At 27.0% G+C, this 72089-nt stretch overlaps 2 protein-coding genes across 13 annotated transcripts; both read right to left on the bottom strand.

The window, feature by feature from the left end:
• Positions 1-23282: 23282 nt before the first annotated feature.
• LOC113548381 (methylsterol monooxygenase-like) lies at positions 23283-26015 on the bottom strand. 2 transcript variants are annotated; one of them, XM_026949237.1, is made up of 6 exons: positions 25775-26006; positions 25439-25620; positions 25066-25314; positions 23859-24041; positions 23551-23723; positions 23283-23438 (listed from the first exon to the last, which is right to left on the bottom strand). In XM_026949237.1, the coding sequence occupies exons 1-6, from the start codon at positions 25815-25817 to the stop codon at positions 23423-23425; spliced, it is 846 nt and encodes a 281-aa protein (XP_026805038.1). In that variant the 5' UTR covers positions 25818-26006; the 3' UTR covers positions 23283-23422. The 2 variants fall into 2 exon arrangements, with proteins under 2 accessions (XP_026805038.1, XP_026805039.1); XM_026949238.1 differs by lacking the exon at positions 23859-24041 and having other exon boundaries at positions 25775-26015.
• A 3060-nt stretch (positions 26016-29075) lies between these two features.
• Positions 29076-63499, bottom strand: LOC113550677 (F-actin-monooxygenase MICAL3). 11 transcript variants are annotated; one of them, XM_026952658.1, is made up of 19 exons: positions 63202-63498; positions 47096-47846; positions 45396-45542; positions 44879-44977; positions 42486-42578; positions 42269-42340; positions 40308-40400; positions 40102-40241; positions 39933-40030; positions 39647-39718; positions 38720-38879; positions 38384-38636; positions 37887-38112; positions 37704-37816; positions 37247-37429; positions 35652-35993; positions 34400-34603; positions 30350-30486; positions 29076-29383 (listed from the first exon to the last, which is right to left on the bottom strand). In XM_026952658.1, the coding sequence occupies exons 2-19, from the start codon at positions 47816-47818 to the stop codon at positions 29197-29199; spliced, it is 3342 nt and encodes a 1113-aa protein (XP_026808459.1). In that variant the 5' UTR covers positions 47819-47846; positions 63202-63498; the 3' UTR covers positions 29076-29196. The 11 variants fall into 11 exon arrangements, 10 of the variants coding, with proteins under 10 accessions (XP_026808459.1, XP_026808466.1, XP_026808463.1 ...); XM_026952668.1 differs by having other exon boundaries at positions 29077-29383; positions 47801-47846; positions 63202-63495; XR_003405038.1 differs by lacking the exons at positions 29076-29383; positions 30350-30486 and adding exons at positions 31077-31737; positions 34124-34295 and having other exon boundaries at positions 63202-63499.
• Positions 63500-72089: the final 8590 nt, after the last annotated feature.

The following is a 72089-nucleotide window of genomic DNA, read 5'->3' as shown; positions in this document are numbered from 1 at the left end:
AAGCAGAATATCATCAACACATATTATTCGTCTAGAAGAATATAATTTTATTACAATAATCGTTCTTGTAATGGGTACGTGACCCATAATGTGTTTGCGACGCGCTGTTCCGGGATAATTACATTATATTATTATAATAATATGATATGTATTATGAAATATTATATGTATTGTAAAATATAATAGACAATAAAATATCATATCTGCGTAGTATGCGTATATTATTATAATATCGTTCAAAAAAACTAATATCATACTGTAAATGTTATTCACCGGCGGAGAAACGGGGAATACTATTATACTAATGTTACATTTGCTGTTTTTTTTCTCTCACTTTTTTATCTCTAAAATCGTATCCGCATCCCGCGAGTATAACAATAATAATAGTAGTAATATGACAATATATATATATATATATCTCGCGTAGCTCGCTGGCGCAATGTTATTATTATTATTACAATAACGGCAGCGTTTGAACTGGCGGTGGCAGCGGCGACGGGGGAGCGGGACGGCAGACGCGCGTTCGCGATATTCACGGAAACCGTAAACGTTTTAACACATCGTGTTTAAACCCGTGAACGATGCAGATAGCTTTATGGGTCGTGCCGAGCCGTTAATGAGCTGGTTGTCGACATAAATCGTCCTCCGCCTCTAGATAAATTACAACACCCGGTGAGTTTGGTTTTGGGCGTGCGTGTGTGTATTTAAAACATCCGGCACGTTTCTAAATCAACGCACCCAACGACGGCGACGACGACGACTCTGTGTGTGTTTTCGCCGCAGCGTATAACATTATAAATTATACATAATATATAATAACGATAATAATAATAATCGCTCTGCATCACATCGGCCACTGTGTAAATTATTATTATCAAACACACGTTCAGATCATAATGATATACGAGTCGGCACTAGTGTATCCCGTCGTATTTATTATAATATAATATATGAATAACTCGAATAACTAAAATAACTGTGTCCAAAAAACAAAAAAAAACAAAATTGAAATAAATAATTTACAGTATTTTTTCGTGTTGTACGTTGCACGGAGTCATTCATATTTTGAGATACGAAATCGGCGGGGTTCGCACTTGGCTGTAATCTCCGTCACATATATTATTGTTAAATATTTATATGTCATCAGCGCTAATCGCAAACACTCACTTAATTTATATAATATAAATAACATTATGCTCGTGGTCGGGATGATGTCGACCACTCGATTAAAATACTCGATCCTATACTTGTAGATACTATGGGGCAAATAATGTATCATATATTATACAGATAATAGGTATAATATACTATAAATCCTCAGCTATATATCATGTGGAATGTTCAATATACTTCGTTATAAATATACCACATGGATTTAAGCTCCTTTTCTATTTATCAAGAATTAATGGTCCACCTATGTAGCTGCACCATTTAGTTATTTATTTTACAGTCGTTTTGATATGATAATACTAATAATAATAAAAAAATAAATAGATTGTATCAACTAAAGACTGAAACAATGAATATAAAAATATTCAGCTAAGAACTGTGAACCGTAAATCAACTAAATATAAGATTTAATAACAGTATTGAAATTTAAAACAAATCACTTTATGAATTTGGTTAACTAAAAAAAAAAACTAACAAAAAATATTAAAGATAGGTACTATTAATAATTAGATGCTAACTACTAAATAGTAAGTAATAAATTAACCATAGTGTGAGCAGCTCAGTGATTGAGTAGCTTTGTTTAATATTTAAAATGTATTCATACATTTTATTTTATCAATATATTTTTACAGTCAATACTTTAAGATTAATACTGGTAATAAAAAAATTATATTAAACCAAAATACTTTTAAGTATATTAATTAGTTAAAAAAAATATATTATGAATCCTAGTGATTGAAATATTGTACACAGTTTTATGGTTTTTGAACAATTTAAATTCTATGGTATAAATAATATTCGTTAAGACAATTTGTATTTAACACAAAAAAATAAAAAATAATAAGTAAGTACGTGTTTAACAATATTAAATGCAAGATTCAATTAGCTAACAATGCTGTATAAAATAATTACTTATTTATGATATGACTTGAGTAGTTGAGTTAATATATTAATTGATACCTATTTGATAACAAAATTAGATTTTAAACATCGACATAAATATCTGTGTAACTACCTAAAAAGGTAATTGAACAGGGGTGGCCAGCGAGAAGACACCCGCGAGCCACCAAATATATTAATAAATATGGAAGAGCCAAAATGTAAAAGAAAGGGTTATACATAAATATAAATATACATAAATTCATATTAAAAAAATGTTTTTGTAAAAATGTTACGATAAGATACGAGCCGCAAAAGTCTATGAGTCTATGACACGAACTGCGGTTTCGCCAATAGAACCAAAACTAAATTACAACATGTGTAACTTGTATAAAACAATAATTAAAATTAACAAAATCACTAATGAAAGCAACCATGTTTTCAGAACCAGCGCTGAATTCATGACACATTGTCACATTCATTTTTAACATCTTGATTTTTACGTAAAATGTTTGAACGGTAAAAAAAACGTGTACGCCTCTTAATTTACGAACGACAATGGAGATAATTTACTATAGATTTTAGACGCTGCAGTAATGCTGCCACCCATAAATCTACAAGAGATTTGCCACCGACTACCGGGACACTGGTACCTCTAAATAATAATAATAATAATAATAATAAGTCACCAACGGCCACCCCCCCCCCCCCCAAATACGCGCTGCATACATCGCCAAACAAATACCAAACAAAAGTGCACATATACACACATTAATAGGCATTGTAATGTTTGTATAATCGTATATTAAAGTATGCGTTTCAACAAATATTGCGTACACTGCAGGTCGTATATGACGTATGCGCATTCTTCAGTCAATTATAATACAGTATATATATATATATATATTTATACGAACGTATAGGCCAATAAGATTATAATAATTTATAACTTTGTGTGTGGTCGAGATTTACCACGAGATATTACCAGCAAACCCTACAGCTATGAGTAGTAGTAGGTTGTTATCATCGTTATTCGTTAGTCGTCGTAACCGTGCGCGCAATCGTCGATCACTGCAATAACGAAAAAACAATTATTAGCCGTCGTCATCATATAGGACCGTCGTCGTCGCAGGATGACATGCGATTATATATATTACATATTATATAGACAAAACGTCACGCATGCAATAAAACGGACATTATGGCATAGGTGCGTGTATATTGTATAATATATTATCTGAAATTCGGGACAGATATTATTAATATTATATATTATGGCCGGTACGATACACTACGGTACACATTATGTATGATATAGATACATGTATTAATGCACTTCAATTTAGTATTTGAATGTTAATTATCTTACCACAACCGCTTTATGATTATGAACAGTTCTACAGTAGCGCATGGCCTAGCTGTTGTGTCTGCAGATTTTAAATATCTGATTGATAATGATAGTATTAATATTTAATAATGAATTTGATTCTGGTCGACATCCAAAGACATATGTTGCTTATTACTAATTGGTAATATATCTAAGTCGTCCGTCATTGCTTTTTGCTCGAATCACATCCCTGTGGCTGTCACAAACCACCCATTCGACTTTAAATAAAATATTATATAAGAATACTTATATTTATATTATTATTATTTATTAAAAAAGCATATAGTAAATATATATATATATATATATTAGTGCTCTAAAAATATTTTTGCTGACGTTATGAAAAAAAATAAATTTCTCTATTGCCCAAAAGAAAAATAATAAATTTCCTGTCGTGTATATTTTTTAATCATAACATTCACAGTTCATGATTTGTATTTAAAAATTGATCAGGAAGAAGAAAAATATTTATTTAAGTCGTTTCAAACTCACCGCCTTAGCACTTACAATAACCTCACTCAAGACAATTGAAGCTAAAATGGTAAAAAGACATGTTACACTAATAAGTAACAATAATAATAAAACAAATAGAAAGTGTCAACGCCTTATGCCAACATTAATATTCACTTATCACATATTTGTATTGTGTCCTATAAGTAATAAGTACAAATTGTATTTATCAATATTAATCTTAATATATATATATATGTATATATTTTTAATTTATTTCCAAAAACTATTACGTTTTTTGTGTTATTCGCCAGGTTTAATGTTTTAAATTATACATTTATACCACATTATAGTTGTAATATAATTCATTATTCACACCTAACTTATTATGAAAAATTCGTTTTTAATTCTGTTTCGAAAAAATGATTCAGGATAACAATTTATAAACTGTAATATTCATATTCCATATTAATTTCATTCTAAATATCTAATTGTATTTAATAAAAATTAATAGTTTAGCATACCATTCTAAAAATACTAAATATACCTAATATTTAAATTTTAACATATTAATATTCTGATAGCTTGCATTACAATTTCTCAATGGTACATAGTAATATTCAGTTCTATAATTAAGTTGACTTCAGCTATATTGCTTTGAATTGGCACCAATATACTGTAACTCAATAATAAGTTAAATTATGAATTATGAATAGTATATATAGGTAGTTTATGTGAGAAACAATCTTATAATTTTACTAAGAACTTAATAAATAAAATATTTTTTTAGTATAACATTACGCGAGTATAAGGTGATTAAAAAATATAAAATTTGCATGTTAAAATCCATAAAAAATAAATTTGCTATTATATACAACTCCAGCGTGACCTTGGACACCAACGCAATTCCTTTGTCTAACTAATCGCGCTTTTATAATTTTATGACTATCACAAATAAAGATATAGATAATAAACTAGATTTCTAACTAGTAACTGCTGATAGGTATTCTTTGTTTTATAAATTAAAATTCATTAAAGCGTTATTCGCCACTATATCTTAGTGGGAATTATAGTTATATCTATTATCAATTACTCGTATTAATGTTTAGATAAATAAATATGTTATATATAAGAAGACATGTTTAAATGTATGGCTTAGTTATAAGAAATAGCATAGAATGATCAGAATGTTCTGTAATAAAATTCACGGTTTTCACATAAATATTAGACTTTAACTTCGTCCATTATCTTGAGTTAGCAATCTAGTTGATAATCCATTTTATTTTATAAGATATCTATGGCGGTTGTTTCTTACCAACTTGAGTAACTACTCAACTGAGTTTCTGTCATATAGCAATGATATCAAATTATACCGATTACCATGTGTATAGGAAAAGGAGCGCTTAGAGCCGGGTTTCCACTAAATCGTGTCACGTACCTTAAGTTTGATACAAAACTTTTAGATAACGTATTACGAACATTTTGTTACCTACATGGCTACATATTATTTGCACTAAACGTAACACGTAAGGTATACTGAAAAGTAGAAACCTGCTGTCTTAATAGCCAGGTTTACAGCTATGTCGTCTGTCGTACCGTATGCCTTTCATTGTGTTTTAATAGGACTTTGTAATCATGGTATCATTCGCTAACCGCGATCTACCAGATCATTGGCCAGATTTTCTATTTTAATGTTTATGTTTATTATACTTATCTATCTATATCAAGAAATGCTATTAATTACTCGTGCAACATAACAGAAAAAAAAATGATACAATACACAAGTATAATAATAGTATATATATATTATATCAGAATTAAATTAATTTATGTTATGTTAAGCAATAACCAACAGAATTTATAACAATTGTTTACATTATATTATGTGTTCATGTAATTTTATATCGATATCAATAATATTTGACAATGAAGATAGTAATACATCATCAGATTAATTCTAAAAACGCTACCCTTCGAAAAAAAATTATATTGAGTTATAGCGTTTAATGTGCATATAGAGACAGTAGTGAGACACCAACGATAGTGATATATAAAATATTTGAAAAATAAAATTTTCATATTTTCAAATGGATCTATATACGTATATATTAACAGAATGCCATTTTTGAACACCCTAAATCCTACAGACATGTATAAATTATATTTTATTATTGGTACATATAGTATATTGTGTTAACGCTTCCAGAATAACGACGACCCCCTGAAATCGTATTGTAATATGTCTCCATTTTAGTTTATACGGTGATTACCCTTTAAGACAGTTATGTTTTCAAGCTAAACGATATTCTTATTTTATTATCGAAAAATGAATGTATAGTCCACAACTAATAATGTATAATATATTGTATAGACTATAGAGTACACCAACTAGCGATCTTCATTCTCTAATAATATTAATGAAAAATATAAATATAAATTAAGAAAACTTTTAATATATTATACATACATCTTGTGCTCGTGACTCGTCTAAGAAAGATAAATGGCTTCTACGATAAATACATTTTATAAAAATACTTAGAAATAAACACTGTGATGGTGTAGATGACATTTAAGTTATCATTTAAATAATGTTACGCCTCAATCGCATAATAATTATTTTTTTATAGTTTTTGTGTGATACAAAATAATTTGATTAGAAGTTTCTGACACTTCATTTGATATTTTCTATTATATAATAATTAAAAAAGAAATTGGTTTTTCACGAGTTTAAATATATGTATTGCGTGTTAATGCGTAAGACATGCATGTAATAATAACTGTGTAAGACACTCATAATTACAGTTATCGAAAACATCTGTCAAACATCTCGTGCAGACTATATCGATCATGCGGCACGTTATTCCGGTGGTAATTAAGTTTGTCAACCGACGTTGTGTATAGTGACGGCAAACAAAAAAATAAAGCATTTTTGACGTCCTCAAGTACTGTCGTCCACGTTAATGCAATCGCGGAAAAATAATAATATTTCTCATCCCTCCAACATTCGCGGGGACGGCGATGGCAGCGGCAAAGGTTTCCGTAAAAATAACAACAGCTAGCAGTCTCTTTCATTAGGTCTAAAGCCGAACGTTAAAAACATTTAAAAAAAAAATCCACTGGAAAAAAAAAATGATATGCGGATCGACGGCCCGGAAGAAATGGTGCACTCGCTTCGCGTTAATATAAGTGCTGGCGAGAGGTGAATGGGGTATTAAAATCCGTTTGAGTGTCCGCCTCCCCAATTAAAAACGGCTCTTCTTCCGCCAAAACCGCGCGCGAAGTCCTTTGCATCGTATATTATATAACTACACACTATATATTATTATATACTGACGTTTTAATATTCAATATATATATATATATATATGTGTGTGTGCGTGTGTGTATGTGTGTGTGTACATAAGCACACAGTGTGCACCTTGCGCAGGATAGGTATATTAAATTTCCGCCAACACGTCAAAACCACTCGCCGGGTGAACGGTGAGATTCCTTTTGTTCTCGGCGCCGACAATAAGCGCAGATTTTTTTTCCCTCCGACCGAATCCTTTGTTCGCATATGATGGGGTATTTTTATTATCATTATTAAATGATTATTTATATATAAATATAATATATTATAATGTTTAATGTGAAAAAATTAAATATCATCGTATTGTAAATCACACACGGTGATATAATGCAGTCGTTTAATTTAATTTTTAACAGCTTAACCCGCTCTCGTATTTTTCATGATAAATAAAATATACCTATGATTTCATTTCCACTGAATTTTATAGCGCCGATGAAAAAAAAGATCCAAAAACCGCAGGTTGGCTCTATTCCATGTATACATTGCGCCACCCGGAAAATCCTCCAAGCGAAATTTAATTAAATTAAAAATCTGTACACATGGCCTCGTGAGACCCATAATTCCGAGCTGTGTGATTAATTCAGTCAGATTTACTGTATACTTTTTATCGTTATTAAGTTCATTTATACAGTCAGCGCTTTTAATGTACGTTCAATTACGAGTATGTATATACAGTATACACGTGTTGTATATATATATATGATCACGATGTACGTTGTATATAGTTTTTGACCCTCAGAATTACCGACTAGATTCAATTCACTAACCTAAACCACCCTCAAAGTGGAACTCGACTGTTCCCAAAGGTGACGTCTGACACAATTAAAAATTATGATTTCAGCTAGGTTCTATAGAGTTTCTTAAGGTTACTATTCCGATGCAGACATTGTTTTGAACGTGATTTCAAGCCCTGTAGTCAGGGGCGACGCTACACGGGGGCCAGGGTGGGCAAGTGCTTCGTCAACATTTGATTTTTGCCTCTCCATTGTCCCCACTACAATTAAATTTTAGAAATATGTAAGTAAATAAAGAAATTGTATGTCATTATTAATATATAAAATATTATTAATTACTTTAAAGAGGTTTTAGACTTAAGTTATATTATTTTAAGTTTGACTGTTATATTCAAATTAAATATGCTTTTTTTTGCACATTTAGAAACAAATATACAAAACCAATAAGTTATAATCATCTTTTGCTGCTATCTGCTGATATTTACAACTATATGTATAGTGACATAGTGATTAAATACATAATATTTGTTTCTGTCACACAGTTTATTATTACTACAGTGTTACTATTACAAAGAATACGTAGAATAACATATTCTGTTCTAAAATTATTACACGTAAATTTATCGTTAAACTAAATCAACGTATACGTATGATACTATAATATTATGCAAAATAATATTACATCCAACGTTGAGATCCGAACGGTGTCTACTGCGGCCGACCAGGCGATGTTGTCGATGTCGGTCAAACCACCCGCAACTGATCAGATCGAAAGAGTAAATGTTTTATAACGTTTAAAAGAGTTTGATAACGAGAAAATATGCATCGATGCCAAATATTGCAATGATGGATAGTGCTGGCGATGGAATGGAAATCCGATTGTTGTCTTCGGCATTGTCGCGGTCAGCCTCTGTGGGTCCGACCGAACGGGACGTGGCAAGCGGTGAATTCGTCGGTCCACCAAGGAAACCATATAGTTCGATGCCGAACATGTGCGTTACATTTAGTGCAACTGAAAAAACTGTATCTGAGTGCATACCTATGCAGTATGCAAGTGTCGTCTGAAGTTGCGAACGGATCAACAAAACCGGTCGATGTGCATGTTTTTTTAAATCCTGAAATAACCAGTCGCAGAGCTTGAACACAGTTCAAGGAAACCACCGTGGACACCGTTCGTGGCGGAAACGCACCAAAAAAAATTGTCCGTCGATTGTTTTGTTGTGTGTAATATAGGCATAAAGCACATAGTTTAAAATATGATACAGGGTGAATTTTTATTGACTAAAAATTATGTCAATTTTAATAAGTGTTGTTTTAAGCACCCTGTGTAGTTTATAATGTTCGAACTTATAACTGCATGCAAGTTAAAATAAAATCATATGCTTAATATTATATTATTAGTATGACTATGCAAATAGTATTGTTTTTCACAGATAAATGTTTTTGTTATATTATTCAATTGGTTTTTATATTTTATTTGATGTATTATTATTAAATAAAGTCGACACATATACTTTACAGATAGTACCTATACAGATACTTTTGGTTTTTTGTAAGTGGTGTAAAAAAAAACCTCACGAGGTTAGGTTTGGTGATGAATATTTTCAAGCTTTTTGATAAAATAGTAACTTAAAGTTACTTCTATTCTAGTATGCTTTTACATATGAACTGACCACACACGTGGAGGAGTGAGTCGCATAAATATTTTTTAATTCTATCCATATTTTATTTTACTTGCTTATTTATTATGATGTTGGTATTGATATTTGGTATAAAATAAAGAATCTTTATTGTTTTGCTACCTAAAGTAAATAAAATATATAATATAGGTATTTTTCAAATTAATGCAGTTTTAATAAGAAAATAATTAGTTTTTATAGCCATATAGGTATCTATAGTATTTAAGTCATTTACGTGGAGTCTCGTTTTATTTTTATACTTTATTTTTAGAATCCATTATTGATTACTTATCATGATTTTTTAATTGTTTTAGAAACGCCTTTTAAATCAATTATACAACAAGCAAATTTAGTCTTTATTATTTACAAATTAATATATTGTTAAAATTATACGTGTGGCTGTAGTATGAACATTATAAGTATTATACGTATATTTATTTTAAAGGACGTGAAAGTGAATTAAACAGATAACGGGATAACTACATTTGTTATAATCATTTACAATTCAAATTATTACGTAGTTAGATGTCCAACAATTACTCCTGAGACAATATTTGTATTATTCGGTTGTGTTTTAAAATATATTAACTATAGAAACTTGAAATATTCCATACGAATTAAAATTTGGACTAATATTGAACTACTTATATATGTATCTATTTAAAATGATCGAATTTGGTCTTTTTTTACCGCAATTATTATTGTCGATCATTTTTGTCCTTTAAATAAACTACCTATTATATAGTCATATATATTTAAGCAAAAATATTGTATTCCGAGCCTTCTACAGATTCGATATAAGTGATCACTCAATTGTCGGTTTTCCGATATCTATTATAAATAAACTGACGGGAAAATTATTTATTAAAAATTTACAAAATACCAACAGCCATAATAATAACAATACAACAATATGTGTCATCAGTACGCGTGACGTGAGAGCTATATTTCGTAGTCCATGCGTACACGTATTATGTGGAAATGCGATATTTTATATCATAAAACGGCGTGCCGTAAAGCGTCGTCGATGTAAAGTCGTACGGGTAGACTGCTCTTATTGTAAAAGACCGAGACAAAAACGAATTGGCTCGAAAACACTATATTTTTACTATATTGATATATATATATATAGAGTGAGAGAGAGAGAGAGAGAGAGAGAGAGATAAATGTATTATATATACGGCGTGCTGTGCGCGCGCTCTCATTCGGGATTTATGTACCGGCCTCCGAAAGGTCAATCCCGGCTTTCAATAAAAACCTCTGTATTTTCATCCCTTTCGGGGAGGCCGCCACCACCGCGCCAGCGTCACTGCCGCGAGGAGCGGCACATAAATTAAATCTTCGCCGTACGACAACAAGGGGGAAAACACGAAAAATATATCGCCACTCTTGACACCGGAATTATTTACGATCGGCCATAACTTACTGCGAGGTTTTCCAACCGCCGCGCAACCGGCCGTCCCGTACTTGTTTATATATTTGTGTGCACATATACATATATATATATATATTATGCTTATGTATATACGCTTCTACTGCACTGCAATATCTTCCCCGGTGGCGGCCATGTCACGACTGCGTTGTTTTATGGACAGCTATATGAAACACTTTCGTTAATTCCGACCAGTTTTCCCGTTTTTCGTTTTTTTTCCCCCGTCCCGTTCTCTCTCCATTTTTCTCGCCCCTCGACGTTTTTGTTATTTTTACGGCCTTTATTTTCGCCTTGAACGTCGTCGGCGCGGTTACTTATTTAAATAACACATTTTTCGGCGCCGACTAAACTTATCATTACACTTCCCTCCGACGTCGTGCACCATATGAAACGAGGCCAGAAAAGACCTAAAGTCAAACACTGCTGTTACTGTTTGTTAACCTGTGAATACGTTTATGTACTTTAGTATTTATTATATTCAGCTGGTGACGGAAATTGCACGTGACACCAGGCAGCAACGAATATTATGCTGGTGGTCCACAAGGATCTCGGAATATTTTATTACAAAATGTATCATTACAAACTATTTACTGCAAATTGAATCTGCATAGATATCGAATACGAAATATTCTTATAGATTTGGTGGCATTTAATAACGCGTAAGTACGTATTACACCGACCTAACCTATTCACTGTATAATCTATTGCGCTACAAATGTTATTTGAAATTCAACTATAGAAAAAACGTTTTTAACATTATACTATTTGGTACCCAGAATGTACAAATATTATTTAAAATTAGTGTATTTCCTATCATATAAATAATAAAAACAAGATAATTTAGGTCACGGGTAAACTTTGAAGTGGAAAAATGAAAAATTGATGTGAGGGTTCAAGGTATGTGGGTATGTACTTAGAATGTTCAAATTCAAACTATTTTATACTCTGTCGTTTGTGTGGATACTGAATAACGATATATTAGTCTAAAATAAGCTGAATTCCATTGTGTCTTACAAATTAAATAACAATAATAATTATAAATATAGGTACTAAACTAAACTATATATTTATATTCAAAAACTATATGGAATAGTAAGTGGTAAAATAGAATAAAAATATGACGACATTTATGTACATATACAGTGAGTTCCGCTTAATGTGATCACTGGTTTATAGAATCAAAATTGAAAATCCCAAACTAGTTCTTATGTTACTAATACTAAATTCTTAAATTAATCTTTTATTAGAATCTCCAAGTACCGGATAATTCAATCATTTTTAAGAACATTCTTATCGTTTTAATGGTATTTTAAACTTTTACTAAAAATAAATAAGAATTATTTTGTAAAAGTTAAAAGGAGCTATTCGAAAATATGGTGATGACGATACTTTTCAGTTGTTCTAAAATGTATAGGTACAATGTTCATACATTACTATTTATTTAATTTTAAATAATTAAAAATCATGTATATATTAATATATTATATTTATTAATTGACTATGGATTTTGATTTCAAGCTAATATTAAAATGAAATTAATAGATTCTCAAATACAATCAAAAATAGATAGTTTGTTTACTTTATTGTATTTTATTTTAATTTGATTTCAAACATAATATATACATATATATATATTAATAAATAATAAAGAAAAATATTTTATGGAATCAATTGATTAATAGAAACTAAATGATCTGAACCAATGTGATCACATTAAGCGGAACTCACTGTAGTAATACAAAAACGGGATCCACATCAAATTATCACAGCAAAAACATAGCTGACATATTTTGTCTGGTTAAAAATATAACCGACAACTCCGTGAGATCAGTTTTCGCTACGCCGCTGTGCATTATGTATATTGTCTATAATTTATAAGACGTATAGTATGAATATTTTACTGACTATTATAAATACTAATATCAATATACACCTATAATATATATATATTGAAAAATAACAAAAAATTATTATGTAATAGACATTATCTAGGATATACTTTTAACATTTTTTTATGTTTTTAAACAATAATAAGCTTAACACGTTTTAAAAATATCCCATACACAACAACGCTGTTATGTACGGACGTCCGCACACATAAAGAATAACAAACATAACCAAGCGAGACTGATAGCGCATTACGACAAACGGAACGGGCAGTAAATTAACTGCGGTGGAGGAGTGTTTTCAAAAATAATCTAGAACGCGAAAATGTGTTAAAAATAAGGATGAAAAATTCCTCGGGGACTTTACGCGCTCGGGTCGTGAAATATATGGTCGTGTAGCCGCTGAAGCTCCTCCTCGCGTTCCTTTTCACTATAATATATCTATTTTTTTTTTCTTTTTCGTCTTGTTCTTCTCGTTCTCCACTTACTGCCACCGACCGTACTCTTCGTGTTGTCCGCCACGGAGGCGTTACAAATCGCAAACATAAATAACATCTCGAAAAACGGCGGGCGGAGGGGGACTTACAACGCGCACGCGGTAGACGGTTAAAATAATGTTCGGGGACCGTCAGTTAATTTGTTTTCACGTGTCTTGGCCTTTGACGGCGTTATTATAGAAGACGCAAACGATCTTGAAATGTAATTTGTATCCATAAAATACTATTATTTTTCCTTGTTGTTCCTCGATCGTCTCGTCACCCACAACTGCAACTATAAATTGTAGGTATAATATATTATTCAAGTAAATTTTATGTATAAATATAGAAAAGCCATTTTACTAAAATTACATGAATATTATCCGTCAATGTTATTTATTTTATTAGTTTTATTATCTATAGTAATATTAGTCATATATTATAGTATCAACGATAGTAAAATAATTCAAAGACTGACAAGAATACAGGCTCAATGATATTAAAAAAGTATTGATCATTTTTCAACACTTTTATCAAAAAATTTGTTTACAAAAAACATAATTTTAAAACCATTAAAACATCTAAAATACATTTTGCTGCAATAATATATAAATAATTTTAAACTTTCTATGTTATTTTAAAGGGACTCTCGATTTACCATTAAAAAATATGACTTAATCTTCACTAATATATGATTTAATAATATAATGGATATTGATCTTTACAATCCATCCCAAAATTGTATTATGATCTTGGTATTCTCTTCGAAAATAATCAACTACTATTCTACCATGGTTCATCCCATTAAACCCATTGTCTAACGCAATTTGTTTAAAAACAACAAAATGCCATATTTTAACTTTAAATACTTAATAAAAATGTTATATAAATTTAATAGAAAACCAATTTAATTTCACACCATTTGCTCCACGAGTAGAAATTATAATCATCTTAAGCCAATTTATAAGAAAAATAATAATACAAAATTAATACAAAAAGAAAGTTTATTCGAGATTATATTGAGTTTTTCTTTTTAGTTAAACACATAAAAAAAAATGTTTACTGTTTAATTATTAATATAACTGTATAGTACACGTATTATATATATTTATATATATGTACAAATATAAATAGGTAATATAAAATGACGCTCTTGTTTAAAATAAATAATTTCCGAAACAATTTAAAATATCTCCATAGCAACAATAAGAAAAAAAACATTATTATTTTTAAACAAAACATTTTGGTTTTTTGTTAATTATCAATTAGCAGTTCATACTAAACACTTGTCCTTCTCCTCTGTTGTAAAATTTATTTATCTAGACTCAATTAAAAGTTGGAACGTTCGAGATATTTTTAATTAATGTCTACTACTAATTCTACTCGAGACGCAATGCCTTCATCGGTTTCTGCTGTTTCACCATGGCATGTCGCGTCACTGCCATTTTCGGACGCTGTTACAGATTTAGTTAAAAGATCGCCTTCACTAACGACGCAAACGTCTTCCAAAGCGCCATCGATGCCAGTCGAGCCTAAGATTTTGCGGCGTGTTGCACGTATTGCAGGTATTCCATCGGTACCAGCAGTCAAGCCGCCTTTATTAAAGACGCAAAATATTTCGGATGTGCCGTCGAGGCCCGTGGCGCCTAAAATGTTGCGTCGTGCTGCATGTGTTGCAGGCATTTCTTTGGGACGAGTGGATAAGTCACCTTCGCTAACGGTGCAGACTCTTTCTGATGTGCCATCGAGGCACGTGGCTCCTAAACTTTTGCGGCGTGCTGCATGTGTTGCAGGTATTTCTTTGGGTCCGGTGACCAAGCCGCCTTTGCCGAAAGCCGCTGATGCGCTTTCGTGCCCGGTCGCTCCCAGTCATTTGCGCTATGTCGCGCCTACGTCTATGTGGTGTGTTGTCTTTAGGCTTTTGCGCACAGTTGGTGCTGCTAATTTGAGATCAATAGTCGAGACGCCTTCGCAGACTGGTAGGGCCGTGGCTTTGGTGACTGATACCGTTGCAACTGTGCCGATTGCTGCCGCTGCGGCTTCACCGACTAATGCTGTTGTGCCATCGTGTTCCTTTAACGAGTCGCCTTCACGGATTTTTTGCCATTTCGCCTCCACGGCTGCTGCCGCCGCTGCTTCGCGGGATGTTGCCGTTATTTCTCCGTGGCAGGTTATCTAGTCGCCTTCGTGGACAATTGCCACGTCGAAACCATGGCTAGTAAATACACAGTTTAATTTATCATTTATTCGTTCAAATCGTTTATTGTTTCAAAATTATTGTATTTTTATTTTTTTTCATTGTAATTACTTATTTGTTCATGTTTGTTAAAACTAAAATTTTAAAATATTATATATTTAATCAAATATAGAGAGTATTTTATCTAAAATATTATTGGGTACAAATACTGAGTTGTGTGTTTTTACACATAACTACAAGAATATATGATTTTATTTAATATTTTGTTTATACAAAATTATTTTTGTACATGAAAATTGGAAATCTATATAACCATTGATTATATAAGACATCGCAATATGTAAAGTAATTGGAAAATCAGTAGTTGAAAAATAACGTAGATATTATAGTTCAGTTTTTTTTTTTTTTATGTAATATATAGCTAATAGCGTACATTTAAAAATGATCTAAAATAAAAAAAAAAACCACTTAACATTTTTTTTTCCAAAATAGTCATTTTTCAGAGTTGTTTATTTGTAATATGGAGAAAAAACAACTTTGAAATCGATTGAATTTTAAATGAACAAAAAAACTTTATTTCAAAAAATACAATAGAGGTTAGATTAAAAGTTAGGAATATTTTTTTTAGAAATTATTCATGTATCGTATTCTAATATTAAAGAGTATTCATTTAAAAATACTTTATGCTACATTCATTTTTATTCAAATGAAAAACTCATAAAACGAGGCTTTCGATATTTAAATATATTACTAAGTATATTGTAAATTATAATATAATTTGTAACATCTTATTTATTTCGAGTAAATAAAAATTGTTTTCATCCAATCAAACATATAAATATTTGAAAGAATATTCAATAAACAATGATGATCTACTTTTATTTAAGAATATTATAACTACCTACTTATGTAGTTAAATTTTAAATAATATTAATGCATATTTACATACTACTTGCGCGATCTAGTGCTCAGCTATCTCATCTCTTATTGATCATCGTATCATGTTCAAAAGACCCGTCCTCCGTGAATATTATGTATTGATATTCATTTTTTGCCAATTATTATTTAATGAAAATTATAACATTGACATTTAAGAATATTTAGTATAAACTATAGTATATTAAATGTTTTATTGAATTGTTTATCTATAGTTTTATTGTTCAATTATTTGTAGATTAATTATAAATATATTTGGTCTCTCAATTCAACGTATTCTTTTGTATCTTTATAAATACGTAAGACACGGAATAACTATTTTAATAATAATACCTTCATTATTGTACTTAAAAATATATTATTGTGCTAACATTTCGGATTACAATATATACTAGTACTTTATAATATTACAAAATTGTATTCGTGTAAGTATTGCATAATAGTAATATCATATACACACGATAAATGTGCACAACAAATAAACCGTTGACATTTAATTAAGTACTAATTACTTAGGTACTGAATCTCTTAACATTAAATATTTCCCATATTGGCATATTAATCAAAACGAATGTAGAATAATATACAACTATACAAGAGTGATTGATAATACAAAAAATCACTTATTATTTTATTTGATACTACTTTTGATATTACACAGTGTTTCCGAACAAAACATTATTAGTTTTTATAATCCTTAATATTAGTTAGATATACGAGTACCTATTAATATTATTATGTTCATTGTTTCATTGATTTGATTTATTAATAGTACATTATTTTATAGGCTTTTTAGTTTTTAATACAGCATTTTACCAGTTTCTTTAAATTTAACTTAAATTCTAATAATTTGATATACCTACGCATATTAAGTGTATAATAATCATTATATTAGTATGACCATTGATTTAAGATTTTATAGTATTATAAAATCAATGGTATGATATTACATTTTTGTGATTATTATAGTATAAAACTAAATAAATAATATAAAATCACTAGAAAATTATTTTTCAAAATAAAGTAATAATTTGTCATAATTTAAAAAAGTCTTGTTACTAAAAAATTAAATTCTAAAGATGTTTTTTACGAAAAGAAAAAAACCAAATTATATGTACTTGGCACTTGTATTACGTATTAAATAAAAAATTCCAATATTTTGTCAGCTAATTAAGTGATATATGCCTAAAATAAAAAATATGTAAATATTATAAATTTATATTTTAATTAAGTAAATAGTTCAAATGTACCTAGTTATTTTTGTGGTGCTAATCTACTGTTGACATTTCGTGAACAAATAATTTGTTTAATAAATAAAAACCACTTGTAGTGAATACTGTATAGTAAATACAGACCAATAACTATTGATTCGATTACACAATGAGATAAAGTAAAAATTATTATTCATTTTAACGACTAATAGACTCAATAACAATACTATATTACAATACGTTACTATTACATGTTACTTTGTTCTTATTGTTCTAAAGTTTCGACAAGAACAGTAGGTAGCTGTTTTCTGATAATCTAGAACTATACTGCTTATAGAGAGTACAGTATGTCTGTATACGTATGTACGTATAATGTGTACACTTGTACGAGCAATCGACGCCGTATTATTATAATATTTCCAAAGCGACTTATTGATTGCGAACAAGGAACAACAATAGCAATAAAGACAATTGAAACGGTTTATCTAAAGGTTTATTCTAAGCCCGGTGCGGATAGCGATGTGATCACGACACACGTACATACATGGCCATACATATAGGGGTTATGGCCAAAAGTAATTGGAAATCGGTTGTGTCGGAATGGTCAGCTAGATCGGTATAATGTCTCCGGAAAAGAAATATTGGAAATACACCCGCGGGAGGCCAGTAAGAAAAAGAAGATTGTGCGGATATTAAGAAAATAAAAATAAAAATACCGTTTCCCCTATTCTTCCGGTTATTTCTCAATTCCAAGAGCGCGCAATGGCCACAGTTTCTGTCGAAAACGCGTTTTTTTACAACCGCGCCCAAAACATCATCTACACTCGCACGCATACGACACGCTCACTGCACTGGGAACCAACCACTGCGGTAGTGAATATTTTTTATTTTTATTTCCGCAGCGTGATCGCCGCGTAATTTATGGCCACATTACGTGTACACATCGTGAATATTTTTTTCTTCTCCTCGCCAGCGCCACACCGTTGACTATCTCCGTGTATATGTACATATTTATCTATATACGTGTACGCTGCGCAGTGTACGTCTGTATTCGATTTAGGTCTACGGAGGATTTGCGAATTTATGAGGCGCCTGGAGGGCAGTTCCGAGTGCTTTCGGGGAGGATACGCACGCCGGTCTAGATTAATATCTCCAGCATTATTAACGTGTTAATAGCAAAGTGCTCACCTTAACTTGTGTAGCGTTACGGAAAAAAAAAAAGCAGCAAACACCGTAACAGCAGATATAGCACGCACAAATACTCTGTGTACATATTAATATTGTTATATGCTGCTTAACGGTGTAACGTGAAATAATGGAGACGGCGAGGTGTTTGTTGAAGTGTGTGTACGTATGAACACAGTGTTAAATTGAAACACAAAATGACTAGTCCCACACCGGCAATGTCGACGACAGAAACATAATATATCGCCGGAATATTAAATCTTGTAACGCGATAATAATGTAATATATGGCAACGAGAAATACTCGAGAGCAGCCCGACCGTATATTAGTGTAATTATTGCATTCTGTACGAGAATAAACTATTGTATTTACAACGTAATAATGTTAATAAGCCACCTATAAAATATGAAAATGGCATGGAAAATAAAAATGAATTATTAGTTTATAGCTGCGCTGTGATTATTATATAATTTACCCAAAATAGTATATTAGTACCTGTGTTTAACCGTTGTTAATTATCACGAATAAAAACATTTATAATGCACAGTCAAACCTATAGATATTTTTCCGACAAGTTAATTGATATTCAGATTAACCACTTTTAATTATTGTTTCATAACTAATATCCATACGTAGGCCACCACTAAGTATTAAGTCCAGAAAAATAAAAATAAAAACCAGATGTCATTAATCACAGTAAATAAAACGGACAAAATTATAATTAGACTAATACGCGTCTCACGGTGACATAATATATTTTATACATGATAATTGTATATGCCCCCAACTGATTTATTTAAACTTATATTTAATTTTAAAATGACTACACACAGATACATGATGTAATTTGAAACAAAATAACTTCAACTTTTATTTATTTATGTATATATCATTGATATTATAATATGATTAATGCATGTATATTTTTTCTTTGAAGTTAAATCTTGTTTTTAATCTAGATTTTAAGTATGGAATATATTATTATTTTATTGTATTTTATTGTATTGTATAGTAATACTATATAACCTAACTTAACTATAATAGTATAAGGTGCAATATATTACTATACCTATTATGTACCCACAACCGGCACAAGCCACGTCCCAAATACATATTAAGTAAAAATCATAGTTAAAATCACCTATGATTAGAAAATATTTTACTACATTTTACTAATAAATAATAATAAATATTTATTTTGGTTGAATTGTTTTCATACAAATAAAATATATAAGTAGTAATTACAATAAAATAGATAAGAATATGTCTGTTCTTAATAATTTATTATAAAATAATTTATTACTAAAAAATAAATATTTGAATAAGATATCAATATTAAGTACTTCTAAATTGGGTATTTACCTAAAAATTATTCAACTTAATAATTTTATATTAATCAACAGATGCATTAAAATATTATAATTAATTTAACTTTTATACTTTTAATAGATAATATTATTGAAAAATGCTTCATGGATATAATTAGTAAATAGATAATATAAAAATATTTTATATAATTTACATAATTACATCCCAATATTAATAATACGTTTTTGGACTACCGTTTTATAAAATATCTTTCCCCTTTAAAAAATGTAATACAATTTCAAAGGGAACAATGTTTGAATAGTATGAAAATGATTATAAACTATGTACATCAGAAAAGCACATACAATTTAACTACCATTAAAATCGATTAAATGTTGTGCCTATGTCAATATCTCAAGTATTCATTCTTCGTAGATAATTAAATATATTTTTTCTGTAAATTATTCATGTTTTAAATAATAAAAAATATGAATAATAATTTTATGTTAAGGGTAGAAACTTACAGAAGTTAAAAATATTTTTGCATTTTTTTATAAATCATTACATTTTTTATAAATATTTAAATTAAATCCCAATATAGTTAATATTCACCAAATTTACGTTCGGCAGATCACGTTTAGCTCCGTTAGTTCAAAAATTAGTGAATCGACCTATTATGAAACTTGATGGTAAGAATATTTTCTGTGTTTGTATGGGTACATGTTGGCTTTTTACAATTGTTCAATTTTTTTAGCAAGTTATGTATATATACTAAGACGTAAATTAAAAATGTTCATAACTCACTTAAAAACTGAATAATCGTAAAACAACCATAGTCATACGAACACAGATAATATTCTTACCATCAAATTTCATAATAGGTCGATTTACTTTTATTTTTAAATTAATGGAGCTAAACGTGATTTGCTGTGCGTAAATTTGATACTATATTATGTACTTATGTAAGATGGAGAGTCGGAGACAATACATGCAGGTATTGTGGTGTCTTCTTATATAAATTATTTACTTGATATTTCACCATTTTTCGACAAGTCCATTTTATCTGTATTACTGGCATCGGCCATCTCGCTGGAGAAATTTTCAACCGTAGTATCCGTAAGTACGCGTAAGTAACCGGACATCAGCACAAATAAATTGTAATGCAAGCGAACTGCATTACGAAACCAACCACGTCTCGGTATCAGCTGACTTTAGTCGTTTACGTATCATAAAAATGTTTATGTTTAAATTGTTGCCTCAGAAATAAATAATAATCGTAGATTTTCTTATATATATAAATACATATAAATAAATTCATATTACTAAGCTTAAGTAAAATTATGTATACCATAGTTCCATACTCCGTGATTATAGATAAAAAAAGAAAGATATCTATAGATATCTATTATAAATATATTTATATTTTAACAATCGTGTTAATTTTTGTTTAATACTATAAAAGGATTCAATATCATAAGCATTTTCATGGAATTCAATATAGGCAATTTCTCGTGAGCGTGTATATCATGCAAATGTGTCTAGTAGTTATTGATCATTAGTCCATATGACTGAAGTGTAAAATGGCGCTCCCAACGTGCACGCACATGTCAATAACACGCTACACAAATAGTAATTATTTGGTTTTTTTTCTAACAGAATCAATATTTTTCCAATTCTATTAACTAACCTAATTGTCCGTAACCATTTTTGAAAAAATATGAATATTTGAATTCGTTGTGAATAATCTAACCTAACCTAGAAAATTTAAATTGACTTTTTTACATTTTACAATTCAGTTTTTACTTTAACATTGTTTACTTTTAAAATTATAATTATTTAAAACTAAAATATCTAATTTTAAAGTGCTCAAGAGCCCCCCAATCCTAAAGAAGAGAAAAGTTATTTTTTAATAGACTTAACTTTTAATTCCAATATGTTTTCAGAAGTACCTATTGAATATTAAGAATAAAATTGTCAGAATAATATTATGTAAGTATGTAACGCCAATTCCGCCGACATATTTTAAAATGACAATTTCCACTATTGCATGCGCATTTTCAGTCGATTTACATACCTATCTACTTTGGTAAAATTTAAACTTTTATTTCATATTTTGGTAGACAATTTTGTATCTGCATGTACTATGTATAATAAATATTTAGTATTATTATTTAATATTTATATATTATGTTGTATATTGTATTTTTAAAAAAAATATGATAATTTTTATGGTAGATTTAAATTTTAGATCATATAGTTTTCATTTGAAATAATTTTGCACGGTTATGGTATGTTAGGAAAATGTTAAAAATTGAAACATTTAATTATAACTAATAACCAGTGCCAAAAAAATCAAGTCATATATAATATGATATGTATGTATAATTGTATGAACTGTGAAGATCTTATCCAACTTGTGTTAGATTAAAATAATATATTAAAAGAAAAAATAAATTCCTTTGATTTTTAGTTGTTTCACACTAATTTGACCATAGCAATTGAACACAATTGCCAGTACAATTGGTGTATTAAAATTTAAAATATAAATAGACATAATTTAGTAGTAACACAGCCGGGATCGATTCCCCTTAAACAGGTAATATAAACATAAAAGTAGAATCCTAAATACGTGCAGCACTCAGACTAACAGTCAACAGATGCTGCTCTAGTGATTTTTAAATTTTTAAATTCACGTATTATTATGTTAAATATTACTTAGAGTTGGCAAAATAAAACATAACACGACTGCGTACATTTCTATTATTATTAATTATATGTCAGTGACACTAAGTTTATTAAATGTAAGTCACAAGCTATATGAAAAATAAACATTAATCTGGTTTATAACCATGTTTGCATGTAACCAATGTTCATAACATTTTATATATACATAAAAAGAAGAGAGGTCAACCCCAAATCATATTCCCAACAGTCACAAGAGCTTTAAACAGTTGTTGATTATTATCGGATGTCTCTATCGATGGATTACAACAAGTATGGGTTAATTTGTTCACGGTAAGCAATTGGATTTTCAGCGGTCCTCTCCTGGATTTCTTGGTACCGTTCATTGCTCGACAAGTCCGCCAATGGTCGTCCGGAACCCCAATTATCCGTGTGTTCGCTATAACAACGATCGATCTTTCTCATGGACCCGTGAATCTAAAAAACAAACCAAAACGAGTAAAACATAGTGTGGGGTTCTTACAAATATAGTCTCTCATATAACGTATAATATATGATATATTATTTTTTATTTTAGGAATTCACACACCTTATCCCACAAAGCGCAATTAAAGCCATAGTTGACGTGACAGTACTGATGGTGGTTGTCGTGGAACATGCAATCCGGTTGCCAGGGCTGCCACCACTGCGCCTTGAAAGTGATTCCCGAATGTTGTACGATGCCGTGATAGTACGTGTAAAGAGCCAATCCATAAAACGGAACTGTGCAAAAAAATGGAAATTAATTTAATTCGAGAGGGTCGTGTGGTCTTATAAGACCACGGTCGGCAAGAAAAAATATGTGTGAAGTACGACGGCAATAATAAAAAAAAATGTATGTGCAACAGGCGTACTCACACCAATGCACGGATAAATAAATATTGGCGCGACCATGGCTAGTTGCACGGTAATCAATTCCAACGGATGTATGGCCGTCACCGACCACGGGGTAGGTTGAAAATATCTATGGTGGATGCTGTGAAAGTGTTTGAACAAAAACTTTGAATGAAACGACCGATGAATCCAATAAGTCACGTAATCCTACACGGAAAAATACGCTCTTTAGACACGTGTAAGCACACACAACACTAAATTTAATGGACAAACTACATTAACATCGTAGAGAATCCCATGATTACAATATGTGAGTATTGTACAATTCACGTATAAATACGAATAACGAGAATAATTTATCTGTTTATAAAGACTTCAAGTAGCTGTTATACACTTATACAATAATTATAAGCCCACGATTGCGTAAAGAGCTTATAAAAATTAAATAGGTACAGGTACCATTGGTACCGCCTACGTAAAAATAAAAATTAAATTTTAACGAGTATGGTAATACAAAAACAAACACAACTTTGCGGTCCACTAGAACATTTGAAGAAAACACCTGCACTGTGTGCATACCTAAAACACATAATATATAGCCATCATAAAATAGGTAAATAGGTACCTATTCTCCGATAGACTACAGTCTGCAGAAAAATATACACATATAGGCACATAGCTTATTAAGAGGACGCCATACCCGCATGTGTTGTCTCTGTCTTACTAACGTACACCATAACAAATTTGCATTCACAGAACATAATATTGTGTGATGTTGGCTTATTTAATATAAGAGTAAATTTATCTATTATCAAATTTGAAGGTAGGAATATTATCTAGAAAATCACATGTGTTTTTATTGATATTACCTATCATTTTAAAATGAATTATACACATTTTAAAGTTGTAATAATGTACATATAGCTATTATAACTCACTTTAAAACGATAATATCAATAAAAGCTTATATTCTTACCTTTAAATTTAATAATAGGTATGTAAATTTACTCTAATATTAAAGCTTTAAAGGTAACATCTCAAAATGTATTCTACTGAACACAAATTTGTTATGATGTGCATTTGTAAGACAGACAACACGTGCGGGTATGGCGTCCTCTTAAAAATGAAAATATATACCTAACTATAATTCATATAAAGGTCCGAGATAAAAATGTCTGTTTGTCCGCAGACTCTTGTGTGTATAATTATTTCAGAACTACACGCGACCGACCTGCTGAAAGAATATCACTGGCCACTGGAGTATCCACCACCACCACGGATACTGGCAGAACGCAATGTAAACCTTACTGTAACCGCCGCAAGTGACGTGCGTAGCCACCGCCGCGGACACCGCGTTAGTCACCATCAGACCTATACAGCCCCATTTGATCTGATCCCAGACCAGGTGTCTGGGCAAGTGACGATTCGGTTGACATTTCCACTGGGCCTCCTTGCCGCGTCCCTTCACGTAGTATTTCCACTGCAACGGAAAGTCGGGCGTTCGCAGAAATAGTAACAGAAATAACATAATCATATTTAGGAGGCATAATATAGGTACTCTCTTACATGCGCGGCGAACAACCACGGGCTGCATTAACACTCACTTCTAAGTATCCGCAAAAGCCAAAGTATATACCATAACCGACGACCATGGCCCAGAACAATTGCACTTTGAATTCATCGAAAAACGACGTGCACGACAGCTGCGGTCGTTGTCGTGAATACAGTTGATGCTGTCCTCCGTCGAGATAATTTTGCGTGTGCGCCACCACCGTCAGCCAATCGCCTGAGATTTTGGACGATGGGATTTGGAAATAAACGCGAATGCGCGTCCGATAGATTTCATGAAGAAAAAAAATTATAACGATAGTCACGTCATAATATTACGTATACCTATATAATATATATATATATATATTTATCGTTCGGAAAATGGTTACCGTTCATAAAGGCGGCGGCAGCGATCACCGCCAAAACGATCATGTCGGCGCGCGGTTGCAAACTGCACTCGCACTGGAACGGCCGCAAGAAATATTCTCTTCGTACAATGTAATACAATAATATAATAATACTAATAACGTTACAGGTACCTGAGTCGTTATTGCAATTATGAGTTATCGGATTTTTTTTTTATTATTATTATTTTTATCGAGTAGGATAAAACGCGCGTTTTGTACACACCCGCACGTCTTTAATAGAGTAAATATTCGGTGGTTATCTAAAAAATAAAACACACGTTCCGAAGTCCCTACTATAATAGTGTCTTACGCGTATGTATTTAAATGATAACCATATGACCGTTTATTTATAATATTATTTTAATTTATAGATTATAAAATATTTGAGTACATTTTACAATTAATATAATGCACTCTCAGTTCTCAATTCGCAGACATAACGTTAACGTATAATGCAATATCGACATTGTATATAACTATGTTTTACATTTTTACCACTATATAAGAATATTACTAGACACAATAATCAGTAATTTTAAATCGATCATTTTTCCATTAACAACTTTGTCCACATCATGAAAACCTAAGTAGGTATAATATTAGCACTTATTTATAGGTTTATAACTGTTATGTATATCCATTCAATGATGTTTAATACTTGAATTGCAATTAACTAGTTACAAAAATTAAAAGTAAGAGGTATCTTTGTGTAGGTTAGTATTTACATTATTTTTAGATGACTAATTATTCATTCATGTATTTAAATGTTAAGTATAGTTAATTTTTGCGAACAATGCCAACAATATAATGAGAAAGTAGATAATTAAAAATGGCAGTTAAATAATAATAAATAAAAAACAGGTAATAATAATATTATTCATCGAGGTTTCAACAATTAACTGTAAGTTACATGGTAATTAGGTACATGTTTATCTATAGGTATATTTTTCAATCGTCATCACAGCACTTTACTTGAGTTTCAAGTTGATAATAATAACTAAGTATTGATCAGAAACTATTCCGATAAACAGTGTAGGTAAGTACTCGTCATTTAGATGAGATAGGTACCTTGTTACGAAATGAAAAAGAAATATTTTTACGATATCAAACTTTACATATAATATGAATTAGGTATACGAGTATTGTCAATTAATACATTATTGGCTCTGCTCTCAATGGATCTGTTATTGGACTGTAGACCTGTAGACTTTTTTTAAAAGTTAAATAAAAAAATAATTCAAGATCTTAGAAAAGGAGTTGCTTGATAGTTTTACATTAAATTTAGTGGACCTTATGACAAAAAAGTTTGAGAAGTAATATAGTAGGCAGAGAGATAATCTATATCTAAATAGACCCAAACAGTTGAGTAAAGTAGAAGCTCAAGTTCATACTGATCTCTTATGAGGTATTTCTGGTATTACAAAATGCCTAAAAATACACCCAAATGAGTATTACAAATTATATTTAAACTATAAACATTCATTTATAAATTATAATTCATTCATTTTATATGAATAAAATTGTATATTTTTTTTATTTTTAAAGCATAAGGTCATAAGTAATTTCGGAATCTTGGAATACCTGGGTCCTGGGTACAATTACTATTATAATATTACTAAAAGCCATTTAAAAACTTAATTTTATAAGTCATTATTTATAAATCAATTGATGCATAAGTTAATTTTTTTTTTGTATTTAATAAAAATGAACATGAATTTAAAAAATAAAACATTTTAACCTACTTAAGGTACTTTGAACTCATGTATTTAGCTATTTTAATAAATTGAGTAGGGACATAACAACTGATGAATCTATAGTAGCTTAAACAATAGGTGTGGGTTATTTCATAAAATATTGTTTTTCATCAATAGCAAACAGAACAACATTTTTATTTGTTTTATTTCACGAGAATTGTTTATGCCTAAGTTCAAGCCGTTTGAGTGAATAATTGTGTAGAATGCAGAATAATATTTAAAAAGGTGGACAAGTGAGTACCGTTTTGCTGTATAGGTATCGAATGGTTTACTATAATGGATGTGTCAAATTTGCATTCAATGATGTATTTTAAACGTAAAACGATTTTAAGCAAAAACTGTCTATATCAACAAACATCATTAAGTATATTTATACTTTATTCAATATTGTACTGTCTTACTGTAGAAAGCCTGAACGTAATTATGAAAAAGTTCATCGCATAAACATGAAATAACATAGTATTAATCTAATTGATGTTTTTAAACATAAAAAATTCCTCCGTAAAAATTTAAAATCCCTATAAAAATATTTTCGAATTACAACAAAATAATTAAAATCTTTATTCTTCGTTTAAATAGTTGATATTTTTGTCCAAATTCTTAATTTATAATTTTTCACAATTTTATAAATATTTATACATTATACCTACTTAGGAAAATAGATTTTAATGATGGGCCTTTTACTGATTTTGCGTGAAAATTTTCATTTTTTTGTTTTTTTGCAATTAAAAAATATACAGAGAAGTTTTACTTTTGACACGCTCAAAAAAAAAACTAGATTATTCCCTGCTTTTATATCTTAAAAGAAGCTGAAGTTAAAAATTTTACTATTTTTTTTTACTATAAAATAATCTTTAGACACAGATCAAAAACAACTTTGTAAATTTAATATATTATTCATCGCAGTCTGATTAGAACCTAAAATGACCTATTTTTACCAATATCAATATGATACCTAAGAAAATATTATCTATGTAAAAATCATATACTGCAATAGGGTCAAAACATCGCTTATCGAAGTATTTACTATTTATTGACTTGTGTAAGTTGACAGTGGTCATCAGACGAAGACGTATAATGTAACTTCTAGAATCTATATGCATTAGAAAGTAGAAACATATACTTAGTCACTTAGTCAGAATTATTCTTAAGTGTAGTAGAATATACACCTACATAAAAATCGAGGAATTATTTATTATGTATAAGTAATGCAACATCTATAAAAATCAAGTATAAGGTTATCAAAAAAAAAAAAAAAAAATCATCTAATAAACTAAAAAATAACATAATATTTATGAATTACCTATTCAAAAATATTAAGTACTTACAAATGAATGATTATTTTTTTTTATTAATATTTTAATTTATTATGTCATTCACAATGCTTATACAAATAAAAAAATATTAATATAATAAATAAAAATAATTACTTCGGTAATATTTACCAATATAAATAAAATAAATAGATTCTGGCATTAAGTACATAAATATTGTAAAAATAATTAAAATTTAATTTTTTCATACAAATATAGAAATATAAATTAAAATATTTTTTAAGATCACATTTTTTTTCATTGGTATTAAATTATTAACTTTTTTTTAATTATAATATAATTCAATTTTCCCTTTTTGTCTGTTATAATAATACATTCAATCAGTTGACGTGTCGGCAGTGATTGCGGCGACTTGGAGGCCTTGTTGCATATGACCGTTTTCCCATTTCTTTTTGTGCTGATCATCGCCGAATCCCTCGTCGTAATTCCCTTTAGATATGAACAGCCGCTTGAAATGTGGCAAGCAATACAAACGGTTTTTATTCCATGTAAATGTGTCCATTCTATAAATACATCAATGTTTAAAGATGAAAAATAAAAATAAAAACCACAATGATTTGTAAATATAATGATTTGTATTTCAGCATTTTATACTCTTTTATAATCGTACAGTCAACATAAATAAAGCAATAAAAAAAAAACTGTTATTCGAATATTTTGATTTAGTGCTATCATTTAAATACCCTTATAAAAATATATTTATGTATGCAATTATTTTTGTTTTACCCTATATTGTATGCACACTATTAATATATTTTTTAGATGTAAATTAAGTTACAACTTAACTTAGATTTTTCCTACATTACATTCATTATTTGGTAACAATACCATTGAAGCAAAATAAATAAATAAATAAATAAAGTAATTAATACAATTGGCCATTTTTCAAAAAAAAATAATCGATACTTTTGGTTGAGACGCTATAGAAATAGAACTGAATATATACATGTACTTGTAACGCAAAAAAATGAAATAATTAAATGAATGATTTAAAATTTAAAGTCAATCCTAGTAAAACGACATAACTTTTTGTGCAGCCAATATGATATACATATAGATCATAGACGTCTCTTTACAAATGAGGTATAGTACTCACTAATGGTTACCTACTAAGTACTAATAACTAATACACCCTATCTGGCCTATCTAGAATATTCTATAGTTTTCCAATTAGGCTAATCAACCTACAGCAGCACTGCAGTGAAGTAGAATATGTAAAGATTTATAATTTGTATACAACTATTTTCTGCCTCCCCAGTCATGAATGTCTAAATAGACATAACTACCATACCATAGTCTAAACTTCTGCTTTTAATCTACAGCTGTTACGTCAAAATAAGAGAGTTTTTGGTTTTAAGGTATATTTATATAATCTGTTTAGGTAGATGGAAAAATAAAAATCATAATATGTGTAATGTGTCACAGTTTATAATTAATGATCGGATTGACAAGAAAAACATTTCACCCACCTCAAGACGCACTGACATTGCGTGCACCTGAAACATGACCGGTGAAACGGTCTGCCTTCGATCTCGACCTTTTCCAGGGGATAGACTTTCTTCTCGCATGATTCACACAGCGTGGTTGCGTGGCTATCTGGATCTTGCTAAAATGGAAAACATAATAAAACTGATTTTAATCATGCACAACGAAGGCCATAAATGGTATAAACACGATATACAACGAACAACAAGTTTATAACAACAATATCGACATCATGATATAAATATTGTAATATAAAGTATAGCAATAAACATCAGTAAGTATGTCATTATATAAATATGAAGAAAGAAAAAATACGATAAGAGGAATGGCCAATAAGTTATCACATAATAATAATAATATTATATTAATACGCGACGGCATATAGATATGTACACGCGTGTAAGTGTATGTGTGGTAAATACTCAGATTACTTAGGCAATATCTAAATGTTTCTAAAGATGAATTGCACACGAGGTAAGTTCAGGTTTTCACCGGGTAGTCAGTCCGGAAAAACTCGTATCGTCTTCCACTGACGTTGCCACCGCCAAATCATCCACGACGACGAAAAAGAAAAAGAAAATACTGTAATATATTGTAAACAACTACACGATGACAAAGTATATTGATAAAATGTTTATTAATAGGTGTATAATTCAAATGACAATCATAATTTATATTATATTATTATATAATAAATATTACATTTAAAAATAATAATTATGTTCATATATTCATGTATGGATTTAAAACTAAAAAAAATTCACAAGTATATAACGATAATAATAAGTTATGTTCTCCTTCTAAAATTTAAAATTCAATCACTTCGCAACAATATTAGCGATGTATCACTATTTTTTTCATTTGTTTTAAAACTTAAAACGGGAAAAATCGTTACTATTTATGTTCCACTTATCTGTAAAATGTTGGCAAGGGCCAAGAGAGAATGTAATTTACACAAAACTAAAACGACAATTGAAGATAAAGATTTATACAAAAAAAAAAAAAACATTCAAAATCCAGCGATAGGATAAACTTATAATTGTAAACATAACAAAAATGTGATACCGAAATGAATTTAAAAGTGTATTCGAATATCACTTCAAAACAGAAAAATTAAATATAAAATTGAACAAGAATATTGCGTTAATTTTTTTTTTTACTTACTAAGTAACTTTTATTTTCAAATAAATTATACAATATTTTTGATTATGTGCCTATATTATTATTGTTTTTAGAAGAGTATAAAATTAAATCCAAACAAATAATATTTATGTTAGATAATATACGTATATGTAGTTTCAAGTAATTTTTTTAATTTATATTTGTATGTACACTAACGAAGTCCATGGGGTGTACAGAGCTTCAGTTATTACTGTAACAAAAAAAAAAAAAACAGAACAAAATAAATAAATAATAATTGAAGGCATTATTTATTAAATTTATATTATTAATGACGTAGTAATACTGTATGGATTTTGTTTTCGTCAAACGTGTAATAATATACTCGATTAGGTATTTAAAATATCACAACGACCGATAGGTATACGGTTTGTAGGAAGACAAATATTAAGTTTTAAATAACGTATTTATATTGTTAGGATAGAAAATGTATAATCGATGGCGTAATATGATTTTGTTATGTTTTTTACGAAAACGAAAACAAATATAATATATTTAGTACAGTGGTGTTCAGGATAGCGGCAAAAAATTATCTTTTACGCCTACGCATCCGAATTGATAATCCATTAAAAAACGACAAATCGTTAATTCATCTATTATATAGTATATATAATGTCGAATAGCTGCGTACTTTGAACGTCCGGTTCACCCACCACCATCATATGTATAATAACAGTAACAAAAAAAAAAAAAAATGTTTCACCGCGACTCCGTTACACGTTGTTATTAAGCTGAAAATTAGATTTGATTATTTAAAAAAAAAATAATAATAATATTAAATAAAAAAAATTGTTAAACAAACTCACCTTATTATTATACGAATTTACTAATAAATTCGAACACGTTTTATGAACTCGTTGTTAATGGATATTAAATTATAGTACAATCATTATATAAACGTATTATAAGCATTGCATTATTATTATTAATGTTCTGATCACAACAAACGGTAGGTAAATATGTTTCAAATTAAAAATTACTATGATGTCAAACGCGATTTTTCACAACAGGCGCACGACGACAATCGATTAAGTTAATATATTTTCTTTATAGACTTAATTTATTTGATTTTAAATAAACACAACAAACATATGTCAAATAATAATTAGTTAAAAAAAAAACGTTATATTTCGCTTTCTGTGATAACCACTGAACTAAATTGTCAAATAAGTAATTAATTTTAGTAACTAAATAATATATACACTGTTAAATTCTAACTTGTTACACATACACTATTTATGGCATTATACACTTAATAAATTAATAATTAAATTATTTATTAAAAATGTATTTATATTAATTGTATAAGTATAATATAATTTATAAATTCATATCTATCAATACATTTTAGATACACTCGAATTATTTTCCTTTGGCAAAACGCAAAAACAAAATAAAATTAGTTTTTCTGATAGATATTGGCAAGTTTATTATCACAGAAAACGTCTTCTCAGAAACAAGAATTATTGTTATTTAATAATTACCATAAGCATTTTTATAATACTGTATTAATATAAACTTAGAATATAAATAAATTCCTTGATTGAAAATAAAAATACAAACTATACAAATTTTAATTCCCAAAGTCTATAATTGATTTAATAGGTAAGTATCCTCATTTTGTGAATATTACTGTGAAAAAATTGATAAAAATAAAGTATTACAAAATACTAATAACTCAATAGTGTCACGGTAGATATACTCATTCAAATAATAATTATAATTTAACATACAAAGAAAGTAATTTATATAAATACAATAATTATGTACCTAAATGTAAATGATAACATTTTAATTAACTTGTATTTGTATTCAATTCAAGGAACTTAAGAGGACGCTACACCCGCAAGTGTTGTCTTCGTTTTAGAAATGTAAAACATAGCGAAAAGAAGACTATACAGTCATAAACTTCTTTACTAAGAAACCAAATCTTTACCGCATAAAACGGAAAATATTATCTGTGAAATATCGTTTTAATTTGTTTGATATCACGTATACTAAAAAAGTTCTTGTTGTTTTAAAATTAAAATCAATTATTTTTAACTTGAATAACTTTTTTTGTAGGTCTGATATCGAAAAAATAAAAACGATATTTTACAGCCAAATATCTCTTTTTTGTGTGGTGAAAATTTCGTTTCTTCGTTATGACTGTAGCCTTCTTGGTTCTTTCCCACGCTTAACAGTTTTTACGTTAACAGTGTTTTACATTTGTAAGTCGGAGACAGCACATGAGGGTGTATCGTCCTCTTAATAGTAAATAGTTATATTTTATGTATTTTACAAAAAATGCTTTAAAATAATTTAATTGCATTTGAAAGAATTATAAGACTTTCATCAACGCAAAGTATAGAAGTTCCGATAACTTATTAGCCGTCAAAATGATTCCTCAACAAACACATAAAATTGACAAACATACATACAACGTAAATTTTTCGAAATAACAAACATGTATATTGTATACATAGTATTAAGGATAATCAAACTGGTAAATGTCAACAAATATTTTTTTTTAAAGAGTTAAGTACAAATATCTTTTCCTCTTTGCTTAGGTTAATGAATTACATATAAATTGAACTAACGTTTACCACATAAACTGGACTTCCAATAATCCAGAAATTTTCATGTCATTTACCTAATAATAATCGATTAAGAATAATAATTTTTGTGTCTATGTCACCATGTCAGACGTTAGTAAAAAAAGTCCCAATAAATGTCTTTTTTTCGTCCGACTGTCGACATATTAGCATTGGCCTACAAAAACAAAAAAACAAGAAGAAAAAACAGACAGGCCAAACGGAAGAAGGAGATTAATCAAAAGCGTATATACTGTAACTAATACTTTCAGAATTATTTACCACGAATCTGTTAACTTTTGGTTTGGGCTTATCAGCTGGACGATCACCTTTCAGAGATTCAAAACGAGCACGCAAGGATTTGGTCGATTCAATGCTTTCTTGTTCTGAATCAAGCATTGTAACAGCATTATTCATTGAATGCTTGTCTGGTTCCCAATGTTCAAATTTATCTTTCAATGACTTGGCCATTACTGCGCTTTGAGACTGAAATTGGATGATTTTAATTTTATATCATGTTATACCGTATAACGATTTTGTGTACAACTACTATAACTTAAATATATTTTGGGCAACATTTGTAAAATGTACAGAGTAATAAAAACAAGTAACAACTCTTAAAAATAAGAATCCGATATCAATATGTTTATTTTTATTTAGAGATAATTAATAAACAATAATAATAGTATGGCCGCCGGCGGTCTTATGGCAAAACATAATACGTAACATTATCAGACGCTATACTGCCACCGACGTACTAATATAACATTTTTTTATTATTATGTTTTTTGCATTATAAAAATGAGTTCTCGACCACAACGGTTTTAAGGCTGTAACGAAATTGTTGTACGGGAACCTTTAGATGATTGTAGATGATGATTTAAATATTTTTATTATTTAAAAAATATTAGAAATTTATTTTAACAAAATTGTTTCGAATTATAATTATTATTTGTTTTTAATTTTATAAAATACGATTTTTAAAGATCTTATATTATAATTATTAAGTTGTTTTTTTTTTTTTTTTTTTTTTTTTTTTTTTTTTTTTTTTTTTTTTTTATGAAAATGTATAAATGTATACAATAAATGGTACAATAAGTAAATGTGAAGAATGAATATAATGATACAACAAAAAAAAAGACAATGAATATGAGTTTCACATTAAAAACTCCTGCATTTTGTTTTATTAGAAAAGAAAATATATTTTCAAAATAAATTGTATTGTTTAATTTCATATTTTATTGGAGTAATAAAAATTATGATTTAAAAACATCATACAATTGTACACAGTATACCAATTTTATATCACAGTATTAATTTAAAGTATATAACTACAGGGCTAATATATTTCTTATGATTTCAAAATGTATAGAATTTACGGTAGCCCGCAGCTGTATGGTAGTCAAAAATTTTATTAACCTGTTCAAATTATCTAAATCAATAGAAAAAAATGTAGGTGATACTGCATTTTTAGTTAATTTAAAAACCATTAGTTAAATAAATAAAAAAATTTTAAAATGTATTATAATCTTACATTTTTCAAAAATTCATCTTCCACTTTTAGAGATGATTTTACAACATCACCATTGGTTTCACTACTTGAAGACTCTTCTTCATCACTGTCATCTTCACCACTCACATCGTCATCAGACTCTGATTCTGTTTCCGATTCTTTAAGGTCTGGTGGTGGAGGAGTAAAGCGTTTAAGTGGTTTGAGACCTTCAGGTACAGCTGGTCTGGCAACTTCCATTTGTCTAAACAAGGACAACATCTTAGCGGTCGTATTACTTTTGACTAGTTCCGCTGTCTCATCAATTGGGTCTTCACTGCGGACCACATTTGGATCGCGATAAATATCACGTTCTGGAGATTCTCCCTAGTCAAAACAAATAATAACAAGTTATTATTTGAATAATATAATAAATACATAATATGTAATAATTAGTAACAAAGATAATGCATAATTAAAACCAGCATTTTAAAGCTTTAAACTTGGTATTGACAAAACATAGGTAGTGTGATTTGGGAAATATAAAACAATTATCTCTAAACAATAATATATTATGTGAAAATTAATGTTACACCAATAAAATACATAATAGCCAATTGATCAAGGTACCAATGTGTTTTAATATTATATTCTACTTAATAAATAGAGACTATATGTCCCAAATAAAAATGTAATATTTATTTATCTATCATTATCAATATAAATAATACTAAATACAATTGAAAATTATAATATAATATACTATTTGTTTTTAAATTTTAGTTAAACATACATATATATTGTTCAAAAAGATTAAATTTAAATTAATAATAAATAACATTTGTTAACTATTGTTGAATATATAATATTAGATGAAATGATGTATCATGACCTCTTGTTTTTATATTTACAAAAGAGTTAATATTTAAAAAATATTAGAATTAATCTACTAAAGATTACTGTAAACTATAATCATAAATAGTAATTGTACAGGTTAAATCTTAATCAAGGGTGGATACAGTGGTCCTAAACGGGGGGGGGGCAATTTGTTAGTTAACAACTAAAAAAAGGTCATAATCTATTTAAAAAAAAACTTAGTTGGAATATATGATACTTTTTTTTGTAAACCGGGGGGAAGGGGGGTGGGCAATATCCCCCATTTCCCCCCTTCTTGTATTCACCCTTGATCTTAATATACCAACTCTACAAACAGTGCTAATAATCTTATAGTATGTATGAAAAGTAAAAAATATTAATTATTAGTTTTCTTTATATTATGAATAATTTATTTAATTTAAATTGACTATCCTCTTTTAATTAATTATAGTAAATAAATTAGGTGAGTAGTTTACAAGATTTTAATGCATTTTTGAAACTCATAAAAGAATAACTAAGTAGAAAAAATCCCTTTAAATAAGTCATTAATTAGCAATTTTATTTAAGCTGAACACAATAAACAAGAAAACCACAATTATTATTTTAATTCTGTAAGAATGTCAATAATAAAAAAAGAACCAAAAAAAAAAAAAAAATCATAAATATAAAGTAAGTGTAACATGACATGAGAAAGTTAATTCAATGATTAGTGATTTAGTTAGGAATAGTTAGGATAATCAATAAGATAAGTTCAGATAGAAAACCTTAATTTGGCCTTCTCGTGGGGGTGTAATTCGGAACTGTTTCTTAATGACAACAGGAGGCTTGTATGTTTCAAAGAATTTAAACTTTGAAGAAACTTCAGCTGTTTCCACTGAAACGTCCTCGATGCGGTCACTGCATTTGACCACATCATCAGACACTTGACGACTGTATACTGGTGTAACCTATCATTTGTATACATATTCACATATATAAAATAGGGTTTAATAATCATACAAGTAGTAAAAACAAACATTAATAGGCATATTATAATATAAATTAAATACATGATATATTTTTTTTTGATCTTCAAACATCATATGAATCAAACATAGAATAAATAAAATTTATAATGCAAATAAAGAATATATTACTATGAAATAAATACTAAGTATTAATAACTCGTCTCGCTAAAACTATCTAAAATATAATTACTGGTAAATTTTGAACTATATATACCTGTTTTATAGGAATATACTCTTTCTTTGTATTCACAATTGGAGCAGCCTGTTTAGTCTTAACAGCATTAGCATCCAATTCCATGAATAGACTTCGAGATTTCTTAGAGATTCCTAAAACACAAAAACAATGTAAGTATATTTACAAAAAAACAAAATTAATATGAATATATATATATTATACCAGCTTCGAAAACACTCATTTCATCTTCATCATCATTTACTGATCCATTCACATTGTTTTCGTCAACATCACTATTTTCAGCATTTATTATTTCACCCCTTTCAAACTTTTCTTTAATTACTTTAGCTTTGTCAGACTTGTTAATATTGATATCTCGTTTAATACCAGTACGTTCACTTTCAGCTACAGCCTGTTCATACATTTGTTTCATTTTTCCTTGCTTTCCCTAAAATTAAATTTAAATTAAATTTTTTAATTAATAAATCATTACTATGTAAACAAAAATATCCTACTCTAATTTCTAATAAATATATTGGCCAGAATAATATCAAATAAAAATATAGTAATGAGTAGTTGTAAAACCCACTCAATCAATTATTTAGGGTTATCAGTCCTTAAGACAGTTAAAACTATCATAAAATCAATAATAGAACACAATGAATATTGTATAATTTAATATGTATTTTTTTTTTATTTATTGAATTTCTTTGACTAACCGCAAATAATTTAGACCTTATGTTTTGAATTTCTTGTTTATGTTCCTCTTTCATTTCTTCGCGGCGCATTTCCCAGTTACGTTTAACGGACTCCATCTTGTCAAAACTTATTGGTTTTTCTTTAGAAATACTATTCTTTAACACATCATTCCCAGGATCTTCATCTTCATCTTCACTGCTTGACGAGGGCTCAAAGAATGCGCCGTTCAGATCATCATTGGCAACTCCAACATCCATTCCTTTAGATTGAAATCTATTTAAAAAAAAAAATAATTGTTTTGAATTAATAAATGAAAAAAAATGTATTTTTTTATGAGATATATTAAAAAAACATACTTAGCTAATTTACTCAATATACTTGGTGAACGTTTAACACTGACAGGAGATTTTTCCATGTGACTGTTACCATTGGTGGTAGCGTTTTCAAAAGCTTGAAAACGGGATTTTACATTTAAAGAGCTCAATTCTTCTAAACCCAAATCCGGTTTATCACTTGCTACAAATATAAATATATATTTATTACTATGTCTTTAAAACTATAATGAATCATTTTTTTTTTAAATCAAAATGAATGTTGAATTAAATATTTTAACAAATTGATTTTTATAACATACATATTATCATTTTTTTATATTGAATCAGTCTATATCTAGGAAAGTATCTGTACATTTTCTTTAATGTTTTACCTTTAGATTAACCATTATCGATATTTTTATCTCCTTTTCGTAAATGTTAAACCAGAATCAACTTTTAATTTAGTAATACTTTTTTGCGTAAAATTTGCTAAGCAATACAGAGATATTAGGGTATCAAGATACAATATTACGATATATAACATCCCCAGAATCCCGTTTAAAAATTACATAGTAGATTGCTATTTTAAAATCAAAAGTTGATACTGTTTTATTAAATAACAGCAATTATAAAAATAAAAATATACAGTGTAAATATAGTTTCAAAACAAAATATAATATGATTTTTTCCTGATATAGAATGATCACAAAAAATAAGCGATACAAAACAGTATTATTTACATAAATGTGATGATAGGGTAATGAAGTTAGTAAAAATCCTTTATTTTTTGACGTTAAAACGTAATCTAAATGTGTTTGAATACTTCGGCAGTCAACTAAATATTAGGGGAATTTTAAAATCTAAAAAAACCAAACAGAAACAAATACAAGAAACCATATAAAGACAACACACCACACACGTTATGATGGGTTTATACTTTATAATACTTTATACTGTCCAATTATATACCTCTAACCACGTCTGGTGGTAATTCCAAGGGTTGATTTTCACGTATTATCATTTCTGGTTTCTTGCGTCTAACTATGGCGATAGCAGTTCAAATGTTTTGTAAAAAAAATAATACAAACAATTGTAATTATTTACAAATTGAATTTGCACGGGAAAAATCTTATATATATTTTAAAGTATTGTTATTCACTAAAAATGATTATAATTTTATTATATGCCACGATAGCATAATTTCGATCCACCTATTTATTTTAAACAAATATAATAGTATTTATTAACTACTTACTTGGTTCTTCGTCTTCAACTACTACTTTAGGCTTAAATAACTCCTTGAAATGCGGTTTACAGTACAATATACCTTCGTGGCTACTATAAATATCGAGTCTGAAATCAAAGGCCCAAAATCATTAACTCTTCTTAAATTAATAAAATATAGTTAAAAAACTTAAGTTTACGTCAACTGTTTATTGCATGTTGTGCACCGGAAACAGTTCTTGTGCCAAACTTGGCGTTCCGCCTTTATTTGTTCCATAGCATACACAGTCTTTTCACATGATTTACATACAGAATTAACTTCCGGACGTATAACACCATTCTATTGATTAATTAAATTAAATTCATATTTAAATTTTATTACATATATTTTAGTTTAGTTTAATACTTGTTTAGTGTCGATTTTTTCAGATTCTGTAGGAGATCTTTGTTGAAGGATAATTTTTTTTTCCAACTGATCAAATTTTCCAAAACTCGATTTCTAAAATAAAAATTACTATTTTCATGTTAACCGTATATATGTAAATTAAATACAAAATATTATTTTTGAATATTGACTACAAAACACCATAACCGTTTAATGGATAATATCTACTAATAATATTGAATCAATAAAAATTAAAATAATGTAAAAAAGTCTTTAAATTTTTTTTTAATCTGCAATGCAGAATCAGGAATATTAAACATAATGGGAGAACTTTGCAGGTTTATTCGATATTTATAAGATAAAAAACATTGCTTATCGTTTCGTTTTTGATTTTAATAGGTATATTCTTAAAATTCTACGCTTGTATTGTAGTTAAATTAATTTATTTATAGGATGCATTAAATAATATACTATACCTAAATTTTAAAATTTAATGAGTAATAAAATATTTAAATGGATCCATAATAAATTTAACAATTACAAAGGCGCCAAAAATTGGTTTTAATTATGAATTAAGTGTTATTTAATACGTTAGATAATATAGATAATTTGATAGTTAACTACTTAAACCTTTAAATTTGCTCTGTATATAAATAGTAAATAGTAAATGATGATGTTCAGTATACTATGTGTTTCAATTACTTTGCACCTATAATTAAATTTAAAATGTAAAACAAAATTATGATGAAAGAACATACATATTTTACTAAAACATTTTACTACACATAAAATAAAGTAAATCTTATAATTTTCTTAATAACTATTTACTCCTTCGTTTGTTAACCAATTTATATAAACCTATTTAATATAATGTTGTTAGACATATTTTATAAATAAAAGTAAAGTAAACAAGGTCAACAAAGTATTAACATTAAAATGCATTTTATTCTTTAATTAATTATTTGAAAAAATGTTGGCTTTATTTAATTGTATTAAATTTAAAACTGTTATTAAGGTTTAGAAAAAAAAATTAACTATTACAAACTATTACAATATTTGTTTAAATATTATTTATATAGTATTATGATTAAAAAAAAAATTGAAATTATCATTGCTTGTTTAGTAGAATTTTGAACTTATTCCAGCTCACTCATACATTAACTGTTTAACAAATACAGCTATACCGAAGTTCAGAAGATTGAAACTAAATGCATCCAATCAAACGTCAAATAAGTATAAATTTATATTGAAGCCAACATAAGCTGGTTATATAACTCAGCAAACAGTTTAAATTTAAATATTAATAGGCTAGAAAATAAACAGAAATAGATACTTTATAATAACATATAAAAATATTTTGAAATAAAATTACATTCAGCATCATATAAAATCCGCTATTACACAATGACACGAAATCGTAACGATATGTTTTCAGTATTTTTCACTGAGTCATCGTAGTTTATTAGCTGGATATAAAAATGACAATTTATATTTCAAATTGAACATTACTATTATTTATAATTATTAAGATATATACATATATATATACTTGGTTTTATCATCAATACCCACGTCAATGCCCGTTAATTGGTCTGAGTAATAAGAATATTTGTATACAGTAGGATAACTTAGATTCATGCATACGTTTTCAGTACTTACTTTGTAAATACCACCTCTATTTGTTATTAATTTTTTAAAAAACTAATATTTGATTTTATACAATTTTATTATTTTTAGTAGTATAAACAAATGCTTACGAATGAAATATGTAAATACTAACATGCGATACATAAAGCAATACCAATCTGACCCATATTAGTAGGTAACTACTATCTATTACATGCATTATTTAAAGGTGTTTTAAAATAACATCCCTTGAACTTATACTGATAAAATAAAGATGACAACTACTATACTTGAGTAACTAAAGTAAATGTATAACATAATAATAGTTATAACAATTTAAAGAACCTATAACTTACCGAACAACCGTTTATCATTCCGTTTTCACATCCGGATGGTTGTTTCTTGATGGCACCAACAAAATTTCGTTTCTTTACAAAACAAATAGCAAATAAACACGCATACACAAAACACATGAATGCAACAAAAATAAAAGCACATACATACACAAAAAGCAACTTATCTATTTTTTTTGAGGATGAAATGAGGGAGAAAATAGTATAACATTTTACTCACCAATTCATCTACAGGAATAGAAGCGGGTACAGGTTCCTCTGGTATAATAACGGAGGAAGACTTTCGACTAGCTTCATCGCAATAGGATTTTTTCTACCAAAGCACACACAAAAATAAAATAAAAACATAACAAAGCATACAATCGTATGTTCAAAATAAATTGTGTCATTTTTTAACACAGCGTGCAAAGTGAATTATAAATTAATTTTATTGATTTTTAGTAAGTACCCGGTTGTAGGTATATACACACAATTAAACCACTTATATTACAGAAAATATACATTATTTATAATATATATTATAGAATAAACACTAGTATTAAAATAAAACACATTTCTCTATACATTTTCTATAAAGAAAAAAAAAATAATTAAGCTATAACAAAACCTAATTTTATCTTGTCGTTCATTGTTTTATTACATTATCTTTCATATTATATACATGGGAAATGCAATATTTAATTAAAATAAAATAAACAAGTATTTTAGAACGTTTTTGTGGTCTACACATTATGTTCTTTAAATAAAACCATTGTTTACTTCACAGATATTTATCTCAGCTAATGAAAAATACCATAGGCCAATTATTTTTTATTCGTACATTTATATTTCAAGAGAAATAAGTAACCTCAAAACAAGCCTAATTCAGGACTATACAGATTTTCAAAATATTTTATTGCACTAGTTTTTAGTTTTTTGGGAGGAATACGTCATGTATAAAGTGTAAATAAACTATAGTTAGCAGGGGTGATCTCAATTATTGAATTCAGGCGAAGGTGCGGCCAATGCGTTTTTTATATATATTTAATTTTCCGTTTCAAACTTCCTGTTGGATAATATCAACAGAGAATGCTTAAGACAACATATAATTTTTCCCTTCTGAACAACATATGTTTAACGTTTTTATAAAAGTAAAGCATGAGAAATAAAATAAACCAATATATACGACCCTTCAACTCAATAATTCTAGCGTTAATTTTTTTTTGTTTTTTTTTTTTTTTTTTTTTGATAAAATTGAACCATAAAAATAAAACATTTTCATCTTTTTTTTTTTTAATAACATAAACATGTGTCATGCACTGATGACGTGTATAATAGCTAAGCATAAAGCGATATTATAAATAGTACCCTACCACTTTTGTAATAGTATTAATTTTATGGAAGGGATACAAACAAAAAACAGAGAATTTACTTTAAAATTTAAATGTATACTACATTATTAAAACAAAAGTTTTTATTTCATTATTGTATAATAATGAAATACTGTAAATTATCTTCTATTTATAGTAATTTTAAATACCTAGTACGTGATTTAAGTAAGCAAAATGTGATGACAAAAATGTAGGAAACGAAGAAATTTTGACTGACTCATATTTACTACAATCACAAAGCAACATTTTTAATATTTTATAACTCATTCGTTACTATTCTAAACGTGTTGATGACACAACACAGTACATTCTCAATATAGGAATCTTGCTCAGAAGTAGAACGAACCATATGAGGCAATGACTTAAGATTCACAGATATTATTAGATAAAACAAAGTCAAACTACTGTGAAGGTGGATATACAAAACATAGTCAATTAGTCTATCCAAACAAATAAATAATTCAAAAGTAATATATGTACTAGTAACAGTAATCAAATCACGAAAGATTTAATATCTTCAATAAGAGAAATATCATTTTCAAAATATATTTTTAGAAGATATTTTAGATTTTAATAACAACTTATAAAAAAAATGTGTACGAAATTATATTTTATTAAAAAAATAGCAAATATTTTTCCATGTTTTTAATAATAGGTGTGTACGAGTTCTATTTTGAAAACAAATGTATAACAAATTACTACATTATAATATAACTACTAAAAAAATTTTACACCAAGTATTATTTTTTAAAAATAAATTAGTAAGATATTACATTTTCTGTTCTATTAATACTGTTAGTATGTATTATAATTGTATGAGCATGTACAATTTGTGCGTTATAATATTCTATTTTACATATAAAATTAAAATGTGTCTCCTATGTGAACGGTATTTTCTAATGAAATATTAATCAAGAATCTTTAATACCAATGTATCTACCTATCTGATACTAACTACTTAAAAACTAATTTCACGACAGAATACTATAGATACAAAAGAAAATATATGAGAAATCCAAGGTCAACATCCAATTAATTCTCGGACAATGTAAATGCTTGCACCCAAATGGACTATTGTAAACGAAAAAATCTCATTGTACTGTTACAGTTACTAATTGAGAAACAAATATCTCAAAAACTCAAGAAACAGCCATAATATAATATTTAAATATTAATTTAAGGGCTCATCTTGTATATTTCATAATAAATAAATTTTAGTAAAACGATAATTTCAAATACTTACAAGGTCTCGAACGCATACGTTAGATAAATCATCTTCTTCGACAATATAATCGTCACATTGACCATATTTCATTTCATTTGTCAAATGGCCATTTAAATTCTACAAAAGCCACACATAATACGCAAAACTTAACACAATTAAATCTATATTAAAGCAAATAATATGATTTTGGGAAAACCATAAAAGGAAAAAATGATTAATAAGAAATAAAAGTTCAAAAACAAAAGATAACTTAATTATACTCATCGAATACAAAAAAAAATTCAAAATGTAACCAAAAACAAACTTTAAACTAAAACGTAATTCACCCATTGTTAATTAAAAATAATACAAACAAACTTTTAAATACTATATATGAGCTCAAAAAAGAAAGAGGTTATATTTTTACCTTGTATAGAGTAAGAACCATTATTGTTGTTAAACACCAAGGAAAGGTTATTATTATTATACTTAGTACATTTTAAAGGAGATGAAATAAATTTTAGCGAATAAACTTAGAATTTTTGTAAAAACTTACTACGGAAATATTTTCTTTCTCGTCAGATTTTTTCGACTTTTTGGTCTTTTTGGTTTTGACAACCGTGGTAGATGCCTCACCACTGGCTGCAGACGACTTTTTCTTTACTGTTCTGCGTTCGGTTGTCGTTTCCGACACTACCTCGGTCTGCCAAAATACAATCAAACATTAAACAACTATTATTTCCTGTACGGTTTTAGAATAAAAATAGATTGAAGACAGTCATACATTTTTAACTACAAGATGATAATATTATTTCTAGTCAATTGTTGCCCCCGGTACAATAGTATAATGAACAATAGGGGAAGAACACCGTGACGGTAACCCGACAGCAATGCGTGGACTTGAAATACATCATGTCGTATGTTTTTGGTCAATCCCTACTTAGTGTTTACGTATGAGATATAATCGACTAGATAACATTTTTTATTTTTTAAACTCATATTAAATATTGCGCATTTTGTAGTTACAAACACACACTACACCATTTGAACTCGCTACATAATATTATGTAATATTATATTGAGTCGGGTAGAAAAATTGTTTGAACGGTTTTTTCTACGAAGAAATAAGACTGTTTAATAAATGTATGAACCTATATCTACGTAAATATTCAAAGAAAATAAATTAAATTAAATTAAATTAAATATTCAAGTATATTATAAACTTTCAGTTTTACTCATTAATAAATAATTATTATTTAAAAATAAACTACTACACCTTCACCATAATTTCACACTCTTAAATTTTGTTTTAATAAATTAATTCATTAAAAAAAATTAACGTAGACCAATACAAACTGGTAATTATATAAATTGAGTAAGTTTCTGGCAATTTCTATAAACATAAAAAGTGAAATAAATACTACACAAATGTTGGTACTAAAATGTAGTAGGAACCCGAAAATAAATGTTTTAAGCGGGAATCGGACTATAGTCATTATATATATACAAATAGAATTTTATAAACATAAAAACAATTTTCACTAGAAGTAGCTAACAAAGAGATGGGAAATGAATATGAGAATATTGTAAATTCAAACAATATTCGGCAATACCATATTTCCGGTATCATGAATAATTTTTCACGGTATAGGTGTTCGATGTGCATAAATAACATTAAGTTTGAACTAGTATTTGATAGGATCAAATGCATATAACTTATACTTTTAAATACATGCCATAACCTTTAAAACTTAAAAAGGAAACCAGATAAATTAGATACACAAAACAAATTCATTTAAAATATAACTAAAATAATTTTAGTTAATATTGATTATAAATGATAAACTCGAACAAACACACTCTAAATATAAATACTTAAAAACAAGATTTTTTCAACTATGTATATACTTTTTAAAAATATAAACATTAAAATATGTTTTGGATTTTGTATAGGTACACAAAAGGCTCTGAAAGTACAATTTAACACCATTATATATCACTGCGTACAATTATGTCATCGGGAGGAATTGTGGTTGATTACACGTCAATCGTCACACACTAATGAATTATGAATCGAATGAAACTATTTTATTTCATAGTCTATGTTTACACTAGGTACCTACATAAAAGAAGGTACAGTGTTATACGTATTAATATTTAAAAAAAAAGGTTAATTTAAATGTAGCTAGTTAAGAACTAAGTTTAATAATCAAAACTATATCTAACGCTATAAATATTAATCAAACAAAAACTCACAACACTGTTAGTTATGACTGGTGTATTAATATCAAAACACTCTTGGTTAAGACTAGCAGTACTGATTTCAATGGCTGAATTTTCTTCAAAACCATTTGATTCGTTTTTTTTGATTTCTAATCCAACCATCTCATCAACCGTGGTCCAAGTATCAAATACCAATTCAGTTACATTATCCGCCTCGTCAACCGGTAAGGGTCTAGTAAAAATACGAGGTTCCTCTAATTCTGCACGAGAAGGATCTTGGTCCACAACCTCTTTTAGGATACCATCTTCTTCGAATCCACTACTCATAGTATCAGATAGTGGACCATCATTATCGATATCTTGCTCCAGTTCTAAAACGATTTCAGAACCGAGACCCGTATCACTTGTCTCTTCTGTATGTTGTTTTTCTGTCAATAGAAAAAGCTCACTAGTGTCTTTTTGGACTTGGTATTCATTTGATTGTAAAGACTTGAGGTCTACGTATTCCACGTCATTGGACTGTCTAATACTGTCACTATGAATTGATTCTGCAGTTAGCATTATGTCTACACTGTATTTAACACGATTGGCTGGAGTTTCACTTTCGTTAAAACGTTTGGACAGCTCATTGTCAATGACGTTCTGCAACGAATCATCTTTATCGTCTGAATTATTAGCCTTGTTAGTTTGCTCAACTGTGTTATTGGAATTTTCTGGTGCATTATCATATGTACTTACGTTATTGACGCCCGCCATATGCAACGGTGACGGTTTTGATGTTTTTCTGAAAAATGGAAAAATACTTTAAATGATAGTTATATTGTATAAATACTAAAACTATCAAACAACTGTCTCTAGGTAATTATTGTTTTAATTTTTTTTTATTGAATCGTGCGCAATTAAAAAGATTGGAAACCACTGCAATAAGTAAATAAGAAATAATATCTAAAGATAATAATCACATGGAGACTATTATATTTTTCTTATTTTATTTAGTTTAAACCATTCTACTGCAATGTGCACTATTATTGGATTGATAACTTAATAAATAATTGTTGTGTTACAACTTATAATATAATTCTTACATGGGTACTTAAATTTAAATTGTATAAGTTTGTAATTTTATACGTTTATATACAATAAGTATAAATGAAAACCTATAAACTATGATAATACCCCTTATTACTATTAATATTATTACAAACCATGATGCAAATCGTGACCTTTTAAATATTAACAGCTAAAAGTCGTTGACATAAAAGTGACATATTTGAAATAGTAATAATATAAAATTATTCTAAGAGGGTTTACGACTAACAGAACCCTGGTATAAGGGAAACTGGTTTTTGTCACTATCTCTATAGCCATATAGAACAATATAATGCATTTAAGTCATCACTTCGGTTGTGTATAGACAAGTTGAAAAACTGGCTAAACAACTCGTAAGAATAAGGAAGGTTAGTGTCTAATTTTAAAGAAAGTGTCAACCAGAATTATTAAACAAAACTCTTCGTTCTTCGTTTAAACAAATGTGCGCTAAACTAACTAGTAACAATATACTAAACTAGATAATACATTTCATACAATTCGTATGTTGTATTAAAAGTATAATTTGAGAATAAAACGGGGATAAAAAGTAATAAGAATAAAATGCTAATATAATATGTTTTATGAGTTTTCAATTGTATGCAAGTAAAACTATAACAATCGTACATTATACTGACTTGTTTCAGGGATAATATTATTTAGGTAGGTATATAACAAAATACGTACACAATGAAATGTAATTTTATGGGAGTGGTGAGCAACAGTATATTTTGTATTCTAACTAGAAGCTACTGTAAAAGTTAAACCACAAAAAAATACTATTATAACATTTAATTCATGTCTATCTAAATAAGATAAAAGGATCAATTAAAACTAATACATCATATTATTTGTAAATTTAAATTATGGAAAATAATTTTATGAGTCAACAATTATTACTGCAATGACCAATAAATAATAAAATAATAACTAATAACCAATAAACGAATCATAGATTATAAACTAACATTACAGTTGTACAGCTCAATTTCATACAATATGTTAAGTATTTAAACATGTGGCCAATTTTAGTGATAAACTTAAGTGTTACAACTACTATACCTACTTTTGAAATGAAATGAATATTTATTAAAATTAAATTACATTTTTTGGTAATTATAGTCTCCACGTTATGTTATACTACACATACGGCTTTTTACAAATTAAAATAATTCCATACTAAAATAAATTATTTTTTTACTAACTATATCAATGATAACACCATTTTAAAATATAACCAATAATACACTACTAATACCATGTCAAGTTAACGTCGAATATTATAATTTTAGAAAATTTTCGAAGTAGACACTCGCTTAATATTGAATGCAAATACCTATCCAATTTGATTAACTATTTTAAAAAATAGTCATAATAATAAACTATTATCAATGTTAGTTTGATACAAATAATATATCTAATTGGCCGTAACAAATTAGTAACGGCTACATGTATTTATAGATCGATTTTTTTGTATAAAACTACAATGTGTCCGCAAGCGTAAACTTTATAGGTTTGGACTACTTCTTAACACTTTTAATATGATTATGTGATTTGGCTATAAAATTGTACCAATAAATAATAATGTTCAATATATAAATAATATATAGTTAAATATATACCTAATTACATAATAAAAATATAAATCTTTGAAAATATTGAGAGATATTAGAATCTGTAGTTTTTAATTGTTAAAACTTAAAACTTAAATTAATAAATCAATCATCAAACAATAAATTATTTAATTATAATAATTTATTAAACATAATTTTTATCATACTCCAATATTATTTTGAAATTAATAGTACTTAAAATAGGTTTTTATTCTTAACAGGAATTTGTATATTTTATAACTTAATATACAATAATAATTTTAGATTATCATAATTCTATAATGATTGTATTATGTTATGATCAATAAATTGAATCTATCACACTACTGAAGGATTAAGGACATTTCAAAAAAGTTCAATGACCCCTGACAAAATAATCTACAAGCATCACATGGTCCATTGCCAGTTTTTAGACATGTGGAAGCTTTATTATTAAAATAACACGAGTGTAACAATAATTAGAAATGAAATGAAATGGCAAGTATTACCGAACCACGTAAAACTATAAAACAAAAATTATAATATATACTATTCCCTCGCTATTCTCACTTCACACAAATTATTTTATAAATAATAGTTAAGTTATCTAGTATGAACTATAAAAAATAGGAAATTGAAACTGGAAGTGCTTGAAGTGTTAAATAGTTTCATGTTTAAAATATTTTCTCTAAATGCAAGGAAAACCTACTCACAACCAACCGCAACCAACTATTGAAAATATTTTAAGAAATAAAACAAGTAAGCACAATTATTTTCGAAGGACACTCAAAACTTTTTTTAATAAAATGTACATAAATTTATTTTAAAATTGCTAAACAGAACAATTATAATCTTGCGAAGAAGTGAGAAAAATTCCTTACAATTGCGGTATTTATCCTGCTAGTATGAGAACTTCTACAATAAAACTTAACAATATAATATGTATTATTATTTACTAGGAACTAACGTATAAGACATTCAAAGTATATATAATTATTATAATCACCAAGTGTATAATAAAATATTCAATAAGTTAGTAATTTTAGTTACACTAATCCATGGGCGTAACTAAAAGTAAAAGACATTGACTTTTCTATAGGTAATTATAGAACTAGATCAATGATACTATAAAATATTTACAACCACACGTCATGCAAATTGACTATTGTTTACTTGTATATAAGTATAAAATTACATTAAATTCCACTTAAAATAAAATAAGTACTCTTAAAAATATTAATACTACTACAAGTGTATATTAAACAATATAATTATAGGTACTATACTACTATACCATAATATTATTCATTTCAATGATACTATTAAACTTGTTTATTATTTTAATTACGAATTGTTTTATTAAGTCATCTTAAATTACTATTTTCAACAATTTTCCAAATTAAAAATTTCATCTTAAGATATTAACAAAATAAAATTAATTTAATTTAAGACGAGGTACAAGTATTAATGAACTTATTGCATATTTATAGACAACTATTTAATATTGTGTTATATCATATTTAAAATTGTAAAAATCAATATATAATTAATAAAAATGTAGAAACCTATTATCATAGTATTAAAACAATTTATCAATTAAATATTTTTTCAATTTATACCCGAACAACTGATTAATCAATACTAAAATATCATATTTTAACAAAAATATGCGAATTTTATTTTTAAAATACAGGATTTATTTACTATCTACATAATCAACAGGATGTTAACGTACACAATGAGATCACATTATCTGTGACGATTGGATCTATGACTGGAAATAATAGTATAAAACCAAATCCTTAGAAAAAATATAGAATTTAATATAGTACACACAGTCAAAATAACAAGCGCCAATGTATCAAGTTCACTAACCTACAGAACAATTTAGCCTCGTGAGAAATATTTCCACCAACGTCATGTTGTTAACAATAGAAAAAGCTATAAGACACAATATACTATTAATTAAACAGATTCCATTTTATTTTAAAATTGTTCATTTAATATTTAACAACTTAAGTTTTTCGAGCACAATTATTTTCTTTGATATTTTACACGAACAGCAGAAAACATATAGGTGGATTCAAATTATATCACCTGATTAAAATTGGATTTATATTATTTTATTTTATTAGTCCGAAACCTAAACATACTTGGGTACAATAATAATTGTACTAGGCGTTTTATGCACGAACATACAGGCCAAGATTCTGAGACATGGAACATTTTCTTTATGTAATTCTCTACCAAAGATATTTTCGTTTTGGCACAGCCGACAACATTCTTGTACTTTTATATGTGTACATTCAAACGGACGACGAAAGAAGCTGATACGATGCACACGTGATGTGTGCATACGCATAAATAGAGATTAATTTTTATACTCTCTGATTCAACAGTTAGTAATTACGTTTTTATAAGCGTATCGAATAATTATTTATTTAAGTATACTATACTGTATACTTTACATTTATATTCAACAAAAAAAATGTAATTTTCGAATAAAATGGGAAATAGAGAATTGTAATACATAATTCCGAATCAACCAAAAGAACGAAACCTATAAAATACATACACATTTAGGGCAGCTCTTTTGTGGTATCGAATTTCGTGGTAAAGAACGTGATTTTTAGAATAAACATGGTTCTACGCGGGAGACATACAGTATTACAGTGTAAGGGACTTACACAACCGTAGACTATACACAATACGTTTTCAAGATATACTAGCTTAACTTCATACAGAAAAGAATGTCAACAATTTCTTACAGCATTATAATATGTATACATATACAAAATGTCTGACATACTTTAGAAAAAATTTCAATAATCAATAGGTTGGTACCACAAAATGCCTACAATATTGTCAATAAGTTATCAAAACAATTTTTAATGATTATACCCCGTTAGCTGGAAATGTGACTACACATAATTCTTAATAAAGAAATATCCTATTATCCTGAGCAATTAGTGTTGTGGTGTGAATATAATACCTACTATTATGATTTATACACACCCATACTTTTGGTTTAACGTAAAATTATTATTACAATAAAATATTATTTAATAATAACTAAATAATCAAACAAATATATTTAATTTATTGAAGATAATAATGTCTATAAAATATAGGAGATTGTGCTAAATATATCTACTATTTTTTTTTTATCACATGTTCGTTTGTAACTTTTTGATGACATGCGAGGAGGTATTAAAAAGACAAAAGATTTTTCACTGTAGGAGAAGTTATGATAAATTAATATAAACATAAAAGATATAAAAATTAATTTATTAATTTATTAAACAAATTTAAAAAATTGTATTAATTAATTGTTTTGAATATGAAAGTACTTGCTTAATTAGCATAAATTATTAGACATTATAATAAATTAATAAAACAGAACATAAGACCAAAATTTTTAAATAAATGTGTAATGTGTTAGGTTATATTATATAAACAATAGAAATAACACAGTTATATTCTCAGATAACACAATAATACAAATTTGATTTCTTTAATTCTTAATTTAAAGAACCAATCCCTGCAACGAAATGGATAATAAGCTATAGTATAGTATAGTACAGATATGAAGGAGTTGTATATGGAGCTACCCAATAGTAACACTTAATTCAATAAAAAATATAATATTATTAATTTATTTCCTATTGCTCCGCACTAAAACAATAACTATGGGTTAATAAACAATAAAAACTAAAATTATAATTATTATTGGTAAATAATATTTAGTTAACACTGTCAAAATGTCAATACACACACACACACACATCCATATATACAGGTGCCCCGTGAGGATTTACCCATTGCGATATCTCCTGAAATAATGGAGACACAATAACTCTAATTTTTTTATAAGAATCACGGGGACAGGAACTACAAATATTTCATGTTTTAATTTAATTTTGATAAAAAAATTAAAAAATATATTTTTTTATTTAATTATTTTCAAAAAAATTAAAGATAGCCACCATTTTGTAAATTTTATTTTTCTGAATATATTGACGTTTCAACATTTTAATTTCATTAAACTCCTTATTTTTAATATTTTTTCTAGTTTCGAAACAAACTGCCAATTATTTGATATGATAGTGGTATCATTGTTTCAAACATGTGGCTTATAAAATAAATAACTCAGATTTTTTCTATATATTTTGAAAATAATTAAATAAAAAAATATTTTTTAACTTTTTTGCCAAAACATTAAAATAAATTAAAACATGAAATATTTGTAGTTCTTGTCCCTGTGAATCTTATTAAAAAACCAAATAAATTAAATCTCCATTATTTCAGGAGATATCGCAATTGGTAAATTCTCATTGGAGATCCTGTGTAGTATATAAGTACTATATATATTATATATTATATAATTATATACACCTCTGACTAATTTAAAACTTAAATTGCAACACATTAATTGGGTGATAAATCTACTATGAAACCAATTCACCAAATCTCAAAAATAAAGACGCAACTATAATGGTCATCGAAATGTTAAGCACAATACCAATTTTGTTTAAAAAAAAATACTAGATATATAATATTTATCTAATATATTAAAATACAGCATTTAAAATAAATACAATTTAACTGAGTTAGTTGGAATTAACGGTAAAATTAATTTATATTATAATTGTTTAAAATAAGTAAGTACAACATAATTGTTATATTGATAAATGTAATTTTAATATTGTATGAAAAAATATTTAACTAAACATGTTCAAAAATAAGTAAATTTTAATACAGGCAAAACCAATATTTTTAAAAAACTAAAACCGTTAAGTTGGCACACTTAAACATAGTTATTTTAATCTTATTTACAGTAGTAGCCAAATACTATAACATGGAACTTTCGTGAGACAAAATACAAATCTTATAAAATTTAATTTGTATATAATATTTTTATTTGTGATAACTGTGAGTATTATCATTCTTAAAGAAGAAACATTGAGAAGAATAATATGCGATTTATAGTATGGTCAAGAATTAAATATGTAAGGTTTGTGGATCCATGCCAACCAAGTTTCATGCTTCATTATAAAAATGTTTTATTTTTGAGCTCCACTTATCAAATTCTATTAATAAAGATCCCAAATATTATTTCAAGAAAAAGCCAGTTTATTTATTATATTATTTTTAAATTACAAATATTTAAAAAAAATATAGGTATAAGATAAAATTATAGTACAAATATTACCAACTAGTAATTACTATGTTCAGAATTAATTTACAATTTTACATTCCAACAATATATTATGTACCTATAAATGCTATAACATTTTGATAAACCGATCAAAACAAAATAATAAAATAATACGACTTCAATAACATAATACTTTTATTATGCCAATAAAATTAATAAAAAAACTTTTTAGTACATAATTTAAATATAAATAATATTATAGAATGAACATTACCTAATCTCAAAAATAATAATAATTTTTAGTTCGATAAATAAATTAATCTGTTAATCATTACATTAAAATATATAATTTACGTACGTAGGTAAATTTTAATAAAATATATTAAATATTAACTAATAGTTGAATTTAAATTATGGGGCATGGGTGTTGATTAATAACTAATTTTATAAAAGTAAGATTATTAGAAAGACGCCGTTATTAACAATAATAATAATATTTCGAGATCTTATTTTTGAGAGTTAATACGGATTCAGAACAAATTTCGAAATGTACTGACAACGAACTTAATAATGTTTGCCTAATACATAGACAATTATAATCAAAAAATCTTAAAAGACATCGAAAGATGTAATTATCTATTTACAAATATCAATATTTTATAATATTAAAACCGAGATTAGAATAAAAATAACTTCCTAAGATAATGTACATAATATAATTGCTATAATACCTTAAATGACATAACGTGTATTACAATAACATCAAGTTTTCAAAACACAAATTAGGTTTTACATTAAGAAAATTTCAATGGGTGCTTTAGTGTTCCCATCATTCAATATTTTTAAAGTAGATACACTAACCCATTAACATTTTTTTAACTACTTTAACCAATAAAAATATATGCCCAATACATATTCCAATCAAAATTAACTGTCTACTTTATAAAAGTATACATACTTAGGTCATGACAAATAATTATTTTTGTGCAGGTAACTATAATAAAATTTAAAATTCATATTTTTATAAGAACACATAATTAATTATACAAATGATTATAGTTTATACTAGTCATACGTACATTCAAACTGGAGAATAATTTTGTGTATAAGTGTACATCACACGTATCACAGCTAGGGTAGTTCCAGGACAATGAACCTGTTTTATAATAGTGTGAGAATTATGAAATACATATTAGTTCCTTGTCAATTAACACAAGCACTTACTCCCACAAAATACGTAATAATCGCTATTCTTTCAACAGAAAAAATACAATTTATTACTATAACATGTACCTAACATTAAAAATTAGTTTGAACGATTCCAAGAAGTATAATATATAATATATAATAGCTAAATTGTTCTTTTTTCAGTGATTTTTTTTTAAAATCATTCAGCGTATTTCTTACGCGAAAACATAATATACCAGATACCTACTAATCCAGTTTTAACACCACAAACGAACCTTTATACGATTGCACATATGTTATTATCTGGATATTAAAATTATACCGTTATTTTAGTAAAACAGTTCAGAATTTATGTGCATACTGGCTAGTTCTACTTAAATAAAAGAAAAGGACAATATTTGAAATTAGGCACACAACGAGTTGTCATAAAACAAAACCAGTTTTATGATACATTTTAAGAATGTTAAAGTAATTTAAAAGCACATTTTAATCATTATATTTCTAAATTATTATGGATAGTAATATACTGATGTAAATTATATTTTAGGTATACATCTAATAACACATTTTACTATCCAATCATTTTAAAATAGTTGTGGCTATTTTTGTTATAAAAAATTACGTAATCAGTACACACAATTATATTATATTATTATATTTCACTCAAATATATATGTTATAGCTACAATAATTGATAAGGTACTACATTATTTATTATTCATTATTCATTATCACATCATATTATCCATCTATGACTAATATTATGTCGTAAGACTTCGCTTGCTTATACATATATATATATATATATATAATACATTTATGTATACATAAATAATATGAAGTGCATCGTGAGGATTTATTCATTGCAATATTTCTTGAAATAATGAAGATATCATGATTTTGTTTTTTTTTATAAGACTCACACGAACAAGGACTACTGGTAATTCATATTTTATTTTTAATTTAATATTTTGGTAAAAGTTTAAAAATAATTTTTTATTTAATTATTTAAAAAATCAAAGATAGCCATTTTGTAGAGTTAATTTTTCTGAAAATTTTGACATTTCAACATTTTATTTTCATTAATCTTATGATTATTAATATTTTTTCTAGTTTTGAGAAAAATTGTAAATTATTTAATAACATATAAATACCAGTGTTATCAAACATGTGGCCCGCGGTCTCGTGACCGTATAATATATAAATATTCTCAAAACTGAAAAAATATTAAAAATCACGATACCAATGAAAATAAAATGTCTACATTTTTAGAAAAATAAATTACAAAATAGCTAACTTTGTTTTTTTAATAAATAAATAAAAAATAATTTTTTTAAATTTTTACCGAAATATTAAATTAAGAAATATTTGTAGTCCTTATCCTTGTAAGTCTTTTAAAAAGAACATTATTGTGATACCACCATTATTTCAGAAGATATCGCAATAGGTAAATCCTCACGGGATATCTGTATATATAAAATAATATACTACCTATACAATATAGGTATTATATTATATTCATTATACATAATATAGTAATTTAAGCTATGTTTAGTGTTTACACTAGTCACTAAACATTAATAAATTATATAAATATTCATAGAACAAGTTAAAAATACATGCACAACAAAATATAAATTCTATATTTTTATCGAACACTCATTATTTCAAAATCTATTAACGTTTTTGAAAATATTTTTTTATCGATTTAATTTATTAAGTTTTTTAGTTTTTTTAATGGCAATATACATTTTTAATTTGAGTTATAACTTTATAAGTATTTAAAGTTTTGGTGAGCGGAGCGCTCCGTATACGGGGATACCCCGCAAGATGTTGGTCTATTACTCCGTCCATCTAAGCTTTAAATAAATACCCACTCATAAACTACTCCAAAAAATATTCTGCTTGCAAATATGAAATTAAAATTGATGATGTCAATCAAAAAAGTAAAAAACTTAAAAAAAAATTATAATGATAAATATTTAAAAATATAATTTTTTTTCGATAAATTGTAAAACAAAAACCTTACGAAATAATGAATGCATACACTTAAATTAATCACTTGATACACCAAAATTTGTCAAAAATATACTTTTATATTAGTAGTTATTTATAGGTAATGTATTACCTGTTTTCTCTTAAAAGAAATTGAATTCCAAAAATAATACACTTGTGAGTTGTGGTCATAAATAGTATCCAATGTTAGTGTAATCCAAGAAAATTAAATTTTTTTCTTCCTATTGATCCCAGTACTTATGTTTATTTAACTTTACTTAATTATAAACTTATTTCTATAACTTTTGTAATATATCTATTATCTATCGTATTTTCTATTTGCATTTATCCACATATATTTTAAGTGTATGTAAATATATTAATATATTATATTATATTTCTTTTTCTTCCTTATTATTAACTCACTATCATAATTATCATAACTATAGAACCAACCTTTATTAGTTTATTATTATATTATTATTCAAAAACTATATTTTAATGTTTATTTGATGCAATGTTTTATACGTTTATAACTTATCATTGTTATTAATTTACTATAAATTGAGCTGATATACCTATTATATTATTATTAAATAAATAAATATAATATTTAGTATTATATTTGTACATATCAAGTTCAAATATTCATATCCAAGTCTCTATCATTCTTTTAATTATCGTGAATATTTATACTTTATACCGACATAAATTAATCAATTTATGGGATTTGGATGAAATATTCTCTACCGCGTATTTTATAATATCAAAATTATACGTAGACATTCTATTAGCTAAGAAAAATAAATTTTTTTATTTCTCTTAGATTTTTTTTTGATATGAAAATAAGATTAATTCATTTCTGACAACAATGTATTAATTTATTTTTTTCTATCATCGTATATACAATTTTAAAAACCAAAAAAGTTAATTTTCTGTTTATCAATAAAAGTAAACGTCTCAATTCAAACCACTTTATACTAATAATATGTTAACTGATTAATAAACATACAATCTATAGATGACAGCTGATGGTAAAAGGATATTCGAGGAAAGTATTTCAATATATTTTAAGTGATCGTAACCAAAGTAATAAGCATGAAATAACGGTAAGAAATGAAAAAAATCTAAGATAAAATATGTACACTTCTCCATTTGTGTAATTCTACAATTTTTTTTTTCACAATATTACGCATGAAATTGTGGCGAGTCCAATTTTTAAAGTTAATCAGAAGAATATATTATTATTGTTATAGGTAACAGAAAGCAGAAAGCAGTACTGACCTTCAGCTGCATCAGAAGCACTAACGGTTAACGTCAACCGAGCGGCACGTCGATCATGTATCTTTTAAGACTATACTAGGAGCTAAACAGACATGCAATATTGCAATTCTCTAGGTTTTATTTATAAAAACCATTTAAAATATACTTAATATAAGTATATAATATTTTCTATGTAGAATTACGTATTATGACCGTTATAAAAAATCTAAAAATACTGAAGAAAAAAAAGTAATACGTACTTTAATAATACCTTTTCAACTCCCACTTATAGTTTTAAATATATTGGTATTCTAGACCAAATTTATATGTTATTATTGAAATTTAATTCATGATATTGAATAATACGTAACACTAATTTTCTTCGTTAGTTTAAAAATCTTATTTCGAAAGCAAATAATTGACATACAGTTAAAAGTTAAATTATGTCCAGAACTCAATCTGAGAACTAATCATTTTTAAGAGTACAATATTATTACTGTACAGTTTACAATTTCTTAAAAAAAAAACAAGTAATTTAGTTACCTATACATAAACTATTCAGTTAATATTTAATTGCAGTTAAATACCTAGTAAATATTAAATATGAATACACAAACTTATACTTTTAAGTAATAATACCTTATTAATTTTACACTTTTTATTTTCGTCGGCAAATAAAGAATAATGTATTGCAAGTAGAATTTGATTGAAATATAATAAAGGTATATTTAACAAATTACTATAAAAACTAACAAGGCCGGGTACGAAAATCTCTATCGAAGGACATTGATATGGTCATTAAATTTCAAGGAACAAAATAGTATAAAAGAACGTCTTTAAAAGTAAATTAAGATTTTTGTACAATGTTAAATATTTACTAAAATACATAAAAATAAGTATTCAAAACATGTATAAGTCACTACAGATACCTAAAATAATTAATTGATCCAAAAATGTTTTTCTTGAACAAACTTTAAACATTTAAAAAAAGTTAATTCTACATGTATGTAATTTCATAATATTTAAAGCATTTTATCTTCGGTAGCACAATACAATGTGTACCATAACATTTTCAACCAGAAACTCGAGTCACAATACTTCACAGGCAAAACCTGCATCACGAACCGGTTTTTCTTTCATCCTTTCTCGGGGTCAATGTTTAGCCGCAGAAAAAACATGAAGAATAATTTTTTTCAACCAAACAATGGTAAAACTTATAAATTTGCACTATTCAAATTAACACGTGGTACAACATCAAATATAAATTGTATATATACGTATTTTTAACAGCTCATGAGAATACTATCAAATATAAAGCAAGTTTTTAATTTTAAAAATTAAATAATAATCTAATTTACTTAAATGGAAATTGAATACAGTAGTATTAGGTACTTATATACGTGTTTATATGAATTTAAAATTCTAATCTGAATAAGAATAATTTTTTGATATTAAAATAATTTATTTATGTAGAATGATTTTTTTTAAGAACACCAAATTTTCTAATTTATTAAAAGGTATTATAATTATATCAATTTGCAAGTCATTTTTGTAAAAATTAAAAATACAAAATAAAAATTATACAAGTTGTCAGGTAGTCAATAAAAGCAAAATTTAGATTTTAAAAATAAATATTATCAAAAAATACATCACTATCAATTCATTAATAGCTATAATAAAAATATCTCGTCTCTAGTCCTACAATTATTGAAAAATAGTAAAAAAGTAAAATAGTTTCATATACCATTCATAAACAACAATTTTATTCATAAATTACAAAAATAAAACTAACATATAAATTTCTTTAAATAGAATATTTTGTATAATAAGAATGAAAAGAGAACTGTAAACTGACAACTTATAAATCTTACTTATAAAATGTAATACCTGTTTTTACATTATATTTTGTATTAAAATTATAGAAGATCTGTACTATTAATTGGTTTTTTTGTAAAAACATAGTCAACACAATGAATATGCTATTTAACAATTGAATTATTATAACAATGTATATGAAAGTAATCAACAGTAAACAATATTAGTTCACACTCATGAAAGAACTAAAGCTATTGTTTTGATTAAATAGGAAGCTTTCTTTTACTCTACGAACTGAATATCTAACAGACAAATTACTCAAACGAGTGATACACTTTAATTGCTACTGTTGAGTTAGGCTAATAGATAATATTCCTGTATGAATATCAGGATAGGCATACTTAATTGTTTGTACTAAAAATTATTTAATATTAGTTTAAAATACTTAACTATTGTTGAAAATAGTATACAATGACAAGTTATTGGATCATAACAACTAAATACCTACTACTCCCTAATTGATTATAAATATACAGTATTAGTTTAAATATATACATTAAACATAATATTTTATTAATTTTCTAAGTTCAAAGAATTATAAACTTACATAATTTAACTCTTAAATAAAAGCACATAAATAAATAAAAATGATTTCAGTAACTTAATAAACTTAAATCCTGTATGAAATAGATACCTAAAATCAAAGAATTGGGTAAAATATTAAAAACCCAAAATAATTAACAACAAACAACATTATTATGAATTGGACTTTATATTTTCTTATATAAGTACCTACCTAAATTTATTGACAAAACAAAATTATCCTAAAAATCTTTAGTATTTACATATTATTATATCTCGTACTATACTTAATACAGTATATTATATTTAGCAGTGCCAATCACTTAGGTAAAAAAAATTCTTATAAACTTCCCACTATATTTACATTGATTAAATAAATGATTTACAATTACCTGCAATAAAATTGTTTTTATATTTATCACATTTATTGAATAGGAACTTAGTACCTTCTCTAGGGATTAATTCTACTGTAACATTCTGCCTCAATTATCATAAGGTTAGTTTGTGTGTACATAATGTACCTATATTAGAAAGGTAGTTCAAAAATGTACTTTGTTTAATGTAAAATCAGATTAATATTTAAAATTCAATCAATTTTTCATAATACTAGAAAGCTAACCCAGGATAATCGTATCCCCAAATAGATTTTATATCAAACACTGATTTTTATTCATTAGTTTATATGTTGCTCAGTAAAATAAATATTACCATGTTCGATTAAACTAAAAATTAATAGATACTTGGGTATTTAAATATAATCAACGATAATAACTAAACAGATGCAAATAAATGTAATAAAATATCATAGGTAAATGTAATATTATTAATAATATTATACAACAATTTTTGTTCTAAACTTTTTTCAGTAGTGCATCTAAAATAAATATTACTCTGATGCCACTGTCTCAATGTATGTGCTGCAACTATTATGGAATACCATTTGGCAATTGTCAGCGTTGACATTGTACACAATGAAACAATAATATGTGTTTATACCTACATCCTACCTATTACATTACTACAGCTTTTACACAAATAATGAGAGGTTTTAACACAATAATAATAATAGTTACTAATAAATAATAATATTATGTGAATTGCTTGATATTTAAAAATCAAAGAATCTACACTAAACTAGAATAAACTAGTAGGAATAAGACCTATGCTTGAATACATTAACATAAAATATTAAAATATATATAGGCGTTGAAATATGAAACCGATTTATTTTTAAAACACTAAGAATGTATACGTTACATTGTGTTACGTCATTTGTTAAAATTAACCAAACGATTAGCAAACCTTAATTCTAACTAAACAAAAACGACTTTTTTTTTCCAACATTATATACAAATACAATACACTGGCTCGAGTTTATTAACACGCAATCTTATCAATTTTATGTGATAAAAATTCAAAATCAAGTAATAATATATCTGCTATATTTTTCGATTACTTACAGTAATACTTCTTTGAAATATTTGAAGTTAGACTTCCAGCAAAATGGACAATCGCCCGCACACTGCACTCAATACAATGTATTATTTTTTTTTTTATATAAAATTTTCGACATTTATGTGTTAATTAATTAAAAAATATATCAAACAATTTAAATACTGAGTCGAATTCACCAAACTAATAAAAGTCGAGCAAAGCGAAAAAAAATCTACAAAAACACCAAACAGAACAGTTCGAAAGTAATGACAAGACTAACAAACCGGCCGCGGTCTGGCGACTGCAGCAGAGTGGAATTTACAGTGCAACAGACGGGCAATAAAAGTGATAGCAATATAAAATTCCCTTGTGGGCCAAAGATGAAAGACCACTGAAACACAGTGTGACCAGCATGCACGATAAAAGAAAAAACCGATAGACACGATACCGGGCAGCAGCTTACTTGCTACTGTTACCCCTCCAGTGTCGGTGTGTGGTGACCGTTGGCGATGGCGATGTCGATGGCGGTAGGTAGCAGTGCAACACCACCGCACCGACGTCGGTGTGTTGATGTAGATACGCGTATTGTCGATCACGGCCGTTGCGAACTCTGGCTCATCGTAACCCATGGGCGGGGAAAATGAAACTTCGTATTGTCATGGCGAATGTACGGCGGCTTCTTGTAGACACCTGTGTATAATAATTGCGATCCACTCCATTACTATAATATGTACCTACTCTCTGTAAAATCCTGCGATCCTAGTTACTTTACAATAATATATCATTATTATATAAATAGGTACCTTCTACCTATATACTACACGACGTGGGTAATTATCGAGGAAGAAGAATGTAAGAATGAGTGTAATTATAAAGAAACTCGAATTAATAATGGTTCTCATATAACGTACGTTATGTACGATTAGTATACATATACACCAAGTGCCAGACTACCAGCTATACCTAGCTATCTAATGGGTGAATATTTTTACTTCAACTGCGATCATAATAAATTGCAATTTTAGCACACTTACCAAACTATTTTACTACACCGACATTAATAAATTCATTCAATGTTTAAATTATTACCGATGTTAAACCCTATTCTACAATATGAAATTAATAATTATAATAAAAAAGAAATAAAACAAAATACATCAAATTTAGTAAACATCAACGTATCTATATTTTATAAATTGTATTTTTAACTAAAATTATGTTGTAAGTACACTTAACTGTTGCAACTATAATTGTCCAACAATATTTAAATAAAAAAACATCAAACATGTATTTTAAACAATTCCAATCCATAACTCTTCAGAATTATAACGGGAGCTCCACCTTACGTGTTAAATGTTATACTTCATTCCGACCTCCACATTACTTTATTTTTAAATATGATTTCTTACAAAAATTTCTATAGCCTCTTCAGTTCCCAACAAAATTCACTTACTAAAAATGTTGACATGATTATTTCTAGAAATCCTTAAGTCTCAAAATTTTAACGCGCCAATAGTGAAAAGACTCTAAATTTCATTTTACAATGCCCACATTTAAATACTATATAAATTAAACTAAACTAAAATAATTACCCTGCTCGAAGAATGTCTCTACTAATAAGTTACTTCTTTCATTTGCCTTCCATAACTTGTTTTATCTATTCGAATTATATGCTTATTGTTTATTCTGTTTATTGTAAATGGTTTCTTTTTTACAGGTTGTTTGTATTCTTAGACATTTAAAAAAAGAAGTTATTGTACATATAGGATATACAGGCATGTATCTAAATTAAATCCTCTAATTATGTGTATTATACCTACATATAGTCTAAAGTTCTAAGTGTATTATTAATTAACCTAACCTAACCTATAGCATTCATTAATCACTGTTGTAATTAATCAACGTATACTAAATTTGTAGTGTAAGGTAGGTAGTACAGATAGATACTTACTACATACTGTTATCAATTATAAATTTTAACCATTCTATGTAGTAAATTTTTGCAGTATTATATTTTAATATATTATAAATAATATTTTATTGAATGTAGTATATACCTATAGACAATTTCATACATTATATTGAGCATGAAAATTACGTATAAGCTAAATGAACTGAAACGTTTTTAAAAATTAAAATCAATCAATACTAAATAATTGTCTAAACTACCACTTTAATTTTTGCTTCTCAAACAATATTAAACCATATATCATGCAAACAATTTTTTCAAAAGACTAAATATTATAAGAAACGTAATATATTTTTATATATTATTATAGATCTTTATTATACGTGGTTTAGCCTACCAACAAAAAATTGACTAACATGCTGTAGTTGCTCTGTTTATTGACTAACAGTGTTTAATATTTCACGATAACGGTATTATAGGTACCTTATATTTTGAACATAATACTAAATTTATTTATATGGCTAAGTATACACTTTCTGAATAAAACACATTTATGAAAAAATATGTTTTTGGACCTTGACATTTTATATAAAATATTGAGATTATGATTATGATGGCGGATAGGAATAATAGTTATACGTTGATCGATAAATATCAATAGACGCTCTTGAAATATACTACTGTCCATGCTATTTGCGGCTTGCATTCTCCTATACAAATAGATTACATTTACAGTCTCATTAAGTCACCCTGAGGCAATATCGATCTAGCCAATTCAGCTTCACAAACATCACAGGAGGCCCATACCTAAATGGGAAAATGTATATTTAAATCACTTTTAAGTTATAAGTCGTGACTTGTGTTCCAATGTAATCAATTTGTAAATATTGAAAATCGTAATACCTAATTTAAGTCTGATTTATTGAACATATTATACAAAACATTAAAATAGGTACGTTATTATACAGGTATACTTCATGCACACAATTTAAGTGTAAACGATGAGTGTTTTAAAAACCATTTATCGTTATAAATGTGTGCAATTGTAAAAAAAAATATGTAAAACACTGTTGATTATAATTTTATACTTATTACTAATAAAGTAATAGGTTAATTACTTTTTACTTAAAAATAAAATTATTTTACTTACTGCATTGTATTTAAGTTTGATTAGGGCGTTGTGGTTCATTGAAATTAACTGATCAGGGGCCCAATTATAAACCTACCTAACGACCTAAGCATTCTCCTCATTTAACCCACTCTTGAGTTGGGATCAGGAATTCATAAATGAGACTGCGTGTTATTGGCTGACGCACCGTCTGTACCCCATCAGTTCAGTCGGCGAATCAAATGAAAATTGCTACCTTATTTTAGTAGCAAATATATGTTAATATTTCCTCCAAAAACTAAGAACTATAAAAAGACGATGTAATGCATTGCTACCTATAATGTAAATATTAATTAGACTGTTTTTTAATTTTTTTATAGTAAGTTGTATATTAAAAAAGTTAAACACAATAGGTATAGTCAAAAGTATAAATTAGATTAAACCAGGGATGGAAAACGTTTTTAAAAAATGTTGTTAAACGAAAAAAAAAAAAAAAAATAAAAACAATTGATCAAACGAAAAAAAACAAAAAAACAACTGTAAAAGGTAACAAAAAATCCCAAAAAATGAAAATAATGGTGTAACAGTATCAAAAACAAAAACAAAAATAAATTATATCATGAAAAAAAATATAAGAATTATATTTCTGTTAAAATTTAAAAAAAAAATCGTTATGTTTTAATATTTAAAAATGTATGATGAACATTAAGTTATAATTTATAATAAAATGCCATTTTTGGTTATCAATTAATATTATTAAATATTTATTAATATTAGTTTATTATTGTTTATTAAATAAAAAACGGCTTGTTTTATTTTATTTTTTATCAGTGTTTATCTTTATCTTTATTTATTATTATTATTATTATTAGAAGTAAGGCTTCAACATCACAGGTCATTAGCCTAATATAAATTACAAGTAGATTACAAGTAGATATTTTGTACTAACTATTTACTATTTAGTATTTTTGTTTCGATGCGGAAGAGCAAATTTTTAATTTTGATGTTTAGATATATTTTATAGGTACCTACAATTGTATGTTAAACTTAAGGATTATTTTTATTATTTACTCTAGAAATAGTGTTTCACTTTACCCATGCACTTTTAAAATTTATAAGCATTTCAATTTGAAATTTTATATAAATTATATGTAATTAAAATTAAAATACCTATTAAGAACAATTAATTTTAACTATTTTATTTTTTGTATCTACCTATATTTTGCGGTATTATAATAATTTATAAAAATACAAAAAATAAATAAAATTATATTATGACATAGTTATACTAAAAATTTTTCTATATAATTATGAAAAAGTAAGAGAGAGAAAAAAATAGGGCGCCGAAATCTGCTTTAATGAAGACAACCCCCGCCCGTAGAGATAAGTGGTAATATACTATAAATATACAATATATACGTCAATCGATCATAAATAATATACCATACAACAGTCGACCGCAATCAATCAACGACAGTTAAGATCAATAGGTATTTATCGTAAAATATTTTCATTTTATTTTTACCCAATTGTAGTACAGACAACTTTTAAAAGTAAGCAAATCATTATTTTCATATGGTAAATTAAACTGAATTTATGTGTATCTAATTTTTAAAATAATATTATTATTCAAAATATTTTTTAGTTGTGTTTGTTTTTTTAAAAACATTAGTTAAACTATAACAATAGGACTATTTATTTCATAAATATAATTTTATTAAATATATCAGTACACAATCTTTTAAAAAGAACATATGATATTAAAATATTTAAGAACATTTTAAACATATAAAATATACAATATTCTTGTATACTTTAATTATCACAAATAACAATAATATAGGTTTTTATTAAAAAAAAATTTTTTTTAATATTTTAACTGCGTATTTCTTTTATAATTATTTATTTAAATAACAGTTTTCAAATTTTTGAAACTCGCTACTATTTGGAAAAAAAATTATAAATTATAAAATTATAAATTTATATCGGTATAACAAATATGTGTGTATGCGCGTAAACAGTAAATAATATAATATAATTGTATGTACTGTATATCAAAAATGGTATTAATAAATAAAAAATAAAGTAGCTATTTGTTTGAGCCTGCAATTGTTAAATACATACTGAGAGTCTACACAGTAGTAATTTAATTTGCCGGTCTAACAGGCGTTATACTCTCATTATTTTACAGCTATTTTAGGAAAATTACCATGTCAATATGAAATATAACAATAATTTTAAAAAAACGCTGAATTATAAATTATTATAATTTTTTTTCTATATAATGTAATTGGTTTTGATTACATTAATAATTAACCAGTAGTTTTAATTTTATAACAACATTACGACACATTGTAAACCAAAAACTTCTAACATAAATTAAGTCAAAACATTAAAAATGAACGACGATGAGTGCAACTTGCAAAGCGCAATCATAAAATACGAGAGGATAACGCAGACAATGAGCCGTTGGTGGTTATTTAGAGTTCACAAGACAATATTGAAAATTGTATTATAATTATCATAAAATCAAAATTATGTCAAAAACATTGATTATCTTACAAGAAAATATTCCTCGCAACAAGATTCTCATTGTTGACCCTTAACAATATTATATTATTGTTATTACCACCAAAATTTTTTTCAGTGATAGTTAATTATTTACATACATATTTGATTGTGTGTTTTTGTTATGTGAGCTCTACATCGTGTTTTTTGTTGTTACGTATAATCCACCTTATATTTTAGATTCTGAGCATAGCAATGAATGTATTGGTTTTACATTTACAATGATATGTGAATTTTTTTGTGTGTGTGTCCTCTGTCATCACTTTTTGGAACAGTGAAAATGCTTAGAACGCCCCTAGTGGTGGGGTAAAAAATAAAGAAATTATATTAAGTACTTTTCTTAATAATATTTAAAAAACAAAAAATTTTATGTAAAACCAGTTTTTGACAAAATCAAATTTCCTTAATATTTGTTTATATATTTATATTAACATATTTTATAGCTTCATTAAGGCTATCGCCATATTGAGAAAGTACTACATTATCTATGGTCCCATGGACCTGTTACAACTGAGGTAATTAGTGGACTGAGAGACAGCTATAGTTATTTGTACTAGACTATTATAAATTACAATATTATAAACTCCACCACTATTTAGAAAAATTGAAAAACGTTTCAAACATTTATTACATTTACCTAATTACCAATTTCTTACTCATTATCAGTAAAAAAAAAAAAATAATTTAAAGTTCATGAATACAAAACAAATTAAAAATTAAATAAACAACATAATATGTATAAATAAATAATAACTATTTCTTGAGATAAATATTATATCAGTATAATTCTTAACTTTAAATACCTAACGTAAGTCCAAGCTGTTAATCATTTTTCCAAGTTTAATTTATAGCTCTTGCTTAAGTTGATTTAATTACTTTCAAGCGTGAGCACTTTTCATTAGAATTTTTCATTGGCATTTGGATTATTCATATTTGTTATTCTTATACCTTATATATTATCAGAATTCACAGAGGATCAGAAAGTAGAAACTAGAAAGTTAAAACGAGATTATAACGCATCATACAATAAAATCAGATTATATTCTAGCTTTTTGAAATAATGATGATGATGAATAATCGCAGTAAATCCAATGAGTTTTTCTGCTCTAACGGGTAAATAATAAGTATACGGGGATATACTTGGCATGTTTAATTGCTATACAACGTATATATTTTATTTCGTGAATGAATGATGTCTCAAAAACCTACAAAAGAAACATAAGTATAAAGATAAAAAAAGAAAATTCAAATTTGACTTGAATAAAAAGTTATTTTTCATAGGACGAAACATACAACCTTTTTATTTCATAGGTATTTACGCGTGTGCAATTAAAAACTACGTGGGTATAATACGTAGTGTATAATAATATGTAGAATATACACTGTAAAAAATAAACAGTAATAGTGTGATAAAATGTAGTATGTACATTAAGACTTGAAAACGTATAGGTAAAGTACTAAAAAGTGATTATAAGCTATCAAAAAGGTTGTAACTAATTGCAAAACGACATTAAACCAGGATTATTAGAACAATGGTATATTTTATACATAATTAAATGTACAACTATAACTGATAGTGATACCTGATGAATAGGTAATAACGAATATTATAATATACATCCTTGATAGGTCTTTAAAAATGTCTGTTTTTAAGAACAAGGTTAAGGCTTATTTGGTTATGACCAAACGTTTAGATGCTAACAAAATAAATAAGAATTAAAATTTCGCTATTATATAGAATTTTTTTTTTTTGGCAAATTATCCCGATAATATCATAGCTAGTTATTGAATACAGTATAAACACTACGCAAATAATATTTTTATTTACATTTTATAATCTTATACTTACCGTCATAACATAACAGGTAATTTGTACAACAAATTTGAACATAAAGAACGTTTCCAAACATGTCAAAAGCATTATTAAGACCTACCATATAGAGTGTCTAAGTTTAGTATATTTTACATTTTTACACATTCATCATGCCTAAAAATAATAATCATTTGTAAAGTGAAATATTTTTACTGTATTGGATGTGTATACGTAATGATTAAATAGTCATTAAAATGGTAACAAAAGACTTCATGGAAACCGCACAGTCTTATGCAATCATAGTTTATTTTCAAAAACAATATTATACACAGATCGACTGTATGGTTGGCCTACCATCTATAAAACATTTAACGCCGATTGCTTCATTTCACCAAACGATTATTGAACCATTGAACCATAAATTGAAATTACACTGTAAATAGTAAATACTACAATATCAAGTTAAATTATGCATGTATATCGTAATTATAGTTTTTTAATCTTTCGAAGAAAACTTTTCAGAATTCTATAGGGCTTACATTATATATAAAATTCAGTTTTGATTATTTTACACGTAGATTAAGCTATATTATATATATAAAAAAACAATAGTGTATAATGTACTATTTATGAAGGTATGCATGTGTAACGTTTTCTTGTCTATGGTATCCTCTCTTGTACACAGTACAAAGTTTCTAATTATTTGTCGAGGCTTAAAATCGACCTCAACACGGTACAGTAGCTCTGCCACTAGTAATGTACCATATACATTATAATATAACAATTCAACTAGATACCTAATAATAATATTAGTAAATAACAATAATACAACTTAACACCTATTAAGAAGATTTTATAATTTATTTATATAGCAATACTTGGTTTAAAAATTGTCCTAATATCTAATTACATTACTTTTTATTGAAATGGCTCTCGCTTCTAGTCTCTGCGACTGCTCCCATCAACTCTTAACCAACACTCACTGACTCAAATTCGGTTGTCTTTTATATTGCTACTTCTATACTTAACTGTCCAATTCTCCTGTGACTTATTATTTAACTGAATTTCCTAGGGTTATTAAAATACAGTAAAAAGTAAACAGAAATATACATAAAAATACATTTTTTAACATTACTTGAATAATAATAATATAAACCATACAAAACGAAATACAATAAAGAAATTAACAAATAATAAAATATAAATTAAAAATTAAATCAATATTTTGCCCTTCGTGTATTAATTCAAAATAAATGTTATACACCCCAGTCAAAAGCTCTTATGTCTGCAGGAAATTTAATTCAAAATTTAGATTTATTAATTTATTACATTTATCAAATACTTTATCTATCTAATATTATTTACTATACTTATAAAATATTTTAATGATTTTATTTCTTACATATAATACACATTTGTAAAACTGACAATTAATTCGTAGGTTTCTATACTTGGAATTTATTTTCGTGGATAAATATAATTATTATTAATAATGTTTTCTAATTAACTATGATTT

The sequence above is a fragment of the Rhopalosiphum maidis genome, chromosome 1 (genome assembly GCF_003676215.2).
Source record: "Rhopalosiphum maidis isolate BTI-1 chromosome 1, ASM367621v3, whole genome shotgun sequence".
In the NCBI taxonomy this organism is placed as follows: domain Eukaryota; kingdom Metazoa; phylum Arthropoda; class Insecta; order Hemiptera; family Aphididae; genus Rhopalosiphum; species Rhopalosiphum maidis.
Note: the sequence above shows the minus strand (reverse complement) of the source record. Positions and strands in the feature narration are given on the sequence as shown.

Excerpts from the sequence above, each read along its gene's own strand:
- LOC113548381 (XM_026949237.1), bottom strand. The coding sequence starts at position 25,817 with ATGATCGTTTTGGCGGTGATCGCTGCCGCCGCCTTTATGAACG. Across the intron at positions 25,621-25,774 it reads TGCCGCCGCCTTTATGAACG|GCGATTGGCTGACGGTGGTG; the intron begins GTAACCATTTTC and ends CCAAAATCTCAG. Across the intron at positions 23,724-23,858 it reads TTATTTATCCGTGCATTGGT|TTCCGTTTTATGGATTGGCT; the intron begins GTGAGTACGCCT and ends TTTTTTGCACAG.
- LOC113550677 (XM_026952658.1), bottom strand. The coding sequence starts at position 47,818 with ATGGCGGGCGTCAATAACGTAAGTACATATGATAATGCACCAGAAAAT. Across the intron at positions 35,994-37,246 it reads CACGAGAAGGCCAAATTAAG|GGAGAATCTCCAGAACGTGA; the intron begins GTTTTCTATCTG and ends TGTTTTGACTAG. Across the intron at positions 29,384-30,349 it reads CAATGTCAGTGCGTCTTGAG|AATGGACACATTTACATGGA; the intron begins GTGGGTGAAATG and ends ATGTATTTATAG.